This window comes from Balaenoptera acutorostrata, chromosome 14, assembly GCF_949987535.1.
Source record: "Balaenoptera acutorostrata chromosome 14, mBalAcu1.1, whole genome shotgun sequence".
In the NCBI taxonomy this organism is placed as follows: Eukaryota; Metazoa; Chordata; class Mammalia; order Artiodactyla; family Balaenopteridae; genus Balaenoptera; species Balaenoptera acutorostrata.
Genome location: NC_080077.1, coordinates 29466732 through 29538820, shown reverse-complemented (window position 1 = coordinate 29538820; position 72089 = coordinate 29466732). Strand labels below are relative to the sequence as shown.

The window sequence follows — 72089 nt, the reverse complement described above, 5'->3', positions numbered from 1 at the left end:
TAAGGGCAGCAACCTTAATGGAAATCAGTCAGAAGCCTTGAAAGAAATGACTGATTTTATCTACATTTTTCATTTTAATGAGAGTGAAAAGTGTCCTATAAGATGCACTGAGGTCTCTCTGAAGGCTTTTGTAAGCTTAGTCAGAGACACTGATGGTATGATTTAAGGGGCATATCATGGCATCACCTGCCCAAATCAATTATTTTCTCTTGTCTATCAGAGTGCCTAAAATTCTCAATATTTCATTATTTTATTTATTCTGTAAATATGCCAGAAGTTAGGATACAGCAGTCCACAAGTCAAAGTCCCACACTTGTGGAGTTCACAGTTTATTTGGGGACAGACTATAAAGACAGAAATACAGACACAGCCAGTGTCAGGTGCTAATAAGTACCAAGAGGAAAATTAGAACAGGTGAGGGAGAGAGAGTGGGGTGGAGGAGTGTGTGTGGCTTTTTAGATAAGGCCACTGGGGAAGTCAGTGTTAGGAGGGGACACTTAAGTAGAGGCCTGAATGAGGTATGGGAGGAAGCATGCAGTGTGCAAATCCCTCTTAGAGACATCTCAGTGAGACGAGAGTGACAGTGACTCCTGGCTGTCTGGGAGAGGTAGCCTAGACATCTGCCATAGTCTTGTGTTTTAGCCTAAATTCCCTGCACAATGTTTTATTCTACAACACAATGTATATACTTTATTTTTAAAAATAATTTGTTATAGCCTTGAATAAGTGGTGCTAGCCTGAAGTTCTTTCTACACATATCTCAACATTGTGAGGATGCATTCTTTGGCGCTAGTCATTGGTCAACGTGACAGTCGTCTATGGGAAGAAGCAGGAGCTTGTACCAGAGTCAATAATTAGAGGCTCCATATATTTAAAATTGTCACTGTTAGACAGAAAATGAAAATGAAATGTGGAAGTGAGGGAGTAGGTAGCTAGAATTTTTATTTCTGCTTGCCTCCCAATTTTTCAAGTACTAGATTTTTGGTTATAGCATTCTCGTTTGATGGAAAGAACCCTGGTTTTAGTTATGTTTCCTCAGTTACATTTGAGTCATTCTTCAGGATGTTTGGATTGTTCTCCTGCCAACATTTGGCTGATTGGATGAATTTTATACTTTCTCTCCAGCTGCTTTGTGCAAAAACTTATGTAGAAGGTACAATTGTCAAATACCTTGTTGGGATTTTTTTATCCATTAACCATGTGACTTTTAACAAGCCCTGTAGTCACTCTGTATTTCACATATGCCACCTGGAAATAAGGATAATATCTGATGTGTATCTTCTCCTAGAAATAATCTGAAAGCATCGTTTATGCTCTCAGAGGGAAAATGACTCACTGCATCTAAAACCTTATTAATAAATCCTGTCATCTGAACGTAATTTGTATGTCTCTCTATGCTTTAGTGGATAGCCTAAGATTATGGGGAAATGGGAAATGTGTTCAACTTCTGGGAAAGGATTCTTGTGAGAGGAAGTGCACCCTTCATTTGGTCTTCTTCTTATCTGCTGAATGTAGTCAGTGTGGGTGGGGCCATATGGTACCATGGGGTGTTGTACTAAGGAAGAGATCAGCATGACTGAAGGACCCTGGGTGCCAGATGTTGGGCATCTGGCCATGCCTTCCCAGACCGCCTCCCTCAGGCCATCTTTCACATAAAAGAGAAATCAATTTTCTTCTCATGTAAGCCACAACTGGGACTTCCCTGTTGGCCCAGTGGTTAAGACCCCATGCTCCCAATGCAGGGGGCACGGGTTCGATCCCTGGTCGGGGAACTAAGATCCCACATGCCATACAGCTCAGCCTAAAAAGCCACAGTGACTTTTCTGCTGTATAGTCAGACCTAACCCTGAGTAGTGCACACCTGTGATTTGAAAACTTTTTTGGTGCTTACAAAAATACTGTATATGTGTTATTTCATTTCACGTCAACAATCCTATGAAGTACAAGGAACAAGAATTGTCATTTCCGTTTAGTCAGAAACCTACCTTTTTGGAAGATAAGTGACCTGCACAGAGTCATATGACTAGTAAACAGAGAATCTGGATAAAGGAAGTTCGATATCTCTGTACAACAAATCACATACATGCAGATGTGTGAACAGAAATAGAGCACACAGTCTTGGAGGAAGACAGACATGGCTTCAGATTTTCTGTCTATCTCTTATCGCCTTAGGCAAAGTATCTACCTTTTTCTGACCCTCTTTTCATTACCTGCAAGGTGTGCAAACAATACCTCCAGGGATTGAAAATTCCAAATGCGATGAGGTTTGTGAAGCTCCTGGTCCAGGGTGTGATATACAGTAGATGCTTAGCAAATAGAGCTCTTATTATAGGCAGATGCTTATCAACCTGAAGATATTCAGATATGGGAACAAAGGAATGGAGTGGAGAGGCCAGAGAGTCTGCTTCATCTTGAAATCCCAGGATTCTGTAAAGAATTTGAAATATTTTGATTTCTTTCTGGTTCAAAAGACCAGATTAGTTAGTGGGGCTGGGGATGACCACATTCTTGTGTCCTCTGAATATCTTAAAGGTGTTTCCCCATCTCTCTATTTGGAGGGAAATGTCACAGGAAAAGTGTCTTTTGCTTTCAAGCTCCTTACAAGGCTCAAGAACAGGAAAAATACCCATTCTCAGCAATTAAAACATTTCCCTTAAAGAAGTAGGAGTGGGAATTCCTAGAGTAGCGTGTTGAATTTTGTTTCTCAAATACTATTTGAATGCACCCTTTAAGTATTTGCTGTTGGGTGGGTGTTGTGTTGTGTAATGGGATTCGAAGGAGATTTATGAGCTTCTAGAGGGGGCTAAGACTTGTGATTTCTTAAGTGAACATTTTAGTCTGGATAGATGAAGCATTGGCAGCTGATGCCCCAGTAAGTTAAGTGAGCATGCCAGGTATTATCTGATCCAGATTCTGGTTTAAGTTAGGTCCAATCCAGACTACAATCAGTGGTACGTCAGTGTAATAATGTGAATCGGAATTTGTTGTGAGATGCATGACATTTGTGAATCTGTCAGCTACGACAAACTTTCTTTTGTTTTCTCTTTTTCAGACTCAACTAGCTGAGAAAAATCTTTCAAGCCCCTCAGACCTTTATGCAAAGTTATTCTGATGTACACAGAGACAGGTACTTGTAGTACGTTGATGTTTACTCCATTCCTATTCTGAACAGTTGGCTCGAGTCATCACGCCAGTTATGTACGCCAGACTTAGGCAGTGTTTGTCTGATGGAAAGGACTCTGGTAATTCAACTTCACGTCTAAGCACTCCTCACACTATGACACAGCAAAAGAGCCCACAGCAGCAGCTGTTGGAACAACTGCTCTCTTTTCCTCCCAAGTCTGACATTTCCAAGGTAGGATTTGATTACAACTGGCAATACAGAATTATGGGCAAAGAAATGAGGTGCAGAGACCAGAAAATATTAAGAGTGAAAATAACAAGGCAGTGAGGCAGTCTGTGTTACATTCCCTTATCGGGCTGTAAGAAGTAGGCAAAGCATGCTGCTGAGAAATGCCTCCTTGCTTCCAGGATAGAAAAGACTCTCTCAGACCCGGTCCAGTCAGGATACCTCACAGCACAGGTGCCAACCTGTGTGGTTCCTCTGAAGCGGCCAACATCTCGGGCAGATTCGAATTCAACTACAAGAACTTTTCTGAGAAAATAAAGGAGAAATTCTAAGCTTATGTATACTTATTTATTTATGTACCATTTGGGGACGTTTTGGAGAGAAGTCATATATCTCCTCCCACAATTCAATTTCAGTTACATTTGAGCACTTGCTCAAAGTTCAGCATACTCTAATTTGTTTCTTACTCTAAAAAAGTATTATTTCTTTTTGCATGTATTCCTTCCTCCATTTTTTTCCTTTTATGATTTATCACCAAATTTGCTGTTGGTGGCTCTTTTTTCCTTAGATACACTGAGTAAGCTTCAAGAGTTTCCCTTTTGAAGGCTTAAAGCCTAGGAAAAGACAAGCGATAGTAGTAGTATTAATAGTAATACTAGTAATAATAATACATGCATATATGCATATAGTCATATATGCATATAATAATATATGCATGGATATGTATACTATTGCATAACTTACAAAAAGCACTTTTTACACACATTATCTCATTTAATCTTAAGTACAACAATAACATCCAACCCTCCTCTTCCTCCTGGTTACCGTGAGCTGGGCAATGTGCTAAGAACTCTCCATGCAACATCTGTAGAGAAAGAAGAGTCAGGGAAGAAAAGCAATGAGAAAGTATATTTTGATATATGTAAGGGACCATGAAGAGTAATTAAACACTAAACTAGGCACGAGCAGTCCCAAGAGGGATGGCTTCTCTGTTGTTAATTCTACTTAGCATTGGGCAAGTGAGAACCTCTTTGGTCCTGGGTTTGCTCATATGCAAAATTAGATTAACACATACCTGCCCTGACTTCCTCACAGAGTTACTCTGAGAATCAAATTAGGTAATATGGGAGAAAATATTTTGTGGTTTGCCAAATGAAGATGGAATATTTCTATTGATTTATTTTTCCTGCACTTGACTTCTGCCCACATTGGTAGCATCAACCTAAACAAAAGCCTCAGTCTATTGAAGAATAGAAACGATAAACATTTTTGAACGGGATAAGATGTTCTAATAGGCTCTCAGCCATTTTACTTTTCTTATAATCAAAATTTATAGGAATTTGTCTGGCAGCCAAATGCCTAAATTACAATCTAATGAGAGTTGAGCTCAAAGGGAACCAAGATTTTATAGGATCTTCTACCAATCAGGACGTTTTTTATTTTTTATTTTTCTCAAAGTAATGTCTGCAGACAACTTTCATATAAATCACCTGGTGTGATTATAAACATTTCTGATTTCTGCACCCTTCTTTTACCTACTGAATCAGAAGTTTCAGGATGGGGCCTAGAAATCTGCCGTTTTTAGAAAGCACACCAGTTGAGACAGGCCCATTAGTCCAAGAACATGTTTGCAAGTTGTAAGAGGACATTTGTTCCTCATTTCTTTCCAGAAGTAGCAAGATTTCTCTAACAACATTTTATTAAAAACAGATATGTGTGCTTATGTGAAATAAAAGCAGAACTGCATCGGTGTGCAAAATTTGACGTCACTTTCTTGAAAGCACTTTGAAGTAATGTTTTCTCAGCTTTCTTTAGTTGGGTGGTACATTCATAAGAGAACTTTGGAAAGAGTTTTCTCTTCCAGTGTTATTTCTGGCCTCCGCTCAAGAAATAAATAATCTCATAAGCAATTAAATTGATAACCAATAAGTAACTCTCCACGTGAGGAGGAGGCCTCAACTCATTTGAAGCAAGAATATTAAAAGTCTCAAGATGTTAGCAGTTTGTACTGTATGTTGACATAAAAAAGTGGGGCTTTGCCTTTGGTGTTCAGTGAGTATGAAATAATGTAATGTTATTTCAGAAGCTATAGGCATATCATCAGTCAGCTTCATGGAACATAAAGTTGATAGAGATTAATCAGTATTTGGTCCACATACATTTATTGAGCAAGAACTATGTGCCTGGCACTAGTGCAGATCTAAGGCTAGAGGAATAAATAAAGCAAACAGGTTCCTTAGCATTTACCTTCTAGCAGGGGAGGCAGAAAAATAAAGAAAAAGCTAATATTTAACAGTTCTAACATCGCAGGGCACATTCGAAGATGATAAGAGCAGTGGAAAATGGTTTATTCTGAGTCTACTATGCTGAATTTTAAAATTCTGAAAACTAGAAAACTAGAAAATGATCCACTTCATCACACACACTGATGGTCCCTTTACAGTACAGTCGATACCTATAGTTCTGATTGATCTCTTTTATCCCTGAGGCATAACCTGTCTGCTTGTCATTCCTGACCGTCTTTCACAACTGTGCCCTGTGTAAGGATGCTCAGAAAAGCAGCCCGTCAGGAGATTTGTTTTCTGTTCCCTTTTAGCACTTCTGACTCAGGCAACCAAACCAGTTTGAACCAGTTAGAGCATCAGAGCCATTCCCTGGACTCAACCCAGAGTCTATGGAGATTCAGTTAGCTGCAAGACTGCAAACTAATACCCACGTGTACCAGCCAAAACATCCTTTTTTTTTCCTCTTTGCTGTGTTATCCATACTTAAAGTAGTAATATGACCACATTTGAAAACCTTCTTGCAGAAATTTCTTGGAAAAGAACATGCAGTTGATCTGTGTCTATGAAGTCTCTGTTATTTTAGGGGAGAAAACCCCACCAAACCAAAAAACCCACCAACGGCTCCTTTTCTTTTTTTTTTGTACAACCTGACATTTCAGACCAAAGTGGGGAGCCATGTTTTTCAGAGATACATGAGCACAGAGAGGACGTTGCTATTCTGATCAGAAGAGTTTGATAGGTATGTTTTGGTTTGATTTAATTTTTCATTTTTGTCTTTCTGCTTATAGAAAAATGTTCTCTGGGGAAAATACATATTAAGGTTAAATCTCACATGGATTAATGAACTACCTACAAATTGCAGCCTTCAGCAATTTTTAATAAAAGAGCACCATCTGCCTCATGCTAAACTGTAAAAACAGATTCCATTTTCATAATATTACTGTTATTCTACGGAACAGTGCTATGAGAAGAAATCCCAGAAGCAAACACAGTACAAACCATAGAGCAGCTATGTAGAGGTGGCTTCTAATCATAATTGAACATAAACAAGAACAAATAAATCAAGGAAGAAACTCCTTCACTTCTGCTGACCTAGAGATGTCAATTTTAAAGCCAGATAAATATCAAGCAACCTGCAAGAGAAGTTACACAGCAGCCAAGAGGGTGACAGTCAAGCCCATCGTGGCTGGGAACACTTGGATGTAGCAGAAGCACAGGAACTTGATTTTGAAATCAGATTACATATTTGAAACTGCTGGTGTTCCCGACTTAAACTCCTTGGTGGAGATGCTAGCTTAGTGTGCACATCGCCTAGACTGACGGTGGCAAATAGCCTCTGTGCAAGCAACTCACCTCCCAGCTGCAGGCACAGAGCTGTGCTGAGGGCATATCACAGGGACAGAGCCAGGGCAGGCAGGCATGACTCTGGGAGAGAGAAAGGGCTGGAGTTTTGGGGGTTTGCCATCTCGCGTGTGTTTTTAAATATAAAAGTGAATTTTGGAAAGCTGATGGGAGTTGGATTTTCAGCTGAGACCTCGTTATGAGGAAATGCCGTGCTGGCAATAAATGTCATCCTGAGCTAGTGACCCTCAAAATGCTGAACTGGGGTCAAAATCATAATTTGGCAAAGGTCACGTGTGCTGCTCTTCTCTTGTGCCCATCCTTTGTCTGAGGCTGTTTTGCCAAAGATTTCACCTTCCAGCACTGAACATATTCACCTTGAAGAGGGAATAGCTAGCTGATGGAAAGGGCCAGCTCAGAAGGCAGCTGGGGTCCTTCAAGCTGCTTTGGAGCTGTGCCCAGGGCCTAAATGTGCCCCCCTGCATCATTTAGGTGTAGGGCAGCGGAGACAGCTTTAAACATAAACACTGTTTTCTTGTTGCAACATTACCTGAGTCCCAAAAAAAATCACCGTTTTCATCAGCACTGAGTTCCAAGGAGTCACTTGAGTGATAAGACAGTGCCCCTGTGGCAATTTCAAGTACGTGATTTGGTTTAACTCACACGCAGAAGGCCCAAGAATTGTGGAATCAGAACAGTTGGCCTAGCTTCTCCACAATATATCTTCAGGACGTGAGTATACTAGTCTTCTGTTAAACAAGGAGTCTTACCCCGTCTGAAATGCTAAGCATGTGTCACCCTGAAAGAAAACATTTACAGTCATATTTTCCTGAGTCTGATTTCCAAGAAAATGTCTTCCATTGTTTTAAGAGAGAAACTAGGAAGTAGAAAATTATTTCTCACCAAGCCATGGCTTTTCTTTTTCAAATGTACCTTTGCATCTCGGTTTGGGGAGGGATGCAAGTGTCTTTGCTTCACTGCTCATCGCCCTGGGCTTCTGCCTTGGATGTTTTTATCCCATCATCCAGATAGTTCAAATCAGGAGTGAGGTGCATTCGAGCTGGGCTTCTACTCTGAAAAGAAGATAATCCCTTAATGACTGGTCAGCATTCTCATCCCAGCGAGTGTGGCCTTTTAGAAGCAGAGGTTGTTCTGAATTTGCACAAAATAACTTTGGGGACAAATAAAAGCCGAGTTTGGGGTGTCCTCATGGACCCCCCTCCTTGCCTGCTGTTCCTAGCTTTTGTTTCCTTATGTGGACATTGCACAACAGTGACTCTTCAAAGAGGTATTTAGTTCCGAAAACATTTGGAGTTAGGGCAACATTTGCATAATTCTATTAAAAGGCTTATATCTCAGCTTTGAAAATATTTGAGAAAATGTGATTTTGGGGAGAGAAAGTCTTATCTTTTGGCCCAGAAGGTGCTTCGTGGAACTAAGCTCGTTAATGTTAGGAGTGCATATTAAGCACCAAAAACTAAAAAATAGAGAGCCTGGAAGGGTTTCTTTGGTCCCTCTTCAAGTCCCCAGTGAGTGGTCTGAAGCTTAAGCGAGAGATGGATTTTCTGTTTCTTTCGTAGAATTGCGAACTTAGAAGCCGGAGTCATATTACAGTGATGGGGAACACAGGTGTGTTTCTATAGATTTTAAAGTAAAATTTATTGGTTCCTTTCAACTGAGGACAATTCATTTTGGTGTCATTACAGACTTGAGAAGATCTTCCATAGATCAAATTCGTCATCATGCCTATTTTGATCATATGATGCTGTCCATCCTTCACAGGTTGACAGCCAGTTGGCAGACAGTTTTCATATTCAGCTTCTAAGAAAGGAACCAAACACCTTCAACAGTGTAAATATTACAACACCAATTGCAATTAGAATCCCTCCTAATGTAGCGTACGTCTCCATTAAACCAGCTGCTGGTCCAGGATCTGTAGGCCACATGTCCAGATGGTGGCATGCTGTCGAGAAAGGTGCCTGAAGACTAAACCTGAGAGTGCACACACCCTCAGAAGCCACCATTCTAGAACTTTCTAGAGGCTTACGCCTACCCTCCTCTGTCAGGACTCATGTCTCATGCAGAATATACTAAAGTCTGGGGACCTGCCCTGATATATGTCTTCATTTTTTTTCCATATTCACCTGAATTGTTGCCAGAACCAGAATAAGACTTTTAGACCTCCTAAGCTATTAAGCACATAAACAAAAATACAATTTTATTTTTTGAAATAACATAAAATGTATAAGTCTAGCAGAACAACTTGTCTTTTCTAGGTGATTTCTTGATTATAAAATTCTCAGTGCATTCATTAAAGTGGAAAATTTCTGATGTTTGTTTATTTATGACTATAGGGTCATCCAGCAGTGACTGTTGGGATAGAATGTACTTGTTGGCCATGGTCCCTCACGATCTTTTCTGCCCATCAGCATAGCACAATGACTCATATTTGCTTTTTGGTATTGAAGATTTTGCTGGGTCTTAATTATATTTCATATCTAACATAAAGCCTTTTCCAGATGGTTTTGTGATTCTCCTTCTCTAACCGACCCTAGGTTTCACTCCCCTTTCCTGACAAATGACCTCCCTTACCATGTTTTCCACCCATATTGCTATCTGACTCCAAATTACATTAGATCAATGTTTAATTTCTTGAGATAAAAAACATTTAGGAATGTTTTAAAATAATTTTTTAAAAGCAACTTATATGTAGCTGGTAATGGCTCTGGGAAATTATACACATTTGGCTATCCCTACGTAAATGCATGTGTAGTGCTTTGTTACATATGTAACAAAATTCACATGTTGAAGACTGTTTGGACAGAAGTGGAACTCTGTTAACTAGAGTTGCATTTTTAGGACTGAGGCCTGAGAATTGTGTTCTTATTATGTAATACACAGGCAAAGTTATGTTTCTGTACCTGACATGGGGCAAAAATTTGCAATGTTCAGCCAAAATTGCCACCTGAGGACACAGAGAACAAAGAAACAAAAAGCCCTAATCAGATTAGAGTTTAATGAACCAGTCTCAGGCCGGTTGTGAACTCACGATTGCCAAGCCATTCCAATGAATAAACAGTGGAACAAAACTTGGAGAACAAAAATTCTTCTTAATTATTTGCATTCTTTTGGTAGCTGTAATTATAATTACAGGCAATTTTTCATTGCCTGTTACAACTTGTGCCCATGATGGTATATTTTTAAGTTGTTGTTGCAAGATAGTTATGATAATCATTAAGATGGGTGTAATTTCTTTCTGAAATATGTAAAGGATAATAGAGATGTACGTTTCAACTTAACTAGAATTTGTAAATGAATGGCAGTTCCAGGTTAGTTATTATATAACTTAGTAAACTATCGCTAGACTTATAATACACCACACACACTATATTGTATTATAAAGTACATAGAATTAAAATACTAGAAATTCTCATAGCTAATATACTTATATATTTACCCTTTATTCCTAAATATGGATTTTTAAGATAAGATTATTTTTCCTGATGATTAAAATGTTTATTTTAGAAGAGACGGAAAATACACAAAAATAAAAGGAAGTCAGTAAGAATTACCCGTAATCCTACAACCCAGAGATATCCACTCTGTTGGGTTGGAGTGAATATTAACTCTGCTAACTAGGTACAGGTACCCTTTAGTCTTTTTTTTCTACAGATTTTATTCCACAAAATTGGTATCATACTATAACTGTTTTGTAGTTTTATTTTTTTATTGAAGTATAGTTGATGTATAATATTATATGTTATAGGTGTACAATACAGTGATTCACAATTTTTAAATGTTATGCTCCATTTATAGTTACTATAAAATATTGGCTACATTCCCCTTGTTGTACAATATATCCTTGTAGCTTATTTTCTACCTAGATTTTGTACCTCTTAATCCCCTACCCCTATATTGCCCCTCTTCTCCTCCCTCTCCCCACTGGTAACCGCTAGTTTGTTCTCTACATCTGTGAGTCTGCTTCTTCTTTGTTAAATTCATTAGTTTGTTATATTTTTAAGATTCCACATACAAGTGATATCATACAGTATTTGTCTTTCTCTGTCTAACTTATTTCACTTAGCGTAATGCCCTCCAGGTCCATCCATGTTGCTGCAAATGGCAAAATTTTATTCTTTTTAACTTTTAAATATATATATATATATTATTTTTTCTGCCAGCTACTGTTCTTTCACATCACATTTTTATTTTTATTTTATTTTTTTTAACATCTTTATTGGAGTACAGTTGCCCTACAATGGTGTGTTAGTTTCTGCCTTACAACAAAGTGAATCAGCTATACATATACAAATGTTCCCATATCTCCTCCCTCTTGCATCTCCCTCCCTTCCACCCTCCCTATCCCACCCCTCTAGGTGGTCACAAAGCTCCGAGCTGATCTCCCTGTGCTATGCGACTGCTTCCCACTAGCTATCTATTTTACGTTTGGTAGTGTATGTATCTCCATGCCACTCTCTCATTTTGTCACAGCTTACCCTTCCCCCTCCCCATAATCTCAGGTCCATTCTCTAGTAGGTCTGTGTCTTTATTCCCGTCTTACCACTAGGTTCTTCATGACCTTTTTTTTTTTTTCCTTAGATTCCATATAATATGTGTTAGCACACTGTATTTGTTTTTCTCTTTCTGACTTACTTTACTCTGTATGACAGACTCTAACTCCATCCACCTCACTACAAATAACTCCATTTCGTTTCTTTTTATGGCTGAGTAATATTCCATTGTATATATGTGCCACATCTTCTTTATCCATTCATCCGATGATGGACACTTAGGTTGCTTCCGTGTCCTGGCTATTGTAAATAGAGCTGCAATGAACATTTTGGTACATGACTCTTTTTGAATTATGGTTTTCTCAGGGTATATGCCCAGTAGTGGGATTGCTGGGTCATATGGTAGTTCTATTTTTAGTTTTTTAAGGAACCTCCATACTTTTCTCCATAGTGGCTGTATCAATTTACATTCCCACCAACAGTGCAAGAGTGTTCCCTTTTCTCCACACCCTCTCCAGCATTTATTGTTTGCAGATTTTCTGATGATGGCCATTCTGACCGGTGTGAGATGATATCTCATTGTAGTTTTGATTTGCATTTCTCTAATGATTAATGATGTTGAGCATTCTTTCATGTGTTTGTTGGCAATCTGTATATCTTCTTTGGAGAAATGTCTATTTAGGTCTTCTGCCCATTTTGGGATTGGGTTGTTTGTCTTTTTGTTATTGAGCTGCATGAGCTGCTTGTAAATCTTGGAGATTAATCCTTTGTCAGTTGCTTCATTTGCAAATATTTTCTCCCATTCTGCGGGCTGTCTTTTGGTCTTGTTTATGGTTTCCTTTGCTGTGCAAAAGCTTTTAAGTTTCATTAGGTCCCATTTGTTTATTTTTGTTTTTATTTCCATTTCTCTAGGAGCTGCATCAAAAAGGGTCTTGCTGTGATTTATGTCATAGAGTGTTCTGCCTATGTTTTCCTCTAAGAGTTTGATAGTGTCTGACCTTACATTTAGGTCTTTAATCCATTTTGAGTTTATTTTTGCACATCTCAATTTTTTTTTTTTTTTTAGATTTATTGATTGATTGATTGATTGATTGCTACGTTGGGTCTTCGTTTCTGTGCTAGGGCTTTCTCTAGTTGCGGCAAGCAGGGGCCACTCTTCATCGCGGTGCACGGGCCTCTCACTATCGTGGCCTCTCTTGTTGCGGAGCACAGGCTCCAGACGTGCAGGCTCAGTAGTTGTGGCTCACGGGCCCAGCTGCTCCGTGGCATGTGGGATCCTCCCAGACCAGGGCTCGAACCCGTGTCCCCTGCATTAGCAGGCAGATTCAACCACTGCGCCAACAGGGAAGCCCCTGCACATCACATTTTTAATAGCTGCATAGTATTTTTTCATGTGTATAGTAAAATTTCAAAAATGACTCTTAGACTTGACAAGAGTTACAAGGGAGAATTTAGAGCTTCAGGCCATAGCTGCCATGGCAGGTTGATGATTGGGTTGCGGCCTCTTATTTAAGTTGGAGCTATTATTTTCTTTAATTTCCTTTGAATATCTTAATTATTTTTAAAACATTTTTATTGGAATAAAATTGATTTACAATGTTATGTTAGTTTCAGGTGTACAGCAAAAGTTATACGAATACATATATCCACTCTTTTTTAGATTCTTTTCCCATATAGGCCATTACAGAGTACCTTTGAATACCTTGAGGTGGTCAAGCCTTCTTCTGTTTGTTCTGTTCCAAGTGCAAGGCCCTACCATTGCTCATTATTTTATATCTGCCTACTGCATGCATTTTAGTTTCCCACCTGAGTTTGCCACCTTTGATATAGAATGTACAAGAGTTAAGGGAAACATTAAAGGAATTAAAAATGATTGAAAATGACTTTTCTGAAATGTCAATCCCAGTTTAAGTTGTAGTTTTATTTTTTTATTGAAGTATAGTTGATGTATAATATTATATAAGTTATAGGTGTACAATATAGTGATTCATTTTTTTCACTGTTAGGCACAGCTGTTTCATCCCATGTAACTAGCATGACTTGTCCTCTGTGGTTTCCAGTGGGTGCTTCCAATGTGCTATTAGGAAGGGAAAGAGGACAAGAAATTAAAAAGATGGGTTCTGATGGCTTGGGCTTAGTTCTCTTGGGAGCACCTTACCCAGAAGTCGTTGTTTCTGTTTTGTCCTGGACAGGGTCAACTATGCTGTGGTAACAAATTAACCCTGAAATCTCTGTGGCTCAGCAAAAAAAAAGTTTATTTACTGCTCCCATAGAGACTGATGGAGACTGGCAGGGAATCCCCTTCATCCACAACTCAGCCATGCAGGTGGCCTCCATCTTGTGAGGATGCCATCTCAGTATGTGACCTTCAAGGTTGCTGCTATGGAGGAGGAGAAGGATATAAACTCACACCAGCCTTTAACAGCCTCATCCTAGAAATTATATGTGTCTCTACTGCTCCCAATCCCTTGGATAGAACTAGTAACATGATGGGGGGCAGGGAGTGGGGACCTGGGAAATATCTGGAGTTCATGGATATTGATGAGTGTAGTCTGTGCCACCTTATCTTGTATCAAACCACAGAAACTAAATTAAGATCTTCTCAGCGAATGAGAACAGGAAATCAAAAGGGTTGTTGGGATCAGAGAATCTGGAGTAACCAGTAAGACCATTAAGACCTGAGAATCAGAACCTGAGAATGAAGAAGTGTTCAGAGTGGGAACAAACTGGCCAACACAGCTACTGGATGTTGGTAACCAGATACAGTGAGACCAGAGAGAAGATACGGCCCACGAAGCCATGACCTTACTGCCTCTGACTTGGATTCTTTGGAAGTGTGGTTTCCAAACCTGGTCACTCAGGTTTAGAAAGCTTTAGAAGGGACTTTAGAAAATGTGGAATTCTGGCTCCACCTGAGTCTACCGAAAGAGAATCTCCTAAAGAATATCTTACATATATTATATTTTTAAAGCTCTTTCTGATTATTCTGATGTGCCCAAGCTTTGAAAACTCATTGCTTGGAAAAGAAGGAGGTAGAAGACGTCCTTAGGAGGAAGTTCCCAATGAGTGAGCCTTAGAAAGGCAGTGGCAAGAGCCACGCCAGAAGGAAGCCCAGTTTATGGTCCTGTTGTTGGGTGATGGTTAGCATCACAAAGGGAAGTAAATTCAGCTCTGAGTCATGGTACCTTGAGTAGAACCACCTCAACCAACTACCTGGTCAGATACTTAGTACCTAGATGGCGATCACACTTCACAGACCCACCAGGCTGGAATGGTCTGACTTGGCTAGCCACTGCTTCTTGGTCAAGAAATTACTAGGTAGCACAGCACCGTGCTAGATATGCAGAGGTGTCTGAAAAATCCAATGCAGATAAATCTCCAGTTCTACACAGAGCACAAGAAGAAAATCTGACTTTTGCCTAATGGCTGGAGTTTTAACATACAGTGCCTGGTTTTACATATGGCTTTCTCTAGATATATCAGGATACAGCAAGACCAAAACCTGAAGTAAGTATCAAAGAAGTAGTAGGTAAATATTGTTTCCAAAATGAAAAGTGGAGGGCAGAGCTTGGGGTGATGTCAAAGTCAGTTAATGGATATCCAAATATAAGATCACACAGCTGAGCAACAAATGCACCAAATCAGAGTTATGAAATGGAAATCAAAACCAGGACCAGGCAGAGACATATGAATTAGCCGGTGTCATGAACTCAAGGAAGAAATGTGAACAGTCCATCTTAATTCCAGCAGAAGTCCAGCTGGTTTGTAGTTTTTTTATATCACCAGAACATGCCTTCTTACTCCATATTTTTAAAGCTGCTGGAAGCACAACTGACTTTAGAATCTGCCCTCTTAGCCTTATGGTTATTTCTAAAAGATTATTTCCATGCTTTATACAACTGCTCTGTTAGTTGTAGCCACTGTCACGATCCATTAAGACCACAGCAGTGGATTTTGAAAGTGATTTCTCTGGTTTCCTTTTACTCCATCTCACCCTGTATTTGCTTAAAAGTCCTGCAGGTGGCTGGCTGGTCAAGCTGGGAGGGTAGGGTTTGGGTGATGTCTGCTTCTGAGTCACGTTCCGGGACATGTGGGTATTTTTAGGCTAAAGGAAAAAAATCCAGTAGACATGCAGGGAGCCTTCCTCATCTACCTGAAGGAACAGACTTGCTCTATGCTGGTTTAAAAAGGCCAGTATTTTGAAATTCCAAGGAGACAGTTTCAAAATGAAACATCTTACACATTTAAGCCATCCATCAATGATATCAGCTTCCTGGGGTATTCTTGAGCTCCTTGTCCTCCACCAAATTCTAAATGTTTGAGCCCCTCAGATTTCAGTTTGGGGCTCTCTTTTCCTTCTACACAACTTTTTAAAGCACCTCATCCAGTTCCATTGTATTGAATGCCATATATGTGTGATAATGAACCCATGATTTTCTCCAGCCAAAGATCATCTCTAGCCTCATATATTTAACCACCTCTATGACCTTTCACTTGAATGTTTCATGCGCATCTCAAACTTAATATGTGAAAAGTAGAATTCTTAGCTCCTCCTCCTCAACCCCTTATCCCAAAGTCTTATTGTCCTCTGTCTGCCCTAGCTCAATCCATGGCACCATCATCTGCCTGTTACTTAGCCCCAAATTCCTGGCCTCTCTCTGCCTGTCACACTCAGAACACTTCAAACCGATTGCCTACACACTTGGACAGGAAACACAAGTGTATTATTCATTGGGTTTCCTTAAACCACTGGCACACAGTAGTAATATTTGATGAATAAATAAAAGATGTAGAATATTCATCTGGAAGAAATACTAATAACCCCTGTAATTTATGGAGCATCTACTATGTGCTAGGGGCTTTAAATATTATAAATCTATTCCTAATAACAACTCTTCAAAGAAGGTAGACAAGAAAAAAGGCTCACAGAACTATAAGTTTTGAATGGTTTTGCTTTTATGAAATTTCACTGGACACTTATGACAAAAGGCTTTATATGGCATCATGGCACACATAAGCATAGTTCTGAGTGTTTTCTATACATATATTATCTCATTTAAATCTTACTAATAACTCTAGGGTAGGTTTTACATACCATTTTGTAGATGAGGAGACTGAGGCTAATAGAAATTAATCAACTTGAACTAGGTCAAATATTAGCCAGGAAATGATATGACTGGTACTTAAGCCCCAGTTCATTTGGCTCCTGAGACTACATATTTCTCTGCTTTATCATAGAATAATCTCCATCAAGGGTACCATTGAAGCAATGCCAACATTTTACGAAATGTTGCAGTAGATGACCTTTTGAGCTTCTTCTAGTTAGAATTTTCATAATTATATTGTGTAAAAAATCCTTTTATTTCTTTAAATAGCACTTCATTACTCTACCACTTAAAAAAATAAAAATAACTTTGTAAATTTCATAGAAAATCTAGAAATGTTCTAAACTCACACAAAAATTCCACCTGATATGGTGGTAAAGATCTCCCTCTTTTTTTGTAAGTCTTGGCATATTTCAAAATAGGATTCCCATCTTGTTAATATCTGGACCAAATTAACCAGCCTGGCAATGATTCCTAGAGCCACGCTAGCAGATACACAATGCAGGACACCACCCCAGGGCTGACTCACCACACAGAACATCTAGTCACTCAAGGAGTATTGTTCTTAATGATCCAAATTTACTGAGAGCTATTCTGAATACCTCTGGACAAAAAAGACCTTATTACAATTAGCGTATTGTTAAAAAGAGAAATGTCGATGCTGAAATTCTCTATCTGTATTTAGCTCATTTGAGTACTTAATTCTATTCGTTATAGTAATACAGTTATATGGAAATCATTCTATGCCAGCTCCTCCATTCCTCCATCATGTTCAAGAAGGAAATTAACAGCGATGCCCCACGTGACAAATATTTGCAATAAGAAAAGAATACTATGAGAGTCAAGTGAAATAACAGGGAAACTTGAAACACTGGGAAAGCGGTGTCGATTTTCTGAGCAACTCAAGATGCTCAGATGCAATAAGCCTATGTGTGAAGTCAGGAGACTGAGGCTGAAGAAGAAGCACCAAGAAATCTTGACTTCTTTTCTTGCCCAGCACGAAGGGTCTTAGAGCTCTTCAGCATAGATGTTACTTTTCCTTCCTGTAAATCTGTATCAGGCTCTCAGCTAATCAGGACAAATTGCTGTTTACATTCACAGGGCCATAGCATTCTGAATAATTTTAGAAATTATTTGCCGCCACGTAATGATAGCAGGTACTTATCCAATGCTTACCAGTTGCTGTTCTAACTAGAGCCGGGGTTGGAATGCAGGGAGTCTAGCTCCACGCTGTGCTCTTATTCATCACACTGAACTGCCTCCTCCGTGACACACTATCTCAATAAGTCCCCTAGTTAGAGGACCCATCTGTTTGCAGCTCACTCTGGTGTGGAAATAGAGCCACATATCGAATCAGGAAGTTTCATCTCCACCACCGACAAAGGGTCCTTGAGTCACCCACATCACTCACAGGTCAGCTGAAATCCACAACTTTAGAACGAATGTCACAGACCTGACTCGTTGCAAGGGTGTAGGGAGGATGGTGCGAGGCGGAAGTGAGGAGAACCGCCCACTGCGATGTCCCGGGAGGTGGATGGAATTATAGAGGAGGGATCTTGAGAGGGGTGTGGTTCAAGAAGGTGAGAGTTTGAACTTCCCCTCTCCTATTTTAGGAATGCTTCTAAAACTGTTCTTGAATTTTAAAGTATAGACGTTTGCTTTATTTAAACATCTGGTGTTTCTGCTTTGGGCCAAGTGAATGGATAGGATGGCAACGGAAGGGAGGTATATCACATCCCATCGCTTCAGTGGGTCCCACACAAGAACATGCATCTGTTGGGTTCATTCAGACTCCAAGCCTGGGAGGTATCTAAAGTACAGGAGAAGAGTGGCTAAAAGGGAGAGCTCAGGTGAGAGGGAGATACCATTCTGCTTATGTCTGCAGGTTAGAGGAGCACTTTTGAAGCTTTAGTGTGCATTTGAATCACCTGGAGATCTTGTGAAAAATGCAAATTCCCATTCAGCAGATCTGCAGTATGGCCCGAGACTCTGCATTTCTAACAAGCTCCCTAGTGATGCTGATGCTTCTGGCCTGTAAACCACATGTTCAGTAGCGAGGGGCTAGAGGACGTGTTAACTGTGTGGCAGAGGGACCTTATATGCCTGAGTTGCACATATATTTTTCATCGCCCTTCCCTCTTTATTCTCTTGGTCTCATATCCAGTTGCTTAGAGAAGAACTTCCATTCCTCTTGTCATATGTCCAGAGGGAACATCCATAAAAATAATACCCCTGGCTTCTCTGTTGGTCACACTCAAATCACCTAAACCAATTACCTTCAGATTTGCACAGGGGACATAAGCATATTATTCATGGTCCCCCTCAAATCCCTGGCACATAGAGAGAAGGGGATCGGGAATGGTTGTCCTTTCTCTCTATGCTGTACAGTATAAGACCAGGTAGATGGCACTTTCCTCTGGCCCTAGGTGCATCTGCTTCCTCATCCTGGGAGAGCTGTACAGTATAAGACCAGGTAGATGGCACTTTCCTCTGGCCCTAGGTGCATCTGCTTCCTCATCCTGGGACAGCTGTACATTTTGTCAACTCCAGTGATGTCCTCCACTGCTGTGAATAATAGAAGATATTAAAAGGCGATGCTGGGGCCAAAGCTGAAGGAAGACTCCAGAAGTAGTGATTGTTTAGTCCAAATGCCCAGAAAGATTAGTCTGCTTGAGCAAGCAGCATGGGCAATCCTCTGCTCTGCGTCTCTGAGTTTACCAAGGGAAAATCTTGAGAGCATCCAACTTAAGCTCTGGTTAGAGGAATCATTTAAGAATCTTTTCCTCCTTGAAACATCAGCAAAGAGGATGATTATTTGCATTGTCCAAACTATTTTCATAAGATATGCAATGGAATTAGGAAACCCAAATTTAGATTAGGTGCAATGAAACTGTCTTCCTGAGAGAGAAAAGGTAATTATAGAAAGGCCTTTCAAAGAAAAGTGATGGAAACACTTGCTAATGTTTCCCCGAGACCTTCACAGAGCCGGGTGACAGGGAGAGGAAGCTGGTCTGGATAACCTATTACTTCTTTCCCCAGGGTAGTTTCATGACCGGAGTTACCAGTGTAGAGAGCCAAGACAATGAGTGGAACCAGGCCATGCGTGGGACCAAAATAAACTGGGCTAATGCTCTGACTGTAAGGAATGGCTTGGTGCCCGGACGCCACCTGTGAACACTGAGCCCCCTAGACCCTGCCCCGCCTTCCTGGAAGGCAAGATTCCCTCACATGCTATCACCCCACCAAACCACATCTAGTAGGACAGAAACCCGAGTATGTTATTACAACATTCTTATAATATTTCCCTGGATTTCCTTGAGTTTATTTTCTCTTAAAAAAATTTTTTTTTGAACATGGCTCAAAAATTAAAACTATACAAGAATGTACCCTGAGAAGTGTCCCCACCCACCACCTTCTCCCCACACACACTCTAAGTTATTACTGAATTTCTATTTATCTTTATATTATTGTTTATGCATATCCAAGTAAATATTCTTTTTTTTTTTTTTTTTTTTTAATTTTATTTATTTATTTATTTATGGCTGTGTTGGGTCTTCGTTTCTGTGTGAGGGCTTTCTCCAGTTGTGGCAAGTGGGGGCCATTCTTCATCGCGGTGCACGGGCCTCTCACTATCGCGGCCTCTCTTGTTGCAGAGCACAGGCTCCAGACGCGCAGGCTCAGTAATTGTGGCTCACGGGCCCGTCGCTCGCGGCATGTGGGATCTTCCCAGACCAGGGCTCGAACCCGTGTCCCCTGCATTGGCAGGCAGATTCTCAACCACTGCACCACCAGGGAAGCCCCCAAGTAAATATTCTTATACCTCTGTTTCTTGTACAAAAGATTGAGCTTACTCTTCTATGCTTTGCTTTTTTTTCATTTAAAAATGTAGAGATTTCCCCATAGCAGTATGTAGAAATCCTCCTCTTTCTTTTTGACGGTCACATAGTATTCCAATATATAAATGTTTTAGTTTTCATTCAACCAGTCTTCTAGTTGCTGTACTCTTGCATAGTTTCCAGTCTCTTTTATTACAAACAATGCTGCAAGATGCAAACTTTTGCATATGCTATTTTGTTTGGGTACAGGTATAACTAAAAGCTAGATTCTGGGATCCAGTTTCCCTGACTTAAAGGTTAAATGCATTTGTAATGTTGATATTTCCCGTCTCCCTTCCTTAAGAATTGTAATTTTCTTTTCTCCCTCCAAATGTGTGAGAATGCCTGTTTCTCTACATCCTCACCAAGAGAATGTGTGTCAAACTTCTGGATTTGGCTAATCCAATAGAGGACAAATGTTGTCTTAGAGTAGCTTTAACATTTGATCTCTTATCATGAGTGTGACAACATATTGTCATAACTTTCAGAGACATTTTAATTTATTTTTCTGTGAACTTTTTATTCATGTCCTTTGCCCATTTCTATTTTTGGTGGGTTTTTAATCTTGATTTCTAGGAGCTATTATATATTAAGGAGATTAGCCTTTATTTATGGAGAACAAATTTGGAGGACTTACATTACTCAATTTCATAATTTATTATAAAGCTACAGTGTTCAAGACAGTATGGCAATGGTATAAAGATAGACAATTAGATCAATGGAATAGAATCCAGAAATAGAACCACACTTACATGATCAATGGATTTTCAACAAAGGTGCCAAGGTAATTTAATATGGGAAGGACAGTCTTTTTAACAAATGTGCTGAAATAATTGTATATCTCTATGAATTAAAAAAATTAACCTTGACACTTATGACATTTTATAAGCAAAAGTGAACTAAAATGGATCATAGACCCCAATACAAGAGCAATAAAACTCATAGATAAATGCATAGGAGAAAATCTTTGTGATATTGAGTTAATCAAAGATTTATTAAACAGGGGACAGAAAACATTGATTATAAAAGACAACATTGCTAAAATCGACATTAGCAAAATTAAAAACTTATGCTCTAGAAAGACACACTGACTGAAGGAAATAAAAGGCAAGCTGTAGATTGAGAGAAAATATTTGCAAAGCATATGTCTGTCAAAGGGCTTGTTCCAGAATCTATAAAGAATTCTTACAATCCCATAGTAAGCAGACAAACACAATGAAAAATTTGACAAAAGATTTGAACAAATTCTTCACAAAGGGAGATATACAGATGGCAAATAAGCATATGAAAGTATACTCAACATCTCTAGTCATCAGGGGAATGTAAATTAAAACTACAATGAGATCCCACTACAGGCTCACTAAAATGGCTAAAATTAAAAGGACTGGCAATACCAAGTGCCAATGAGAAATGTGGAGCAACTCTAACTCCCACACAGTGGACATGCAAAATGTTACAGTAATTTTGGAGAACAGTATGGCAGTGTCAAGTTTTTTTAAACATGCATTTATCATCCAACTCAGCAATCCCACTCCTATGTATTGAAGTAAGAAATTAAATATATGTTCACTTAGAGACTTTTATATGAATGTTATAGCAACATTATTAATAAACGATAAAACTAGAAACAACTGAATGTCCATCAATTGATGAATTCATACTGTGAAATACTACTAGAACTATCATGGAACATAATATTAATATATTGATACATAACGTAAATGAACCTAAAAACATTATTCTCAATGAAATAAGTCAAACCAAAAGACTATTATAGTATTTCTTTTCTTATGTTAAATTCTAAAAATGGCAAAACCCTAGTGTCAGAAAGAACAGTGATTTCTAGGATCAGAGGAAACATTAATATTAAGGAAATATTAAGGATGTAAAGAAACAGGCATTAACATTTCTAGGATCAGAGGAAAACATTAACTACAAAGAGGCATGAGGGATTTTGCAGGGAGGTAATGGAAATAGTATATATTTTGATTCTGATGGTGATTATGTGATTATATGTAATTGCCAAAACTCATCAAACTGTACAATTAAAATGAGTGAATTTTATTTTATGTAAATTGTATCTCAATAAAGCTGGTCATATAGTTCAAGTGGAATGATAATAAAAATATAACCTATCAAAATTTGTTGATTGAAATTAAAGGAGTATTTTGAGAAGAATTTAAAGCTTTGAAGGCTGATAATAAAAAAAGGAATCTTTTAAATCAATAATCCAAATTTTTGTTTTAAAATACTAGAAAAAGAGAAAATAAAACCTAAAGTAAGTAGAAGAAAGGAAATATTAAAGAAAAGGGAATAAATAAAGAAGAAAACAATACAGAACATTTTAAAAGCCAAAAGTTGGTTTTTGAAAAGGTATTTAAAAATTTATAATGCCCTAGCAAGCTGATAAAGATAAATACAACTAACCAACACTGTGAATGAAAAAGGGAGATCCAATAGTTTTTAAAAGTATCATAAGAGAATATTGTAAAAAACTTTATGTCAATATATTTAACATCGTAGGTAAAATGGATGAATTTCTTGAAAAGTATTTTTACCAAAACTGACCCAAGAAGAAAGAGAAAATCTGAAGTGTCCAAAATTGGTTTGAAAATCGAATTTGTAATAGAAACCTGAACAGAACGAAAATGCCAGACTAGATGATTGCACTGGTTTAGAGAACTTTTTTTAGAAAACAGAAAATAAAGGAATAATTTTCAACTTATTTTATGATGGTAACATAATCTTGATACCAAAATCTTTCAAGGACATTACAAGAAAAGAAAATAATGGACCAGTATTCCTCATGACCATAAGTGCAAAAATTTTTACTAAAATATTACCAAATCGAATTCAACAATATGTAAAAAGGATAATACTTTATGACCAAGTAGTGTTTATCTCAGGAATGCAGGGTTAGTTCAATATTCAAAAGTCTAATATAATTTAGCACACTAACAGAATAATTCTCTCAGTTAATAGAGAAAAAATTTGAAAAAATACAAACCTTTTCATGGTAAAATTTCACAGCAAATTAGAAAGAAAAATCTCCTCGGTCTAATAATGGGGTCAATGAGAAACTTATGGTTAATAGCACACTCAGTGGTAAAATAATCCTATTCATATAGAAATTGAATTCATAATTTTAAAATTCCTCATGATGACATCCCTAGACTCAAATGACTTTCCTAGTAACTCAATTAAACATTTAAGGAAGAAATTACAGTCATAAGGATTAGAAAGGAAGAAGTAAATCTATCTTTGTTTACAGATAACATGTAGAAAATACTAAGGAATTCCACAAAAAAAGACTGCTAGAACTAAAGTAAACTTAGTAAGTTCACTTAGTAAGAATACAAGTTCAATATTCAAAAATCAATGCTATCTACTAATAGAAAATTTTAAAGTAAAATTTTAAAAAGCAATTCCATTTATAATAATATCAAAGAACATAAAATACTAAGAACTGAATTTCCAAAGTAAAGTATAAGACCTTTGTACTAAAAGTTATGAAACATTACTGAGAGAAATGAAAGCAGACTGAAATGAGTGGAGAGATGGAAAGATACACCATATTTATGAGCTGGAATAATGGATATCATTAAGATTTCAATTCTCCTCAAATTGATCTAGAGAATCAATATAATGCCAATCGAAGTCCCAGCAGGCTTCCCCCCCCCCCGAAATTGACAAACTGATTCCGACATTTATATGCAAATGCAAAGTACCTAGAATAGCCAAAACAAATTTGAAAAGAAGCAGCAAAGTTGGTGGATATACATCATATTTCATGCCTTGCTATAAAACTATAGAAATCAGAACTGTGAGGTACTTGTAAGACTAGACAAGTAGAATAGAGTCGATAATAATTCCACACATAATGTAGGGTTAATGGATTTTCAACAAAAATACCAATGTAATTCATGGAGATGAATCTTCCTTTTAACAAATGATGCTGGATCAACCGGATAAAAATACAGGAAAAAGAAATTGAACCTCAACCTTTATCTCACACCATTACATAAAACTAAGATTGATCATAGATCTTACTGTCAAGACTAAAACTATACAATCTCTAGTACAATTCATAGGAGACTACCATTGTAACCTTGAAGAAGGCAAAGTTTATCAAAATTTAAAGCTTTTGCTCATCAAAAAATTCTAAAAAATATGGAAAGACATGTCACTAACTCTACTTAATATATATGTCAAAGGACTTGTATCCATGGTATATAAACATCTCCTACAAGAAGATTTTTTTTCTTTTCCTTTTTTAAAAGGAGGGGTGACGATAGCTTTGAACACTTTACAAAAGAAAATATACAAATGTCTAATGAGCACATGAAAATTTGCTCGACATCCTTAGTCAACAAGAAATACAAACTAAAACCATACTGTGATATCACTTCACTCCTACAAGAAGAGCAAAAATTTAAAAGTTGACAAACCCAAATATTCATGAGGATTTATGGGGCAACTGCATTTCTCATCATTGCTGATGGGAGTATGTAATGATACAACAACTTTGGAAAACTGTTTTTTGTTTTCTTATCAAATGAAACATGCAGCTACACCATGACCTAGTAATCCTACTTCCATATATTTAAGAGAAATAAACATATATGTATACAAAAAGATTGATATGAGAGTATTTATAGCACCTATATTTGTAATAACCCCAAACGGAAAAAAAAAAATTCAAATGTCCAGCAACAGGAGAAGGGATAAACAAATTGTGACATATTCATATAAATTGAAGAACCGTTCATATACACAGTAATATGAATGAAGCTCACAGACTAATACTATGTGAAGAGGAAATGTTATTTCATTATATAAAGTTCAACAGCAGATAGAATTAATTTATATATGCTTTCTCTGGAGGGATTGAGTGGAAGAGAGGACAAGAAAAATGTTGAAGCTTTTGAAATATTCTCTGTCATGATTGTGGTGTTGGTTATATGAGCATATAAATTTGTCAAAATTAATCAAATTGTACACATAAGATTTGTATGTAAACTTTATCTCTATAAAATATAATAAACCAAGGTATTGCAGGAAGAAAAGGAGAGGGAAGATTTAAAGAATAGTGGAAACTAATGTGAATTAGATTTTTCCCTTCATGTTTGAACTTAATCCTTCGGCAATTTCCTTCTTTCTTGCACCTCTCATGTACAAGAAGGTTTTTTTTTTCTTTTTTCTTTTTTTTTAATACAGCAGGTTCTTATTAGTCATCAATTTTATACACATCAGTGTATACATGTCAATCCCAATCTCCCAGTTCATCACACCACCACCCCCACTCCCTCACAGCTTTCCCCCCTTGGTGTCCATACTTTGTTCTCTACATCTGTGTCTCTATTTCTGCCCTGCAAACTGGTTCATCTGTACCATTTTTCTAGATTCCACATATATGCGTTAATAGACGATATTTGTTTATCTCTGTCTGACTTACTTCACTCTCTACGACAGTCTGTAGATCCACCCACGTCTCAACAAATGACCGAATTTCGTTCCTTTTTATGGCTGAGTAATATTCCATTGTATATATGCACCACAACTTCTTTATCCATTAGTCTGTCGATGGGCATTTAGGTTGCTTCCACGACCTGGCTATTGTAAATAGTGCTGCAATGAACATTGGGGTGCATGTGTCTTTTTGAATTATGGTTTTCTCTGGGTATATGCCCAGTAGTGGGATTGCAGGATCATATGGTAATTCTATTTTTAGTTTTTTAAGGAACCTCCATACTGTTCTCCATAGTGGCTGTATCAATTTACATTCCCACCAACAGTGCAAGTGGGTTCCCTTTTCTCCACACCCTCTCCAGTATTTGTTGTTTGTAGATTTTCTGATGATGCCCATGCTAACCGGTGTGAGGTGATACTTCATTGTAGTTTTGATTTGCATTTCTCTAATAATTAGTGATGTTGAGCAGCTTTTCATGTGCTTCTTGGCCATCTATAAGTCTTCTTTGGAGAAATGTCTATTTAGGTCTTCTGCCCATTTTTGGATTGGGTTGTTTGTTTTTTTAATATTGAGCTGCATGAGCTGTTTATGTATATTTGGAGATTAATCCTTTGTCCATTGATTCATTTGCAAATATTTTCTCCCATTCTGAGGGTTGTCTTTTCGTCTTGTTTTTGGTTTCCTTTGCTGTGCAAAAGTTTTAAAGTTTCATTAGGTCCCATTTGTTTATTTTTGTTTTTATTTCCATTACTCTAGGAGGTGGGTCAAAAAAGATCTTGCTGTGATTTATGTCAAAGAGTATTCTTCCTATATTTTCCTCTAAGAGTTTTATAGTGTCTTACATTTAGGTCTCTAATCCATTTTGAGTTTATTTTTGTGTATGGTGTTAGGGAGTGTTCTAATTTCATTCTTTTACATGTAGCTGTTCAGTTTTCCCAGCACCACTTATTGAAGAGACTGTCTTTTCTCCATTTTATATCCTTGCATCCTTTGTAATAGATTAGTTGACCATAGGTGTGTGGGTTTATCTCTGGGTTTCCATCTTGCTCCATTGATCTGTTTCTGTTTTTGTGCCAGTACCATATTGTCTTGATTACTGTAGCTTTGTAGTATAGTCTGAAGTCAGGGAGTCTGATTCCTCCAGCTCCATTTTTTTCTCTCAAGACAGCTTTGGCTATTCGGGGTCTTTTGCATCTCCATTCAAATTTTAAGATTTTTTGTTCTAGTTCCATAAAAAATGTCATTGGTAATTTGATAGGGATTGCTTGAATCTGTACATTGCTTTGGGTAGTATAGTCATTTTCATAATATTGATTCTTCCAATCCAAGAACATGGTATATCTCTCCATCTGTTGGTATCATCTTTAATTTCTTTCATCAGTGTCTTATAGTTTTCTGCATACAGATCTTTTATCTCCCTAGGCAGGTTTATTCCTAGGTATTTTATTCTTTCTGTTGCAGTGGTAAATGGGAGTGTTTCCTTAATTTCTCTTTCAGAGTTTTCATCATTAGTGTATAGGAATGCAAGAGATTTCTGTGCATTAATTTTGTATCCTGCAACTTTACCAAATTTATTGATTAGCTCTAGTAGTTTTCTGGTAGCATCTTTAGGATTCTCTATGTATAGTATCATGTCATCTGCAAACAGTGACAGTTTTACTTCTTCTTTTCCAATTTGTATTCCTTTTATTTCTTTTTCTTCTCTGATTACGTGGCTAGGACTTCCAAAACTATGTTGAACAATAGTGGTGAGAGTGGACATCCTTGTCTTGCTCCTGATCTAAGAGGAAATGCTTTCAGTTTTTCACCATTGAGAATGATGTTTGCTGTGGGTTTGTCATATATGGCCTTTATAATGTTGAGGTAGGTTCCCTCTATGCCCACTTTCTGGAGAGTTTTTATCAGAAATGGGTGTTGAATTTTGTCGAAAACTTTTTCTGCATCTATTGAGATGACCATATGGTTTTTATTCTTCAATTTGTTAATATGGTGTATCACATTGATTGATTTGCGTATATTGAAGAATCCTTGCATCCCTGGGATAAATCCCACTTGATCGTGGTGTATGATCCTTTTAATGTGTTGTTGGATTCTGTTTGCCAGTATTTTGTTGAGGTTTTTTTTTTTTTTTTTTTTTTTTTAAAGGATTTTCTTATTTATTTATTTATTTATTTATTTATTTTTGGCTGTGTTGGGTCTTCGGTTCGTGCGAGGGCTTTCTCCAGTTGCGGCAAGCGGGGGCCACTCTTCATCGCGGTGCGGGGACCGCTCTTCATCGCGGTGCGCGGGCCTTTCTCTATCACGGCCCCTCCCGTCGCGGGGCACAGGCTCCAGACGCGCAGGCTCAGCAATTGTGGCTCACGGGCCCAGCCGCTCCGTGGCATGTGGGATCCTCCCAGACCAGGGCTCGAACCCGTGTCCCCTGCATTAGCAGGCAGATTCTCAACCACTGCGCCACCAGGGAAGCCCTTGTTGAGGTTTTTTGCATCTATAGTCCTCAGTGATATTGGTCTCTAATTTTCTTTTTTTGTAGTATCTTTGTCTGGTTTTGGTATCAGGGTGATGGTGGTCTCATAGAATGAGTTTGGAAGTGTTCCTCCCTTTGCAATTTTTTGGAAGAGTTTTAGAAGGATCGTTTTTAGCTCTTCTCTAAATGTTTGATAGAATTCACCTGTGAAGCCATCTGGTCCTGGACTTTTGTTTGTTGGAAGATTTTTAATCACAGTTTCAATTTCATTACTCGTGATTTGTCTGTTCATATTTTCTATTTCTTCCTGGTTCAGTCTTGGAAGGTTATACCTTTCTAAGAATTTGTCCATTTCTTCCAGGTTGTCCATTTTTTTGGCATAGTGTTGCTTGTAGTAGTCTCTTAGGATGCTTTGTATTTCTGTGGTGTCTGTTGTAACTTCTCCTTTTTCATTTCGAATTTTATTGATTTGAGTCCTCTCCCTCTTTTTCTTGATGAGTCTGGTTAATGGTTTATCAATTTCGTTTATCTTCTCAAAGAACCATCTTTTAGTTTTATTGATCTTTGCTATTGTTTTCTTTGTTTCTATTTCATTAATTTCTGCTCTGATCTTTATGATTTCTTTCCTTCTGCTAACTTTGAGTTTTGTTTGTTCTTCTTTCTCTAGTTCCTTTAGGTATAAGGTTAGGTTGTTTATTTGAGATTTTTCTTGTTTCTTGAGGTAAGCTTGTATTGCTATAAACTTTCCTCTTAGAACTGCTTTTGCTGCATCCCATAGGTTTTGGATCATCGTGTTTTCATTGTCATTTGTCTCTAGGTATTTTTTGATTTCCTCTTTGTTTTCTTTAGTGATCTCTTGGTTATTTAGTAACGTATTTTTTAGCCTCCAATGTGCTTGTGTTTTTTATGTATTTTTCCCTGTAATTCATTTCTAATCTCATAGCGTTGTGGTCAGAAAAGATGCTTGATATGTTTTCAATTTTCTTAAATTTACTGAGGTTCGATTTGTGACCCAAGATATGATCTCTCTTGGAGAGTGTTCCATGCGCACTTGAGAAGAAAGTGTAATCTGCTGTTTTTGGATGGAATGTCCTATAAATATCAATTAAATCTATCTGGTCTATTGTGTCATTTAAAGCTTCTGTTTCCTTATTTATTTTCATTTTGGATGATCTGTCCATTGGTGTAAGTGAGGTGTTAAAATCCCCCACTATTATTGTGTTACTTTCGATTTCCTCTTTTTTTTTATCAATAGTTTCTTTATTTTTAAAATCTTTTTCTATTGAAGTATAATTGATGTACAATATTATATAAGTTACAAGTGTACAGAATAGTGATTCACAATTTTTAAAAGTTATACTCTATTTATAGTTACTATAAAACATTGGCTATATTCCCCGTGTTGTACAATATATCCTTGTAGCTTATTTTATACATAGTAGTTTGTACCTCTTAATCCCCTACCCCGATTTCCTCTCTTATAGCTGTTAGCAGTTGCCTTATGTATTGAGGTGCTCCTATCTCAGATGCATATATATTTATAATTGTTATATCTTCTTCTTGAATTTCTCCCTTGATTATTATGTAGTGTCCTTCCTTGTCTTTGTAGAATTTTTTATTTTAAAGTCTATTTTATCTGATATGAGTATTGCTACTCCAGCTTTCTTTTGATTTCCATTTGCATGGAATATCTTTTTCCATCCCCTCACTTTCAGTCTGTATGTGTCCTTAGGTCTGAAGTTGGTCTCCTGTAGACAGCATATATATGGGTCTTGTTTTTGTATCCATTCAGCAAACCTATGTCTTTTGGTTGGAACATTTAATCCATTCACGTTTAAGGTAATTATTGATATCTATGTTCCTATTACCATTTTCTTAATTGTTTTGGGTTTGTTTTTGTAGGTCCTTTTCTTCTCTTGTGTTTCTCACTTAGAGAAGTTCCTTTAGCATTTGTTGTAAAGCTGGTTTGGTGGTGCTGAATTCTCTTAGCTTCTGCTTGTCTGTAAAGCTTTTGATTTCTCCATCGAATCTGAATGAGATCCTTGCTGGGTAGAGTGATCTTGGTTGTAGGTTCTTCCCTTTCATTACCTTAAGTATATCATGCCACTCCCTTCTGGCTTGTAGAGTTTCTGCTGAGAAATCAGCTGTTAACCCTATGGGAGTTCCCTTGTATGTTATTTGTCATTTGTCCCTTGTTGCTTTTAATACTTTGTCTTTAATTTTTGTCAATTTGATTACTATGTGTCTTGGAGTGTTTGTCCTTGGGTTTATCCTGTCTGGGACTCTCTGCACTTCCTGGACTTGGGTGGCTATTTCCTTTCCCATGTTAAGGAAGTTTTTGACTATAATCTCTTCAAATATTTTCTCGGGTCCTTTCTCTCTCTCTTCTCCTTCTGGGACCCCTATAATGCGAATGCTGTTGCATTTAATGTTGTCCCAGAGGTCTCTTAGGCTGTTTTTGTTTCTTTTCATTCTTTTTTCTTTATTCTGTTCCACAGCAGTAAATTCCACCATTCTCTCTTCCAGCTCACTTATCCATTCTTCTGCCTCAGTTATTCTGCTATTGATTCCTTCTAGTGTAGTTTTCATTTCAGTTATTGTATTGTTCACCTCTGTTTGTCTGTTCTTTAATTCTTCTAGGTCTTTCTTAGACATTTCTTGCATCTTTTCGATCTTTGCCTCTATTCTTTTTCCAAGGTCCTGGATCATCTTCACTATCATTATTCTGAATTCTTTTTCTGGAAGGTTGCCTATCTCCACTTCATTTAGTTGTTTTTCTGAGGTTTTATCTTGTTCCTTCATCTGGTACATAGCCCTCTGCCTTTTCGTCTTGTCTATCTTTCTGCAAATGTGGTTTTTGCTCCACAGGCTACAGGATTGTAGTTCTTCTTGCTTCTGCTCTCTGCCCTCTCCTGTACAAGAAGTTTCTGTTTGCTTAATTGATAATTCACTATCTTAAATTGCTAATCTAAAGCTCTTTGGTTGTTGATTTGAACAGGTTGACTTCAGTAGGCTCAGAGAAAGAACTTCAAGGGACTGTAGTTATTATTTATTAGACTCTCAATTATTAGATTTTTAATTATTAGCATGTTCTAGCAAATGTTGTAAACACGGTATTGTGATATTTTATTTATCCTCACACACACATACCAAAAAACATATGAGAGTCATATTATACATAGAAAAGTTAGCTGAGGTTTAGAGGCCAGCCTGAAGGTGCACTGTTAGGGTCAAAGTTAGACTAGAACCCAGTCCAGTTTTGGACTCTTGCCATTTTATCCAGTTTAGGTAACACTGCAGAGAAACAACTCTACCACCACTACCACTCATCCCAAACTTCATATCCTTGTCTCCTCTTCATTTCTTTTGGTTACCATGTGGTTTGTTAGTTCATTAATTCCTTAAGTCATTAAACAAGGATTTACTGAACTGAGCATCTATCTGTGCCAGGAATGTGTTAGGTGCCTGCTAGGAAGGAGTTAAAAATCTAGTGTGGACACAGAAAAGCGAACAAATTCTGATAGCTGCCATGATAAGGGAAAGTAGATCGTGAGATGGGAGTGAGCCTCCGGAGGGATACCTAAAACAGATTCTGACACCAGGAAGCAGGCTGGGGCAGGGAGACTTGTCGAAAGAGATGAGGTCAGCAGCAAGCCAGTCAGGTGAAATAGCAGGGGAGAGGACCCTTCCAAAGGAACAGCTAGTGCACAGACAGGGGGGCACCATGACACAGTGTGGCCTTTTCTGGAACCACATGGAAGTTTGTTCAATGGGCAGTTTGAGGGACGAAAGAATATGAAGTGGAGACTTGACAATTAAATAAGGGTTGACTCATAAAAGGCCCTGCATTCTTGGTGAAGGCCTTTGAATTTTATCCTGAGGCAAGGGCAGGGCATTCAAGGATTATAAATTCTTTAAGTGAAAGGACTTTATTTGTGTTTTGGAAAGAGCATGGTAGCTGGATTAGGGAGAAAGGAAGAGTCAAACTACTGTTGGAATTATACTGGCACAACAAAATGGGTGCTTAAAGTAAGACAGCTGCAGCGAAGAAAGATGAGAGAGATGAAGAGGACTGGTTAGCATACCCGCCCACCTTCCAATTAGTCAGGAGATTTCTTTCTCTTAGATCCCTTTCCTGGTGTTTTTCTTTTGAGAAGAAAGTATAAAGCATTGATGAGTCCCAGGCTTGGACCGAAGTAGCTGGTGGTGATGCTTACTGAGATGAGAATGCCATGGCCATGGCAGGGCCATGTAATGTTCCTTCTTTACCTCAGGTGGAAACCTCAGGCAATAGCTCCTAACAACTACATGGTACTGGACCATTATCTAAATTGTTCTTTCACATGTGATTTTGTTGTTCTTCAACAGGAATATGTATATACCCTTGTCTAGTTCTTTGGTCATAGCATTGTTTACCCATTAATAACCTCTGATAGGAATTTGCAAATTAAGGCCACTGGCCAGATGAAATTTTTTGTCCTCTAAGCAAAACCATCTTCAGTGGCCAAATGAATCAAATTAGCTAAGCCATTATTACTTTTTTGAGTAGGAAAACGTGCATGCACAAAAAGCCCTGCCCACCCCCCCTTTTTTTTTTCTTTTTCTTTCTTTTCCTTTTTTTTTCTCTTTATCTTTTTCTTTGCTTCTCTTTCCTTCCTCCATTCCTCCGTTTCTTCTCTCTCCCTCCATTTCTCTCTCTCTCGCTCTCACTCTCTCTCTGTCTTTCTTTGTTAATCTGGGAGAAATATTTCTCCAAACTTGAAATGATTCCACTGATTGGTTCTAGCACAAACATTTTGAACTCTGAAATCTGGAGTCAGATAGAAATGTGACATGGAGTTTGACATTTCTATGGAGAGTTTCATCAAATATCCCCTTCTTACTACCTCCTGGTCTTCACATAACCTATGGTTTAACTTCTGCAAGATGGATTACATTGTCTTCCCCCAGCTGGTATGCAGATACCAACTCATGGAAAGAAGTTTAAAAATAATTGTAAGCTCATTAGATGTGGCAGCATCCGGGTGAGAGGGAGGATACTGGATAAGGGGAGAGCAGACACAGGAGATGAGGGAGGGCATATGTTTCCACTTATAAGTGAGAACTTTAAAACTGTGCCAAGCAAAGCTCTGGTGGACCAGTGCAGAGTAAGCACAAGAGTACAAATCACCACATTTGACTATGATAAAATACTTTGGCTGAAACAATAAAACAATTTTAAGGTAACCTTTATGGGGACTTTCAATCATTGCTCCATTGCAATCAACACATGATATACAAGACTGATGAAAAGAACAATGTACTGGGAAGCTAGCCATGAACTCAAAATATGGGTTTTCCATTGACTTGTTATAGGAATTAAAAAGACTTTTAATTAATTTGGATTTCAATATCCTGACCCATCAAAAAATAAAACAGTAATTGCTACCTTGCAAGACTTTATGAGAATATACTGAGACAACCTTTGTGGAAAATCTTCCAATATACATTTATTTTATTATTACCAATTATTATGGAGAAACAATTTTCAGTCAGAAGGTATTTAATTTAAAAAAAGCAAGGCACATGAACAATTAATTTGTGGCCAAAAGTGTTTTTGTATAAAATACTGATCTCTCCCCAAAACTATAGGTAAAATAGTGAGCATTTTAATCCTTAGTGGAGACCATTACTACAATAACAACAATGTCTTCTTCACGGATCATTTTTGCTTTGGCTCTTGTGGAATAAACATCACATGGAATATCAGTAAATGGAATAAAAGCTGGAACTATGAAAATAGATTTTAGTTTCTTAAAAATATCACAAAAAAACATTTTTGCAGTTAAATGATCTTCATGGCAGATATAATGGTATTGGACATTTGCTCTGATGAAATTATAACAACCATTTTAATTAATTTTTGCTTTTTCTGGAATTTGATTTTATTTTTATAGCATGTATTCAACTGCTGAAAGCAATATTACCTAAGTTCTTCGTTTCAGCTTCTGTAACTCATAAGCAAAGATCATGATGTGTATGCAAATTTAAGTAAATAGAGACACAGAGGTCATTGGGAATCAAGACCTTTTTATACTTTCATTACCAAATTGGAGCTCTAGCTACATTTTGGTAGTAAATTTGGACAATAGTGCCTACTGAACACTTTTGATTGTTTTTTCCCAAGGTGTTCTATAATTTGTCCCTACACAAACAATACAACCTTTTCTTCTAAATCCCCAACAACAAAAAACTTCAGTTTCTCCTACTTAAAAATCCTTCTCACTCCTTTCAAAGGATCTAAATCCTACCTTTTGTCTCCCAGTTTAATTTCTGTACCATCCAACATGTCTTCCTTGAGAATCACAGTCCAATTTGATGGTTCTTTTTTCTGAATTCCCGTGAAAACTTCTATTTATTTATTACGTATACTTCTATTACCACACAAGCATAAATAACCTTGGATTACTTTAAAATACTTAAGATATATTTACTTTTTTTTTTAACCAGATCACTGTCCCTTAAAATGGCTCCTTTTGTTATCTTTATTTTGAATCTTTCTAACACCTATTATATACCCAAGAATTGGTAAATTGTAATAACATGGCCTTGAGTAGATACTCAGTGGATGCTTGTTGAAAGAACAAAGGTGGAGAATACCATACCCAACCAGGAAGCAAGACTCTCGTTCCAACTTTGCTCTATTTTAATTAGAGTGATATTGGTCAAGTCAATTTATATTTTTGGTTCTCCATTTTCTTATCTATGAAAGGAGCCAAGTAAAAGAGATGAGCTTTCGGTTCAGGCTTGTTCTACTTCCAGTGAATAGCTATCTCATTCTATCACCCAAGTCTCACCTTCCCTTAAGAATACTTGTCAATGGTGTTGTAAGAACTGCCTTTCAGTAATTCCTCATCCAGCATTCACAGCGGAAGTTTACTGGGACAATGTGCTCCCTATTAACTCTCTTTCCCTTAGTTTCCACTTTTGTCCTGTATGTGGAGACTCCTTGGAATCTGGAAGCACAGAAATAGCTTCAGCAAACTTGGGGAATAGGCATGAAGAGACTTTAGGGACTCTGCCAGCCTGGCTCTGTGACTCAGGTAACAGGCCAGCCAAGGCAGAGCTAGAGCTCAGAACTGGAGGGTAAGTTCATAAAACAAGTGTAGGAACATTAAGCCTGAGGAGGAGACAAGGTTGAATTATAGGACACAGGCCAAAGCTCAGACTTCAAGCTGGCTGGCTGCTCTGAGAGCGCCAGAGGTCAAGATCCAGCAGGGGCAAAGGTGGAGGTGTGGTCAGGCGGTAGGGGTGGGAGTGGTGCAGGAGGAGGTGCTTTAAGATCCAGAGATCCCAGCTGCCCTGACTCATGCATACTTGGAGGGATAAAGTCTGAGAACCTGGACATGTCAGGACTTGGGTCCAAGCTGGCCTGAGGGGTCAGGGAAAGAACGGAGCTTAGAGTGGAAGTTCAGGCGCAGCAGTGAGGCACCCAGGAGAGCAGCTCCAGCAGCCTGTAGTCTCAGCTCTGGGAAGGCTGCTGCCCACAGCCACGGGGGTCTGAACACCACGCTTTGAGTTTGCAGATAAGGACGGTAGGGTGTAGGGCAGGATTCTCCTGGTGCTGGGAAGGCAGTGCCCTCTGTGTCCTCAGAGACCTTTACCAGTTTTTCCAGAGACCTGGAGGGCACGACCTCCTCCAAAGTCCTTACAGAACTGTTTGCTGGCAAGAGTTAGTGTCCAAAGAGGTGTGTGCGTGATGTGCCAGGGGCGTGCTGGGTGCAGCCCTAATGACCCCGAGGCTTCTTGAGTTAAGTTCTGGATCAGCATTTCTTAACAGGCGAGATGCCTCCGGTTATGGTGGGCTCACCATCTAGACCCACGGGCAGCGCACAGGTTAATGTAGATCAAGTCCTAGAAAACCAAGGGTGCTCCACAGCGTCCCTCTTCTGGTGCCTCTTTCTTGCTTCCTGTGGAGAACTCCAGAACGAAGGAAACCGAGACTGTGAGGGGCTGGAGGATGCGGCAGGGATCCTAGCTTTCTTGCTTAAGGAAGCTCTTAGCAAGTACCCATCTATCCGCCTTCAGGGAAGAAAACATTATTCTCTTTAGTCTTTCAAGTTCAGAATTGAGGACCAAATGCTCTCATCAGCAGTCTGTGTCCCAGTGCATATTCTTGTGGACTTAGTTTCAAATGTTCTTTCCTAAATAATCCATCGAAGATGGCATAGAACCCAGACACTTACCCACCGCATTGTATTTCCTTAGTGAGTAATTATGACATTTGTTCAGCTATTTAAATGTGTTCTCTGAGTCAGGTAAAGGAGAACATAATAGTTAATCAAACAACTAATTCTTGGGTATTTAAAAATATTCTAAGCACTTAATCATACTTAAAATGGATTATTAATGAAGCTTATAAACCTTTTTGCAGCTCTGAAAGTGAATTTCTCTGCAGGCTTAGAGAGTATTAATCCATTTAGATTTTTACTAAACAAATATTATTCATGCTTTAATTCCTGGGAAAAGAGCTTTAGAAAGCGAAGTTCATGTTCTGTTATCCTTCACCGGGTCTAGTAATTACTTATTCCGCGTGGGAAGCCCTGAGCTCGGGTTAAACATTTTTCAAGTTACTCCCAAACTTAGGGAACGTTAGTGACCTACTTTTTTATTACTAAAGAAAAGAATGAGAGGACAAATTGAAGACTATAAGGAATAGTTTTGCTTTAATACTGTATTTAAGGTAAATAGGTCACATTTTCTTTTTCTCAAGATTACTGTCCCACAGCAAAAAAAAATTTTAAGCAGACTATTTCATTTTAGTGTTTTTTTTAAAATAAGAGGATTAATATAAATTGCTTTCTCACCTGTTTTTAAAGTAAAGGACTGAATGATAGTATTTATTTAACAAATATATATAGCAATATATTAAAAGCCTTTAATTTGATAACAGGCGAGGCAAAGGTAAAGGATGAAAGAGGATCAAGAAGAAAGAGGACAGAATATGAATACTATCAACCCCTCCCCCAAGACAAGACTGATGTTACTTTTAAAAAATAGGCAGTTCTTTGGAGTAGAGGTTGGAAACTTTTCCTGTAAAGGGTCAGAGAGTAACTCTTTTGTATTTTGCAGACCACATACCTTCTCTGTTTATTATTTGGCTTATTTTTTCCTTTTTATTTTGTTTTTTTAAAGACAATACTCTTAAAATGTTTAAAACATTCTTAGCTCACACTTGTGCAAAAACAGACAGTGAGCTGAATTACACTCACAGTTGGTACAGTTTGCTGACTTCTGCTTTAGATTTTAGAATGAGGCAAATGTTGTCAAAATATGCTCACTAGTAATTTTATATAAAATTTGCAAGTAAAAATGTTCTTGACATGGAAACTTCCTATTTTTAATGGTAAGTGGAAATCAATGTGTAAATTTTAGTTTTCCCGAGAAAAAGAAAGGCTCTTCTTTTTTTTTTTTAAACTTTGGGTTTATTTATTTATTTATTTATGGCTGTGTTGGGTTTTCGTTTCTGTGCGAGGGCTTTCTCTAGTTGCGGCAAGTGGGGGCCACTCTTCATCGCGGTGCGCGGGCCTCTCATTATCGCGGCCTCTCTTGTTGCGGAGCACAGGCTCCAGACGCGCAGGCTCAGTAATTGTGGCTCACAGGCCTAGTTGCTCCGTGGCATGTGGGATCTTCCCAGACCAGGGCTCGAACCCGTGTCCCCTGCATTGGCAGGCAGACTCTCAACCACTGCGCCACCAGGGAAGCCCCAGGCTCTTCTTTTGAGGAGTAGCTTCTCTACCTTGTGGCCCTTCAATTAGGATAGCTCTGAAAGCTTTGACAAGCTTGTATATTTCCAATTTCAGGAATAAAATCATCCCTGACTATCTCCTCTGCAGGCAGGCTATTTCCTGCAGCTCCAGCCAAGGCTTTCTACTCTGAAGCATGGTTTCTTCAACTGGACTCTGAGGTCACACAGTTGAGGTCACTCAAGTTCTCTACAGAATTTTTAAGGTTTGCATTTTCATTTCTAAAGGTAATAAAATAATTGATGTGATCAAATGCGGGATCATCTGGGTGATCACTGTCAAAATTGGTACCATTAGGGGAATTCAGTGCCCGATGAACTCAAGAGTTCTGACTAATAGGAACATGAGTGAAGCACAATGATATCATAGTATCCTGTACCTAGGAAGGTTTTGCTGCAGTTTGGTTAAAACAAAGAGCTGTGAGTGAATACAGCCATCTTACCGTTTGATAGCACTGTAGTATCTTCATGTCAAACCAAAATAATTCTGCTAGAGTAGTGCCAGGGGCTTGCTGCCAGCAATGGTTTAATGTCTGGAAAGCCACATCTTTGATTCAACTATCATAGTTAACTTAGATTTTATTGAATTTGGTTAATGTAGCTACTTTGTAAATTTTTTTCAGTTTTTCAATTGTATAAGAAGTATAACTACAATAATAAAAACAGCAAGACAGCACCGCAGGTCTGTATCTGTATTCTTTAAAATACACCTATTTCTTACTTAGTGAAAAACATTAATCAATATTACACCAAAACTCAAAAAAGCTACAGATCAGATATTTATTATAATGAGTATATATACAAAAATCTTAATAACGAAGGTATTTTAAGTCAGAGATAATAACCTATTTAAGCTAGTATTTGACAAAACACAGTCTGGAAGCTCAACAATTGAGGCTGTCATTGTTGAAATTTATTGTAATTGACAGAATTTGACTGAAACTTAAACTACCACCGTCACCAAAATATAATCTTTCTTATACTATCAAAGCCTCTGAAGAAATGGTGAGCAGTTGCTTGTGCATGACTTTAAAAGTTTTAGCTTTGTTTTTGTTATCTGAATATTGTATGTGAATAAGGCAATGCAAATAAGATCTTTGTTTAATACCCAATTTTTAGTAACTAAATCTGGTGGCATTAGAGAATACATATATTTTGAAAATATGAAAGTCTCTCACTTGATTCAAAATAGATGACTTTTTTTACACTGTCAATGATTAAACCTGTTTGTGCAATTATTGTCTTAGTTTAAATGTAACCTAGAAGCTGACTTTGCGTTCATACACTATGCTGGATTCCTAGCTAATGAGCTATCAGTATGCCAAGAAAGTATTTTGGTTGTGTGGGTCTTTGTCTATTTTACTTTTCATATATTTAACGTGGGACTTTGGTCTCAAAAACAGAAATTCCCTTTGGACATTTCTGAATTTTTTGTATCTGATGTTTTTTCTTTTGCAACGAAACCATAAATGTAGTTCCTCCTCAGAGTTACCTACCTTTTTCAAGAAGGAACGGGAATAAAAGCAGTAGCTTCTACTTTTTGGTCTTAAGCTTCCTTCTAAAAATTGTTGAGGAACCCAAAGTGGTTTTGTTTATGTGGATTATATCAATCGTTATTTACCATATCAGAAATTAAAATTGAGAAGTTTAAAAAATATTTTTAATGCATTTAAAATAATAATAATCAACTCATTACCTGTTAACATAAATAACATTTTCTGAAAAATAATTGTATATTCAGAAATGGAAATAATTAGGGAGAAGCATACATTTATTGTACATTTTTGTAGATCTCTTTAGCGTCTGGCTTAAAAGAAAATGCTAGATTTTCATATCTGCTTCTGCATTCAATATGTTGCATTATGTTGTTTTGGTTAAAGTATGTGAAGAAAATCTGGCCTCACACAGATGTGTATTTGGAAAAAGGAGGAGTATTTTAATAGCCTTTCCAGATGATTATGGATATCCTTCTTTGATAGAATACCAAAACTCAGCAAGTGGTGGTTTCTTAAAGATTAGTTGCAACATGAAGTTTGAAATCATATCAATGAAATTTGCTTACTCGGTTACATTAAAATTCACTATTCTAAAAAAAAAAATCATTTATCTACCTTTCACTTTAAATGAACATTTCACTCGTGGCTTTTGTATATTAAGTATTGGTCATCTGGAAAATTTAGTTCAATGAGATATGCAGATCTTGTAAACGTTGACACATCATTACGCGGTATCCAAAAAATCACGTTTGTTAATATCACCTATCTCATCAGCATTTAAAAAAAAGTGTTTAAGTTTTGGAAAGCTGTCAAACTCAAGATGGCAGCTACACGTTTTCCAAAACTTTATTTTTCACTTCAAATTTTAAATTTTATCATTCACAACACATACTGCCAGGTCTTTTTTTGAAATGACAGACACACTTTGTTCATTTTCAAGAAAATGTCTGCCAAATACCGAAGTCTGGAGAACCACAGTTGGTCTGTCAATCGCTCTTTTAAGTAAAAATAAGTAGGTTGTGCAAGCAATCACCATTATTCATAGAGGGCAGACCAGCTTGGAGGCTGTTGGTCTGACTAGATTACTGCCTTTGGGTTAGGCATGCACGCTGCTCCAACTGTCTGTGGGAAGCAGGCTGATGTGGAGCAAATATGGACACTTATGCCTGAGGAGCTTCCTAGAGTAACTTCCTCAGCAGGTGCTGTAGTTACAGCAGTTTCCCTCTGAAGAGGACTGTAGGAATGGCAGCCATGCTAAGGTCTGTTGTGTCCTATAGATGGATCATTTTCACAACCATAGGCTTCAGGGAACCTTAGGAAAAAGGATGAGGAAGTCTTCTGCCTCCTCTTTGGGGGAATTATTTTTCTTTTAATGCTTTCTTTCTTATCATTCTTTATCCATTCCACCCCACCCTCCTCTTGGTGTTCAGTGTCCTCAACAGAGTTCCAGATGCCAGTCATCTTATTCTCACCATCCTAACTTCGCATACCTGTCCTGTGCTCTGCTGCTTTGTCTGATTTATTTGCCCAGAATCCGGCTTTCTGTGATGGTAACTAATGTATGACTAACCTATCCGTGAAAATGTTATCAACAAGAGCTAGTGGGAGCATGAAGTTCCCTTCCCCTCTACAGAGTGGATATTTCTAAAACTGGTGGCAGGCCATTGCAGGAGCTGAGGACAAGGAAATCTTGCATGAAAGCGTGGTACTAGTCAGTGAGAAGGGGAGCTTTAAATAATACCACACAAACATCCCCTTTGTCCACCTAGGTGTAGAGCAGGCCCAGATTGGGCCCAGTGGAACAAAAGAAAAAGTTAGCAAAAAACTATAAAGTTATTTGTGTCATTATATCGGAAGCAACTAGAAAGCTAACAACTTTTCATGGTCCATTATAGCTCTTAGATCAATTATTTACTTTTTCTCATATATTACTACATATGCAAAACAACCCAGTGAGCATCTCACTTTTAGATCCATTATTTTCTCCTCTCCCCTATTGTAAATTATCTACAAATAAGGTAAGATTTGCTTCATTGATCTAGCATTTAATAGAAGTTTTCAGTGAAATGTTAAAACTCTAATGGAAAGAAGGCCAACTCTTTTAAAAACAGATGATTATTTTTCAGATGCATATATCATACTTGGGCCGTAGATAATCCAATTGGTCTGTTAAAAATTACTATGATGGTTATTGTGAATATAGATATCTAATCTACACACTTGACTTCAAGGTTTGAAGTTACTGTAAGAGAATAAGAGTTCATCCCACGGGTCGTTTGCAGAGTTTGAGAGTGATAGAGAGGGAATAATTATGTATGTGACAAAGGAGGCTGTAGTATCACACAGCATTTAGCAAGTTTTCTTCTGATTCCCATTGCCTCTGCAGTATTCAGAGAAACTCAGAAAGAACATATTTCAGAGTATCAACGGAGCCCTCAGTGCTACTTGGTGCTTTTTGTAAGGAGATTATAGATTCACCCATTAAGAACTGTAAACCTCCATGCATTTTTTAATTTAAAAAAAAGGTAGGTAAGAGTACGGGGATATCTTAACTGTATTATACAAATTTGGGTTTGAATTCCACATTTACCAGCCATGGAGTAGTTATTACAAGCTCTTTGGCCTCGGTTTCTTTCTGTGTCAGATGGGATTAACACTTGTCTTGTATGGTTGTTAGGGGATTAGAGATAATAGTGTAAGTCAAGTGCCTCGCACATGGCAAGCACCCCTGGTATTGTTATTTGGAGAGGTGCTATGGGTAAACTGTTTACATTTAAAAGACATTCACATTCTCTGAGTTTGATGTTGCTTGAAAGCCTTCTTTCCTGTCTGGTGGCTGACTTTCCCTTTTCTTATTGTTCTAAGAATACTTCTCCATTTGGCCCATTGTAAATAGTAACAATTGTTCAGTTGTTCCATCAGAAGAGAGAAGCCTTCCTGGTGCCTGGCTGACAGAGCTCCCTGTCTGAACTGTCTAACAGCTTTGGAGCTGGAGACAAAGCACTGGGCTGTCACTTCCTCCTCTAGGAAGAGAATAGGGTCCCCAACCAAAATAGATCCTCATCATCTCACAAACACCACCCAAAATAAATACTACGGAAATGAGGGCAAAAATCCACTGTGGTGGATATTCAGACAGAATTCTTCCCAAAATAAAAATGTATTCAAAGTTCGTAGGAAGCAGTAATGGATACTACATACAGCACGTGAATCATTGTTGTACCAGTTTCAGTTATAAATTAGTAATATACTACATACAGGGCGGTTCTATTTGGATTGCTTGAACGTAGACAGATCTAGAGAAATATGCCTATGGAGCTACATTTACAAACAGGAATAGCCTATGCAAAAGTCACAAGAACCAACTCACCCATGGACTTTGATGGAAAATTAGTTAAGATCTTGGCATTAAAAAACCCATAAACTTTAGCTCTCTCACATCCATAATGAAGCTTGGAATAAAAAGCTTTTAAAGTTAAAGCTGGGTGCAAATTAGTGATAAAGATTGGGGGCAGGGGAAGGGACACCAAAAATAAACATTGAATTACAAGAGTAATAAGTATTTAACTTTTCAGTTAAATTATTGCTAAATTCAATTGTTTCTATTCAAACAAAATAATGATTTTTATCAGTCATAACTTTGCTAGCTTTTTCCCCTTATTGGCTTATTTCTCTATTGTCTGAACTTTAGATAACATCTAAAGCTGAGAGAAAATGCTAATTCTAATCCAAATTCAAGGTGAATTCATTGATAATATTATATAACAGAATTTGAAAAATGTCAGATCGTGTAACTTTTCAGACATAAGGAGCTTCATTTGCCTAAAAAAGTTGCATTTCTTCATTCATGAGAAAACCAGTTTATAAGAAGGTAGCATCCTGGTCTACTGAGATATTATTAAATATCTGGAGAAGAAAAGTATCTAATGAACTTTATAGTTCTGTTTCAGAAATGGGGGAGAGTTCTTCATTTAACAGATATCTAACTTTACTTTAAAGTTACTGGAATCAAAGTGGAATGATACTGATATTAAAAAAGATAAGTCAATAGAAAAGAATAGGGTCCAGAAGTAGATCCAAGTATATCTGGGAGTGGAAGTCATTGGGGGAGGAAATATAATATTCATTATACATACAATTCAAAGTACATATGATAAATGAAACTGGGATAATTGGCTATCTATTAGCAAGAAAATAACATCAACTCCTATCTTACAATATTCAAAAGTAAATTCCAGCTATATTAAGGAACCAAATATAAAACACGAAAAACTGTAAAGATATTAGAAGAAAAATCAGGAAAACATTTGTATAGCTATGGAATGAGAAAAGCTTTCTTTAGTAAGACAGGAAACAGGGTCAATAATATTATATTTTTAAAAAACTATTCATACTATAGAGTACTATGTAACTAGTTTATGAAGGAAAAAATGAAAAGAGTCGATTAAATAAACATGTATAACTACTGTGTGGTATAAAGAAGAAAACAAATGATCTTGTAAGAGAAAATATTTACAGTACATATAAGACAGTGGCTTAATACCCCTAATACACAAAGAGCTCTTGCAAATTAATTAGAAAATGACAGATGTGAACAGGCAATTTGCAGCAGAGGAAATACGAAGGACCAATAAACCTAAGAAAATCCACGTCTGACATCCACGTTAGTAATCACAGAAGTTAAAACTGAAACACCTGATTATCATTTGGGATGGAGGGAGAGTGTTCCTACCAGCATGAAATAACTTCAGACAAGGCCTGACACCCACTGTTGGTAAGTCTTGGGGGTAATCCTTACTCTTAAACACTTGGGATGATTCTGTAAACTGCTTCAGTCCAAAAGTAATCTGCCAGCATTTGTCAAAATAGAAAAATGCACAGAGACTTTACCTACAATCTCAGTTCTGTGTAGTTACATGACAGAAATAAAAATAAACTATATAAACCTGTATACAGGTGTGCTTATTGAAGGAAAAACGCAGAACCGTGTGATGGTTAAGAGCACGGCCACTAGAGTTAGACTCGGTGAAATTCAAGTCCATAACTTACCTTGTAAGTTGTTCAATCCTTATGTGCCTCAATTTTCTTATCTGCAAAAAAAGAAGGCAAAATAATATCTATCACATGAAATTTTTATAGAGATTAAACAATAGAATGCATGTTAAGTGCTTAAAACATTGTCTACTATATTTTAATACCAAATAAATATTGGTTAATACTATCATTATTTGTAATAACAAAAACAACCTGGATATCCATCAGCAAGGAGAATAATTGAACAAACTGTACTATGAAGCCATTAAAAATAATGAGTCATATCTGTATGCATGTATTTGTCCAAGATACATTCAGTGAAAAAGTACAAGCTACAGTTTGATATATTGTATAATGCCAATTTTAGAATAAAAGCAAAACTAAATAATTCCTTTACAGATGTGCCTACTTTTGTAGTAGGATAAGATTTTGATATTAACCATGTTGTTGTTTTTTTTTCTTCCAGTAGTTCACATTTTACCTCCTTCTACCATTACCCCCATTCAGGCCCCTAGACTGCTCCGGGCATGTTGTTCCCAATGAGGTATGAACAGACAAAAGAATCGTTCTAGCAACCGGTTTCCAAAAAGTCAAACTTGCAAATATTTGAGGGTTGGAGAAGAGAGGGGTCTCCCCACTGCCTGACTGGAAAAAGGTGTCTGACAGAAATGAAAATACAAGTGTACAAAACACGTGTACAAGGATGCTTATTAAAGGTTGGAGAGGAGATGCTCCCAGCTTGGGAAGAGGTGAGAGTGTATTGGAAGGAAAGCAGTGAGTGTGGAGGTGAGCCCGGAAGAAAGGGGCCCAATGCCAAAAGCCTCAGATGAAGCCTGAGCAGCTGGAAAACTACAGCTAGGCTGGTGGGATCTAAGACGAGAGGAAACTGCACTCGATTTCCAGGTGGAGGGCAGGGAGGCTGGCAAGAGCCTGCAGAGGAGATGGCTGTAGGGAGGCAGGTAGGTAAGGCCTCAGACAGCCTGGCACAGATTGCTGTGGCTCGTTCATGGCACAGAAACCACCACACCCGACAGGGTCTGACAACAGGGGCCAATGCATTTGTGGGAACCAGTGGCCAAGGCCGAGATGAAGGAAGGTATCAATATCACTATGATTACCAAGAATCAGATGCTGTTCATGCTCTCCCTCCCACTCAATTTCTTGGTACTACGTAACCCCCTCCCTGAAACGCAGGCCCAGTTATAGGAAAAAAGGAGGTTATTCCAAATTAACTGAGACTGAGTGGCCACCTAACTGATGGGATGGAACCTCAAGCCAGAAATTAATCTGAGTTAAAGAAAAATTAAGTTATATTTCTTCCTCATCAAAGTTGTAGACTCATACCAGTTACAGGCATTTTAATATATTTATATGTAGATGATGAAAATACAAATTGTTAAAATGGATCACCTAGAAGCAGGCAGGGGAGAGGCCATAGAGCTGGAAGGGGAAGGAGAAATTATTAGTTTTAATTTAGATATTTCTGTAAATTTAAATAGGTGAAGCAAATAGGCATTCCTTGTGTCAGTTCATTGACTGGAATAGTATTAAATGTAAAGACAAGTGCAGATGCAACAGCAAGTTAAAAATCATTTTGTAGTACATGATAAAAGTCATGATTCAAATGCCTATTTTGGGTGAATTATTAATATTCGTATGCCTCAGTTTACTTATTTATAAAATGAAGGGGTTGGATTAAGTGATTTATATAATCCATTCCTGTTCTTTAAAAGGTACAACCACATATGGTAGAAAAGAGTCGTATTTGTGAAGGACCTTGGATAAGTAAAGACCCTTCTAAGTTAATGTTCTAAAGATAACGGCTATAGGAACTATAGGGGAAAAACAACACTGTTCCATGGAACAGGGGTTTGGTTGCCAGTCTCAGCTCTGCCAATTATTTTCTGTGTAACCTTGGGCACGACAGTTTAAACACTTTGGGTTTCAACTCTCTAAACATCTCTGAAGTAGAAGTGCCCAAACCTGTCTGTACACTAGAATCAATCAGAGGTTTCAAAAGATACACATGCCATACATCCAATAGGGATATGTACACATGCTACCAAAAACATGTACAAGAATGTTCACAGCAGCACGATTTGTATTCACTCAAAACTAGAAACAATCCAAATGCCCATCGAAAGTAAAATGGATAAAGAAATGTTGGTATACTCGCGATTGGTTACTATAGAGCAGTGGTCAGCAAACTTTTTTCTGTCAAGTGCCAGATAGTAAATATTTTCAGCTTTGGCAGCCAAACAGTCTCTGTGGCAACTAAACTCTGGCATTGTTGTGTGAAAGCAGCTGTAGACGATACAGAAACAAATTCGCCTGAAGGCTTCATGATCCGTGCAGGAGGCAGACAGGAGACCTGCCCTGGGTGCTGCCAGCCCTCTCACTATAGCTCACTTCTAATCTTGGCCTAGCCACACTGGCCTTCTTTATTTCCCTCAAAAGCACCAAATTCATTCCTGCCTTAAGATTTCTGCACTTATTATTCCCAATGCTTCTACGGTCTGCCCCAAACTCTTTGCCCATCTGGCCCCTTTTTATCATTCCTAACTCTCAGGTACCTCCTCAATAATGCCTTCACTGGCCACCCAATCTAATTGCATCCCCATCACTCGATCCCATCATCTTTATCACATCACCTTATTTTCATCATAGCACTCCCTTATCTATTATCCATTTTTATTTATTGCCTGGTTTCCCTGTATAGAACATAACCTTCATAAGAGAAAAATTGTGTGCTTCTCTCTGTTGGAAAAAATTATCCAAGGCTCAGAAACAAGCAAAAGAAATTACTGCGTGTACACTTAGTTTTAGTACTGGGCACTGTCTAGAGCAGAGATAAGCAAACTTTTTCTGTAAGGACCATGCAGTAGATATTTAGGCTTTGTGGGCCAGAAAAATCAAAACTGAGGCTATTATGTAGGATACAGGTACTTATATCACAACAGAGAAACAGTTTTCACAATTTTAAAATTGATACCATTCAAAACAAAATAATAATTGAATACAGTTTCTGATAATATAGGTCTATTAATATGAAGAATGAAATTCTTTGGGGGAGTACACATTTTGCTTCATTGAAGTTCAAAGTATGATCAAAATCAATTGCAGATGTTCATCTAATGCTGTTCTGTACTGAGATTTCATATATCTCATCTTCACACAGATAGGTATTGCCAAACCCTGATAGAATGTGATTCAATTGAGAATATTCATTTATAAAATTCTATTACATTCTCCTCTCGACATTTGCTCAAAAAATCATAATAATAGTTTACCACTGCTAAGCCATCAGAAGAAGAAAAAGGAGGAGGAGAAGGAGGGGGAGGGGGGAGGGAGAACAAATAATCAGCCTGGGAGTGCTTCAATAAAACTTTATTCACAAAACAGGAGGTTGGGGGCTTCCCTGGTGGCGCAGTGGTTGAGAATCTGCCTGCCAATGCAGGAGACACGGGTTCGAGCCCTGGTCTGGGAAGATCCCACATGCCGCGGAGCAGCTAAGCCCATGCGCCACAACTACTGAGCCTGCGCATCTGGAGCCTGTGCTCCGCAACAAGAGAGGCCGCGATAGTGAGAGGCCCGCGCACCGCGATGAAGAGTGGCCCCCGCTCGCTGCAACTAGAGAAAGCCCTCGCACAGAAACGAAGACCCAACACAGCCAAAAATACATTAATTAATTAATTAATTAATTAATTTGAAAAAAAACAAAAAACAAAAAACCAGGAGGTTGACCCCCTGCTATATAACAATGAGAACAAACTGTAACTACATGCAATAACGTGGATGAATTTCACAAACATTCTGTTGAGTGAGAGAAGCCAGACACAAAAGAACATACACTGTATGGCTCCATTTATATAAATATCAAAAATAGGCAAAAGTCAGCTATGATGTTAGAAGTCGGAATGTATAGTGGTTATCTTGGGAGAGAGTGACTAATAGGGGGCCTAAAGGGGTGTCTTCTGGTCTGGATTGATCTATTACTTGATTTGAGACTGTATTCACTTTGTGAAAATTAGTGGAACTGTACACTTATAGGCTTTGTACTTTTTTTTTTTTTTCTGATGTAAGCTTGACTTCAGTGAAAAGTTTACATAGAAATTAGATAGTTCAGGGTCTCATTCTGTAAGAATCTGCGTTAGTTGGTTGGAGGTGTGGCCTGATCGTCTGTCCTAAACCAGCCTTGAAGACTTAAGTAACCTCCCCAAGGTCACAGTATTGGCAGAGCTGACACAGAGAAAGTTCTTACAGAGCAAGGTCTTACAGAGCAAGTTCTTACAGAGCAGGTTCTTACAGAGCAAGTTCTTACAGAGCAAGTTCTTACAGAGCAAGGTCTTACAGAGCAAGTGCTTAGCGTTCTGGGCATGGAGTAAGTCAGCTGTGCAGAAAGAGAGCACACACAGCACCTGCCCTTGAGAATGGACTGGTAATTAGCTGAAGGAAGCCAAGTTTACATTCCAGACTTTAGCCTAGAGTGATATTTGCACTATCACCTGAATATTCTCATTGGCCTCTGCCACTTGGGCAGCACCCAGTTCAGAGCTTTGTAGATTTCTATAGTTACTGGGAAGCTGCCAGGAGGCTTTCAGAGCTCAGCATGAGCCCAGTAGCCAGCTCTCCAAGCGGATGATCCCAGCATTCTTTCTAGTTCCCTGAGCCTCTTAACCTTTCTGTAAGGCATTGTGGTATAGAAGACACAACCTCAAGTTTGGGTTGAAACAGATAAAACTTCACATTCTGGTTTTGCAATTTGTTGGCAAATTACTGAATTTTACCCAACTCTAATTTGTAAAAATAGGCATAAAATCTCCTCCCACTTACTTCAGCCCCCACACCCCTATGACATGCCAAGTTTCTTTTCCTCTTTTTGTATTCAATATTCATTGAGCCAACATTTATGTGTCAAACACTATTAAGGCTTAAGGATTATCTCACTTAATCCTTGTCAGTAAAGAAAGTTCATTCATGAACCACATTTTATACATGAAGAAACTAGGAATCAGAGAACTTAAGTGACCTGTCTAAGGTCACACAGGTAATAAGAGATGGAACCAATTTCCTGCTGAAGGAATCTAACTGGGAGCCTAGCCCTTAACCTCTGCTTGGGAAGAAGACAGTGCCTGGCAGCTGTCACTGTGTCCGGCCCATGGATGATATTCAATAGATGTTAATTCTGCATTTCCTTTTTCCTCAGAGAGCTATGAATCAGAGTTGAGGCTTGACAGTCAGAAAGTCTAGCTTCTAGTGGCTTGGCAAGTCACTTTTATTTCCTTACCAATATAATAACGACACTGGATTGGATAAACCTGAAATGCTTCTCCTTAAGCTAAATGAATTTGTACTCTCTATGAAAGTTTGCTCCAAACAGAAAATAGGACAGAACATTTTTGTCCTAAAATTTTATGAAAATTTTGCATTTGCCTCCATAATCTGAATTTCTTTTAAAAATAGATATTAAATTGTGTACTAGCCAAACCTCTACCACACACATACTGACCCACACTCACCTCAACCCATCCTGCAGCTCCTGTTTGACCCTTTACTCCAGGGACACCTCACTCATGGTTGCACATTCCCAAGGGTATCCTAAAATCAGCTCTCAACTTGGTTTGAAAAGCAGAGTTTTTTGTTGATTTCTTCAAGCCTCTGTACCTGTACCATCCTACTAATTTGTGCGATGTGAAAGCATATGACACAGAAGCTCTCCCACACCTGACATGAGTCCCTAAAATTCATCTACAATGGAAGAAGTTATTCTCATTAAAACAATCTATGCACTTTTGACATCTTGCCAACTTGGCAGATAATGCTGAATTTTCTGCAAATTGAAAAGTGGTGATGGTGATGTAGTTGGTGGTGATGGTACTGATAAAATATAACCCTGTTTCCGTATGGGATGGTTTCTTTTATAAGAAAAAGATGAAATATGGACCAGATTTGGAAACCATTAGACCAGAAAGAACATGTAGAGGGGAAGAATGGCAAATTCACAGACGAAACTAAGGATTGTTTTCTTATTACTCACTTTCCGGTCATTTGCCTACATCTAAAACCCAATGAATATTTAAGGGAGAATGAGTTTTGTTCAAGCCATTTGCAGAAGTAAAAACAAAGGTTGATTTGAGTATTAAACCAATATTTTGCAGCATTTTAGAGTAACATTTAAAATAAGTTGTTATAATTTATGGGATATACATAGAAGCATAACATTTTAAAAAACAAACCATTAAAAACCACTGTTAATTTTGGACGGCACAATAGCCAGTAGGGTTGAAAGATTTAGCATTCCAGTAATAAGAGTTTGGAATTCCAAAACATAGAAAAATTGTCATTTTTATTGTTTTGCTTAGTTTGGTTTTATTCCAGGAAATTAGGAGACACTGGGCCAGACAGTATAGATGACAAGTCATGATGTGAACGCTTCCTATGAGACAGGAAATGCTCTCAGACCCTGCACATGACCCCCGACAAAGTCTGATCTTTGTTTTCAGTACATCCCTTTGCTTCTTTTTACTTAATTCTATGTATTGTGTCCAGATGAGACAGAGAGAAAACTGCAATTTTTCTTTAGCAGGATAATATGCCTGCTAAAGAAATTGCTCTTACGGCGCCGAGGAATAAGTGAACACACTTCCCACTGATTTATGAAGATATACTCGATATAAATGGAGTGACCGGCTATAGTAGCTTTTCTAAGGATTTCATCATAAACTTTTTCAGTTCCCAAATGCTAGTGGTTTCAAACACACACACACACACACACACGTGTATTTGTGTGTGTGTGTGTATATATATATATACACATATATGATTGGTTTTCAAGTGATTTCAGATTTTTAAGAAAGAAATCACTAAACATCAGTTTTAACAATGAGTACATGTTGAATTTGTGTTTCTGAGCTATTACTATTTTGGTCATGCAGACTTTGGGAATTAATAACCCAGAATATTTCCTTTATCATTTTGAGACTGATTCATGCTGTCTTTGAATCTGCCCACCTGGAAGTGTCATGAAAAATTTTCCTTAAAAAACTGGAGTTGGCTTCAGTTCAACTCTGATTCCATCCATTGTCCCAAAGGCATGCTCTTATTGCTGCAAGAAAGAAAATATATATATATAATGCATTTTAAAATTATTAAATAATGCTGGCTGAAACATGCAAATTTACAGTAACATTAATACAAAGTTATGGTAAAAATCTTTCCTCCTATAAGTACTTCTGATGAAATTATAGCAATATTATTTCAAGCTGAACCAGAAAACTGCAATAGAATATGTTTCAGCCCATTTGCTATACAACAAGTTTTTATTGCTAAAATCCCATTTTACTTTAGTATCATTTTTAAGGCATGTATTTGGTCATCGTGTGAGGGGTTAGAATGAGAGCCGTCAGCATTTGAAAAGGGAATTGAGGTGTTGGAAGGGCCATGCGCTTTCCGAAGGCTTTAAAAAAGGACCTTTCCTCGCCTCTTCCAGCTTTTAGTAGCCCCAGGTATCCCTTGGCTTGTAGCAGCATAACTCAAATCTCTGTCTCTGTCTTTACATCACCATCTTCTCCATGTGTCTGTGTCTTCACATAGTGTTCTCTGTCTGTATGTCTTTCTCTTTTCTTAGAAGAGAGTCTTTTTGGACTAAGTGCCCACCCTACTACACATGACCTCATCTTAACTAATTACATCTGCAACAACTGTATTCCAAATAAGGTCATTCTGGGGTGTTGGGGGTTAGGATGTCAACACATATTTTGGGGGGCCTGGGGATACAGTTCAACCCATAACACCTGCCTTAGCAGGTGTTCTAGAAGCTAGGATTACAGCACGAATATCACAAAGTTCATGCTCTCCAAGTGCAAGGAGATTGACATTAAACAAAACCCAAGAATATCAGCTAGTTATAAGGGCTACATGGACAATTATATAATAGGGCACCTACTTAGACTGGGTGATCAGAAAGATCGTTGTAGGGTGACCCTTAAGCTGAGATCCCAAGGCAAGACAGAGGTAGCCATGCAAAGATGGAGGAAGAGGATTCCAGGCAAAGGAACCCAAGGGTTCCAGGGGAGACGAGCTAGTCCTTCCCCCACTGCTCACAGCAAAGTCTGTCAGCAGAAAGGATTTCCTTTCTTTCCATGAATTTATCTATTACTTCACAAATTATGTACTTGAGTTTGAGCTTCTAGTAGGTAATTTTCTGTGAAGTTATGGACAGGTGGAATAGCAACCCAAGAAACGGAAATTTTTGTGTTCTAAAATACAGGATTCATCTTTAGTCTGAAGACGGCATATTGTTTTATGGACTCAGAGGCTATTCTTATTGTTTGACAGCTACATCCCAGATATAACTGAAGTATCATTGCAAAACCTGATAAGTCCTACTCATATCTCCTTACAAGATATCAAATCTGATTTGCACTGATGCATTCATAAAAGACGTTAGTATCACTTGTAAGAAAATCATCCTCAAATTTATCTTTCCATTCGTTTGAAAAAATGTAGAAATAGTCATTTTGGTGTAATACAGCTATTTTTCTTAGAAGTCACATTTTTCTAAGAACCTTCTTCCCTTTTAAAATTCTGTGGTATAGGATAGAGTGGTCTAAAGCTGGGCTCTAAATTGTTTCACCTCAAGGAAAATTGAGAACATTGTATGATAAGGAAAACCTGCAGAGAAGATTTAAAGGTTAAAGTCTTTTGCACGTTTTCTATTTCAGATTTGGGTTTGCATTTTTAATACCGTTGGGAAGATTCAGAGTAAAAATGGGGCACATTGTTTCATCTCTGTTGTTTGCAGACATAAGCATATTTTACTCTGAATTATTAACTTTTCCAAAAGCCTGTCAGTTTTTAGAAAAAGACCAAGAACTTGTAAAATAACACGTCAGAAACTGTGATTCGGAGAGAGGACAAATGTATCCAACTCCCAGAAAAACCTCAGAATTGACCCAATTGAGTCTTGAATAGAAGCTTTCTAAGAATATGGTTGCTTCACAGTACCTTTCTATGAATTTTCTCAAACAAAATTTCGCTAGGGCCAATGTTGCTCTTAAGATACTCAAAATTTAAAACTGCTCACCTTTTCATCCATTTTGGGGGGGAAAATATCTAACAAATCCTTAAAAATTAATCAAATTAGCAACACCCTTCCTATGAATAAACATTTCAAGAAATTTATAGGGGAGCTGATCTTTTCTATTGAGTTATATTTTAAATAATTGCATTAGAAGAAAGACATTAGGAGATTCAACACAAGGTTAATTCTGCTCTATCCCTTTGGGTTCTTCTAGATTAGTCTAAACAAAGTAGACCAGCATTCATTCATTGATGGGATGCAAAAGTCAGTCATCTCCCTCCCCATCCTGCCCCTCCTCCATCTATGGTTCCTGGATGCATTAGACTTAGTCATGGGGCATCTGGTGTCCTGGCCCAGGGGACAGGCACCATGAAGACTGCAGCTACTAAGCGTGATCTACCAGGGCAGCCAGAAAGGAGGTCAGTTCTTATTCAGTTGGGTTTTCTGTTGCTTCTTAAAGCCCACAATGATGATTTTCAGAGGTCTGAGTGAAAGGCTGGTTCCCTGGAAGAGTTAACAAATGAGCTATGAATATTTTATTAATACTAGCTCATCAAATAATGAACAGAGGCTGGTAGATTCAAAGCTCACATATAAATAACTGTTCAGACTCCACTGTTTGTAGTTGCTGAGAATTAAGATCTACTCTATAGTCTCTATAAATATAATTTCAGAGATAGGAAGGTGGGAATCCAGAATATAGAGAAGGCTTTGAACTTCCTTTGACTAAGCCAGCTGTAGGAAGCTATCACGTGTCTACTTTTCACATCACCATCAAAAAGAGACCGTCTTCCTTTGGTAATGGAAGTGCATTACAAGAACAGGTACAAGAGTCTGTTGGCTTTTTGCTTGGTATTCATGTTCCTTTTGTGCCCCTCAAGTTTTGCACATCAGTAAGTAAGTGAAGACAGTACGTGTAGAAAGAAAAACTTGCCCTTGAGGTAGTTTGCAGCTTCAAGGAACAGAACAAATGTCAGCCTATGAAAGAAAAGAGCAACTCACTCAGTGTCAAAACAAATGCAATCTGCTGTCTTAGGGGGAACAACTTGCTGGTACAGGTGAAGGAGCACTTTCTTTACATGAGAACCGCATCATCTTGGCAAGCTGTTTGAGTGAACCAGGCTGCGGTGGGGAGTTTTTTCCCCAAACCTTTCATTACGCCACTCTGACTTGCTACCAAAGGTTGCCTGGGCTTGTCGATACTAGTGAGTTCTGTGCATCAGTAGGGACTGAGAATATAAAACAAGAAGAAACTTCAGAGATGTGGGTTATTTCAGAAAAGTGGAGAAGAGAAGGAGGGAGATTGTAGATCTTAGGGAAAATAATATTATGAGTCAGATACACCTGAGGTTTCCATATGCTTTGCAGATTCAATTTATGTGGTGAAGCACACATCTTCTTTCTTTGTTTACTTTTCCAGATTCTCCTCTTGATCCTCCTCCAACTTGGGAATTTCTTCTGCTGGATTTCAAAGCTGTGATTTTAAAGCAGTCTGCTCTGGCCTAGACAGATTTGTTTGATCACGATGGTTCCCTAGGCAAGGACTAGACAAAGCAGCGTAGCAAACAAGATGCTTCTAGAATAAGCCACATTTTAGTAAAGAAGACTATTTGGGGTGAATGGACCTCGACTTCTTGAAATTGGAATTCTACTTTGTTCAAGTTCCCCAAATAGTTATCCCTTTATTGCATTTGAGATAGAAAGTCTCATAGCTATAGTTCAGAGAAAGCGAAACACAGTGAAAGTTATCATTCCCATCATAATCCAAGTGAGTCAGTTGCAGACACAGGAGGCGGGGGAGTAGGGGGGAGAGGGCTGTGCTTTACGTAGGCATTCTGAAATCTAAGACCTTTTCATCTGTGAAGGGGCTGACAAACTACAGCCCCCAAGTCAAACCCAGCCCAATTCTAGAGGCTAAGAAGAGCTTTTACATTTTTAAAGGGTTGCAGAAGCAGTAGCAGCAGCAATAGAAATCTTATATATCCTCAAAGCCCTAAAATATTTATTATCTGACCCTTTACAGAAAAAGTTTGCTGACCCCTGACGTGAGCCTACAATTCCCTAGAGCTTTAAGTGCTTCTTCGGGTTCCTGTAAGTAACCACTGATGAGAAGAAAGAGGGTGTGGAGGATTTTGTGGGAGGTGTTAGAACAGGGCCTGGAGAAGAACTACGCACCTGGTATCTGCATTCCTTTGGGCAGAACTCAATCACGTGGCTACAGCTACCTGCAAAGGAGGACAGGAAATACAGTCCAGCTCCTTGCCAAGGAGGAAAATAGATCTGGTTGGTGAAAATGCCAGTGTTACAAGGCACACAAGATTAACTGCTCGCAAAATTAAATAGGCAGTTGTTGAAGAGTTCAGGAAAAGGCTAGAGCACTTCAGACTGAGGTTATGAGGTTATCATGATGGTTTCCCAGAAGAGGTCAAACTGTGATGGCCAATCATCAAGAGGGTGGGAAATATAGGTAACTGGAATGAGATCATCAAAGCACAAGGGTGGAAAATGTAAGGCTTGCACAAGGCATCATATTTCACAAGGAAAGAAGCTTCACAGGGAAGTTCTCGGAAATACTCTTTAGAAAGACTGGGTTCCACTGGTAAAAGGCCTTGAGTGTCAGGCCATGGCAGGCAGTATATATGGAGGCCGACTTTTAAAAATCATCCAACCAGTAATTTTGTTTTTTCCTGATTTTTAATTTATTTGTTTATTTTTGCTCTATGGCTGCATTGTCTATGAGTCTGGAAACCCTGCATCTTGAGTTTCTTCACAGATTTCTCTGGGTGAAGGCTACCTTCAGAAGATAGGAGTGTTAGGATTTCAAGAAACAAAATGAAATGATAAAAATTGACCCATCTCTTTTAAAAAAAGTCAAATTTGTAAATTATACATTTATAAGAGTATATGATAACATTTATGGTCAGTTTAAAGAATAATAATAAAATGAACACTCAGGCATGTACCGTCAACATAAGTAATAACAGAATATTGTCCATATTTGGGACACTCCCCCAACCCCCCCATGTCTCCTTGATCACATCTCCCTCTCTCTATTACCCCCTTCCAAGAAACAATAATTCTGCATTTTATATTAGTTGTTCCTTGCTATTCTTTATAGTTTTACCACTTACATACGGATCTCTATAAATACATTATTTAATTTTACCTATTTTTGACCTTTGTACAGATGGAATCATATTAAACATATTCTTCTGTGACTTGTTTTTCTTAATATTACATTTTTAAGATTCATGCAAGATTCTACTGTATGGTATCCATTCTACTCTAGATGGTCATTCCTGTTTCTTTTTAAATTGGAGAAAAATCTATCTCTTCCAAAGAAGACATTAAAATGAATACTAACAAAACAGAACAAAATAAAACAAAAACCAGGAAATAAGATGCTAGTGAAGGATGCATTACTCCTTGTTTGTAGAACATTTGAAAAGTCCAGTGTATCTCTCCTTGGGACTCCTTGTTCTTACAGGAGTATAAAGTTTGGCTTACCATGTTTTAACTTGATTTGTTGTGACATTTATCTGTACTCTTTTTGGTGGTTTGTTTTTTCGAAGCACCAGTTCCTGCATGTGATTGAAGGGCTGTGGCTACTTTAGACACTGTCCCTGTCCCCTGGTCTTCACCCTGCCAGTTAAGAACATTCAAGGCACTTTTGTGCTACCAGGTCTCAGATTCTACTTCAGGACATTTTTTGCATGGGCCTTTATGAGAGAATTTCCTTGCAAACCTCAGGCCCTTGACAACACATGACTTGGCTTTTATAATCCAGTTCTTCCAGATATAATGTAAGTCTGACAGTGATAATTTTATGTTAGTCATCTTCATTGTTAGACTTTTGTCCTTGAGTCTATGAATGATTCAATTTCATAAATGAAATAAGCCCTGTCTCCTTCACATCTTGAGGCTGGCTCAGAGAACGCTTCTCAGCTCCAGCTGATACATCTATTTACCCAACCACCCTGGAAAGCTTGGAAATCCTGAATCGGAACCTGGGGAATGTCTACATACAGTCCCATAAGAGAATCTCAGCTGCTCAGTTCTCACTATCTAATGGAGTTTTGAAGAATATAAACAGCCACCTAATCTCTTCCCATAGAAAGAGACAAGAAAATCTGTCTGAGTGGTGGGACATTTTACTTCTCAAACAGTTCTTTAAGTTTCTTTTCCTTTTTGTTTTATGTTTCACAGTCAGATTTCAATTCTGAAGAATTAGCATATGTTTGCCTCATGAGAACAACCTGAGTTGCAAAAACTCATTTTTAAGCTTCTCTGCTTAAAGCAATCAGGTCCATAAATTATACATCTGTTACCTGATATGCATTTTCTAATAGATAGTCTAAAGCCATCCCACGTGAATACTCATTTTCACATTAAAGGTAGAAAAAGCCTGGAAGCCTAATTTTCTGTTTTTTTTTTTTTTTTTTTCCTTTTGCCAAGAGGCAGATACTCTTCTTTTGAAAATCCTATTTATTCCTGATGGGAAGTTTTATTTCTATCTTCAGATGCATTATTTTAGATTTGTGTAATCAGTTCAGCAAACTGCTTCTTAAAGTAATAAATAAATATCAAATTAAGCTTGCAGTTAGAGTTTACTAAAAATATAGGTTGCTATAATTTTGTTGGTGATAGAAGTACAGAAGTAGAAATGATTAGTGATGATTACTAATTACACAGCTGCATTCAGAGAACACAAGTCTATAGAACCATGGATTTAAAGTTAAATAAGGGCTTCATCCTAGGAAAACCCACTGTAGACAGTGTCTAAATGCAGCTCATTTATAGTCTGTACTTAATCACCCCCATCACCTGCCATCACTTCGCTTAACAAAGAAAACCAGAAAAATAGAGCACTAGAATGACCATCTCATTCGTCTTTCCTTGTTGTTTTGTTGACTGTTAATTTGTGTTTAAAAAACACCATCAATGTGAGAAATTATCAGGTATTAATAATAGTGAAGAGGCAATTCTGACCTCTTTCTTTCCTAAATTTTGGATAATCTGTCCTGGCGTTTCATATTAAAAATGGCTGGGACTTCCCTGGTGGCACAGTGGTTAAGAATCTGCCTGCCAATGCAGGGCACACGGGTTTGATCCCTGGCCTGGGAAGATCGCATATACCGTGGAGCAACTAAGCCCGTGCGTGACAATTACTGAGCCTGCGCACCACAACTACTGAAGCCCGGGCGCCTAGAGCCCATGCTCTACAACAAGAGAAGCCACCTCAATGAGAAGCCCTCACATCGCAACGAACAGTAGCCCCCGGAAGAGTAGCCCCTGTTCGCCGCAAGTAGAGAAAGTCAGAAAGCCCACGTACAGCAACGAAGACCCAACGCAGCCAAAAAATAAATAAAATTTTTTTAAAAAAAGGGCTTATTGGTGAGGCTAGTGAAAATCTCTATAAAATAAAATCACTAAATATTTGACTTATAGACAGAAGATGTGGGTTTGATCACTTCATCCGTAGCTTAAAATAAGAAAACCTACAAAGTAGCTCTCAAATTTTTTTTAACTGTTTACTTTTTTTGATGAGCACAAAAGTCACATTTTTTCTTTTCTGTTCTTCACTCCTGTAGAAAAATCATTATTTTAGTAAAAACAATTTTGCAAATAAAGCAACAGAGATCCAAAGAGCTTATGTGAAATTGTAATATCTCAAACTTAGTTCTCCTACATGCCAGTCATGTGTTACTTTCAGTACTCAATGACCAAAAACAAAAAAGACAAAAGTGGGGCAGGGGAGCGAAATGGAGATAGAAAAAGGATAGAGAGTCATAGGGAGAAAAAGAAAGGGAGAGAGAAAAGAAGAGAGGAGAGAGTAGAAGAGGATGTTATTACTTTTATGAATGTTAAATAGAGGATGCTGGGTAGGGAGGAAAATGATGATAGTGGTAGGGAAAAAAGAATATGGAAATAAGGAAAAAGTTGTCACCTAACAAGCATAGCTACTGTGGCTATAATTTTGCAGCTATTTAACCCGATTGTTGAATTAGGAAGATGTATGCACCTTGCCTTCAGAGAGGTGACTTGGTGTGATGAAATAGATTTTAAAAAGAAAGAAAGAAATAAAGAGAGAAAGAGAGAAAGGGAGAAAGATAGAAAGAGAGAGAGAGAGAAAGAAAGAAAGAAAGAAAAGAAAGAAAACTTCCAGAGAGATGCCTCTGTTGGAATCTATTTCCACCACTGAAGTGCAGAGTGACCTTGGTCAAGTTACATAACTTATTTACTTTTCTTTCCCCCTGTGAGAAATGGTGATAGAATATCCACCAACCCTACCCACCATCGGGTTATCTGAGGACCCAATGAGATCACTTTTGTGTAAAAGCTCTTTGAAAGCTGCAAAGCACCAAAATAACATATAATACATAGCTAACCACAAGGAAGCTGCAGGCTGTTCATGGACCTGGCAGTTGAAAGTCAAATGCCAGGCCCATGAACAGAAAATGGAGAAGACGGATCACCTCCTTTTTAAGAAGAAGGCAGCTATCCCATAGCCAGAGTTTTAAAACCACCTTTGACATTATTTGCGTGTTTACTATTAAGCTACAGAGCATAAGCAATTTTATTTTACCATTGTGATTATAAAAGTAATGGTGTTGGGAGAAGGGAAGCAATATATTCAGGACTGAGAAGTGTTCTCAGGGGACTGGGTCACTTGGCCCCCTTTCCAGAGCACTGGGAGATGCCTGCAAAGCGTGAAAGCTCCCAAGGGGCTTGCATCTGCCTCTCTGCCCTCTCCTGAGCGGCGCAGAGCCAACTGCAGAGCTGGAGAGAAATGAGCCTGACAGATCCTCCTGCGACCTCCCAGCCCGGTGCCTCCTGTCAGAGCCAGCCAGCCAGGGGTGGAGATGGATGCAGTGAGCACCGGGGCGAATGCAGGATCAGAGCTGCTGACACACTGACCTCTCGCCTTGGACAGCCCCTCAAACTGCTGGGACTCCAGAAAGGAGATAGACATTTGGAACAGAGATGACAAAAGGCTTTTCCCTCCAACTGCTCAGCTTGTGGTACTGGATTTTGGAGGATTAAAAAACAAACAAACAAAACTACTGCTTATCCTCTCTGGGCTTATCGAGTGTTTTATCACATTTTTATAAAATATAGCCTTAGCCTAAGCGCCTTGTTTGCATGAGGGTGTGTCCAGTTCATGGGTGGAAAATTTCCATAATTCTTTCGATTCTGTTTTATGTCCCTCCCTCCTTTGTTCAGTGGTTCAGAGTCTCTCTTGTGATCCTAATATGCTCTAATCCTAAGGATTAACTTTGAGATTTTAAAGCTTCAAGGACCAAAATGGTGGGGAAAAAACAAATCAGAGCTCTTTGGGGAATAGGGTCAAACATTTGCCAAATGTCTGTATGAAGAGCAGATATGACTCTTTTCTTACTTAGTCAACCATCCAATTATATTTTTAAATGGTTATTCAGCCAATACTGTGTCAAAGGCACCATATGCCCTTTTCTTTTAATCCTTCAATTCAGCAAATTAACTGAGGTGACCAATTTCGTCACTAAAATGGTCACATTGGTTGTGCACTTATGTCTCTTTTCCACTTGTGGTTTTTCCCAACTCCTGTGTCTGAGACAGGTGTTGACAATTGTTATTGTGTGATGGGAATATTTAGAAACACCAGCACAGTTGGGTTGACAAATGTCTTCATCAGGAAGTCATGAATTGGCTTGTGGTAAGGAAAGGTCGATTTGAAAACCGTCTTCCCCTTGGTCTCATTTGGACTTTCTCTTTCTTTTGCTGCTCTCTGTTGAGAATTCTGCCCTTTCAGTCTCTGCAAAGCCTGTCTTGCTGGCACTCTCCTACATACACATTCCTGCCTTGTAATCATCTTACCACTTTCTAAGAGAAAGTTGTAGACTCATATAGTAAGAAACAAAAGTTGGTGTCAGCTCTCTCTTAGACAATAGACTTCAGAAACAAAAGAAAAAGATTCTACACGCCAAGATGCATAAGCAATCAGTTCTGAAACCACACTGGTCTTTCACCAGCACCAAGATGAGCCACATCCCAGGCAGCCTGGTGAGCAAATTCTGAGGCTTTCTTTTCATTACAAGGCAAAAGCCCATCGCACTGCCATTGGCCTGCAGCACACTTTTTAACTTAAAAGCAAATTCTTATTCTTTGAAGACTAAACATTAAAAAAAACCAAACCACCCTTAAACCTCAACAGATTTCAGTCTCTCTGGAAAAGCAGTTGATAAATACACTCAAACTGTGAATATATTTTCACACTGTTAAGCATTTATTTATTTAAAAATAATACATGTTTCTGGAAAAAGCTCTCTTTTGAAAATCTCCCCAGGGTCAGATCACGTACATATAATCTGTGGAATCAAGGCCTTGTAGGTAAGAGCAATTATTTTTGTCGTATGAATTCCTCAGGAAAGAAGATCATGCCAGGATAGGCATCTACTTTTTTTTCTTTTTAATTTAGATTCTCCACCCTATAATAATCTACTAAAAATTGTATTTCTGGTAGCTTTGTAATGTGTCAACTTGTCGAGGATGAACTACATTTCCCAAATTTCTGTTCCTGTATGTTTCAAGTGCAGGTGGGCTATAAGAAAGCTGCTGTGGGAGATGCAGAGGGGGGAAGGGAAGCAGCAGCCCTATTCTCGCTCATCCACACTGTTGCTTACCTGCTGGCTCATCTCATCGGTGTGAGGCTGTGGCCAGCCTTACACCTGTCTCATCATCCCCGGATTCTCCTTCAGCTTCTCTGATTCCTGCACCAGGTGAGCAGAAAGGAGCAACTGCTCTCCACACAGTGATAAGACATTTGCTTGCCAGAGGGTGGGGAATAAATCCCATGAAAAATCAGGGACCTGCAACCCCAGTGAAACGTCTAGGTGTCCAGTCTGTGGCATGTTAAGGTACCCTTCCTGACCCATTTACTGAGTGACCCCAAAAGCTACCGGGTGTGAGCAGGGGCCCAGAAGAAGAGCAAGCTCTATAAGAAGCCCAGACCGCCACTGGTTGTTACCAAACGCAAATTCATGTGCCCAAGGCACAGTGAGGCCAAATAAACGTCGGAGTTTCAAGCAAAGAAAGGTTTATTGCAGGGCCATGCAAAGAGGCGAGGTGACTCATGCCTCCCAAAATCCTGAACTCCCCGAAGGGTTTCAGCAAAACATTTTTTAAAGGCCAGGTGAGGGCGGGGGGTCGTCACAGCATATATGATCAGTTTGTGCACGATTCTCTGATTGGTTGATGTTGAAGTAACAGGGCAGTGTCACGGGGGTTAGCATTATCAATCCTTAGGCCCCAGGAGGTCTAGGGGTTTATGATCATCAAGTAGTTAATTTCTTCCATTTGGTGGTGGTTTTAGCATCTGTAAAACAACTCAGGAAGTGTGCATCACATACTATTATCTGGGTACTTCAGAGAGGAGCTACAGCAGAGGACGGGTCTGTCCCAGGAAGGCCCCATAGGGTCCTGATCAGTTACACTCAGGCTATCTAATTCAGAAGATCCAATGGTGCTTGAAATGTCACTGCCAGATAGGGATGCTATTTAGAGCCTCTTTCAGATTCCTATAGGTGGATCACAGTGCAAATCCTTAGGATTTTAGAATAAAGCCCTCCTCTGTGGATAACTATTCTTCTTTTAAGAAATAGCTTACATTTTGCTACTGGGTCTTAGTAGAAATTGAACGCTTGGCCATGGGTCACTAAGGTACTGTGTGACCTGAGCTGTCTAATGGTAGGGACAATGGTCCCTGAAGGATTTCCCTTTACCACTGAAGGAAAGTGGTAAAAGGAAATCCTCCCAGTGCCAGAATTTTGAGCACTGCCCCTGGTTGTCCATTTTGCTTGGAAGGAGAGATGTCCAGAAGTACAAGTCTACACTAATTTATGGGCCATGGCTAATACTCGGCTGGAAGATCAAAAGAATTGGAAGGAATGTGATTGAAAAATTGGTGTCAGAGAGATCTGGAGGAAAAGTAGGTTGACAGATCTCTCCAAATAGGCATGGTATGTGAAGATATTTGTGTTCTATGTGAATGCTCACCAAAGGGTGAACTCAACAGGGAAATATTTTAAAAATCAGATGGAGAGGATGAGCCATTCTGTGGACATCAGTCAGCCTCTTTCTCCAGCAACTGTTGTCATTGCCCAAATGGCTCATGAGTAAAGTGACCATGGTGGCCGAGATGAAAGTTATGCAGGGGCACAGCAACATAGATGTCTACTTACCAGGGACCACCTGACTATGACTGCTGCAGAGAGCCCGGTCTGCTAATAACAGAGGTCAACAGTGAACCCCTCTCAGGGCACCATTCCCAGCTACTAACTAGCCAACCTGTTGGCAGGTTGATTACATTAGATCAGATCTTCCCTCATAGAAGGGGCAGTGCTTTGTTCTCACTGGAATAGGCACTTACGCTAGATACAGATTTGTCCTCCCTGCTCACAATGCTTCTGCCCAAACCACCGCCAAAACCATACACAGAAGGACTTATTCACTACCATGGTATTTCACAAAGTATCAGTTCTGACCAAGAAACTTATTTCACAGCAAATGAGGTACAGCAATTGCCTCGTGCAGCTCACTGGTCTTATCATGTTCCCCATCACCCTGAAGCAGCTGGCTTGATAGAATGATGGAATGGCCTTTTGAAGACTCAGTTATGGTCAGCTGTCCAGGATGCAAATATGCTCTAAATCATCATCCAATATTTATTTTTGTTTCTCCCACAGTCAGTATGCATGGGCCTGGGAACAAGGGGTGATGATGAGAAAGGCTCCTTTCACTATTGTCCCTGGTGAACCACTAAACTGCTGCTTGCAGTCTCTGTGATTTTAGGATATGCTTGTCTAGAGTTCCAAAGGGAGGAGTGCTTCCACCAGGGCACCCAATGATGACTCTGTTGAACTGGAGTGCCCCTTGACTCATGCCATTGAATCAACAGGCACAGAAGGGAGTGACTGAACCTGCACTGCTTCTACACAAAGAGGTAAAGGGGGGTGTCTCCAATGTTAAAGATCCTCTAGGTTGCCTCTCAGTATTCCCATACTCTGTGATTAAGCTACATCAACTCAGTTAACAGGACTCCTAATGACCCAGACCCCTCAGGACTGAAGCCTTTGTTCACCCCACCAGGCAAAGATCCACAACTAGCTGAAGTGTTTGCTGAAGATGAAAGGAATATGGAATGGGTAGTGAAAGGAAGTAGTTATAAATACCAGCTATGACCACACAACCAGTTGCAGATATAAGTACTGGAATAGTTATGAGTATTTCTTCCTTACTATGATATGACCATGTATATGTATGTATAATTATATATAGTTTATATGCATATATGCATATAAATATATATATATATTTACCCAATTATTTTTGCATTTGACCTCTTTCTCATGCCCTTATCTAACATAAGATGTGTTAATAGTAGTAGACTTAATATCTCAGTATATAAATTATAGGCTAGCAGAGGGGAAATGTGAATTAGCAAGGAGCACACTAAAATCAAACATCACCCAAAGTCAAAAAACAATTTTTGGATCCTCTTCTGGGGAAAGGTTAATGTGTTTGGGTGGTACTTGGGATAGATGCATCACGTTAGGTAGAGACATGGCTGTGTTATTATCTTTATTTGGAGAGTAAGTATGATGTAAAGAAACGTGTTCAAGTGCCAAGTTGTCAAGAACTAACTTTGTAATGAGTGAACTTGAGGAGGCTGAACTATATTTCCTGGAATCTCTCTCCTGTATATTTCTGGTTAGAGTGGGCAGAGGGACATTCTTGTGAAAAATTTGGAGGGGGTGTGTGAGGCTGCAGCCATTTCATAGCTCGTACAAGTTGCCTTTTCTCTGCCGTCTCACCTCCTGCAAGAGACGGTAGCTGGGCCTGTCACTGCTCTGCCTTCCCTGGATTCTCCTCCAGCTCCTCCAACTCCTGGGCCCGGTATGTGTGTTTAGCTCTGTGATGAAGGGCCCTGCTTTTGCAGGACATCCATGCAATCAAGGTCAGAGGCATTAGAACTGATACAAGTTTCAATCTCTCCCTTTGAGCTACAGCTTGTGTCTCTGGATTCCAGCTTGTTCTAAAATAGGCTCTTCCCCATTTTACATACACCTTCTTTTCCTGACTGCCTTTCCTTGGACTTCAAGCTCCAACATCAGATGTGAAGACAACAATCTTACAGACATGAATTAACCACACACAACAATTACATAGGGTCAAATCCCTGTAACTATATTATACAAGTATCCCCTAATGTTTCTGCTTCTGTAATTGAACCCTGACTAACACAGTATTTTGGTTGAATTTTAAAAGGTTACATTCTTTAAAAAACAAACAAAAAAACTCAATTTTTAAAAGGGATAATTGACATACAGTAAAATGCACATATTTAAATTGTACAATTTGATAAGTTTTGACACTTGCATACACCCATGAAACCATCATTATAATCAAGAGAGTGACAGGCAGGTTCATGTGACCAGTTCAGGCCGACGATGTAGAATTTTTCCATTTATGTGGGTCAAAGGGATCTAGTCTTCCCCCTTCACTTATGTAAATGTAGATATAGATACTGATCTGCAAGACTTTCGTTATCATTAATTTGTTTAAAATTAGTTAATTTCTGTTTGTATTTACACTTCTCCCTGGGTTGTTTAATAGAAGGTTTTAACATTAAAAAAAAAAAAAAAAAAGAGAGTGAAAATACTCATCAGCCTCAAAAATCTACTTTGTCCTCTTTCTAACCTCCCCCCACCCCTCACTGCTTCTCCCTCCCCACCTCTCCAGGCAACCACTGATGTGCTTTCTCCTATTCTAGATTAGTTTGCATTTCCTAGAGTTTTATTTTATTTTTTAGTTCTTTTTTGTCTTTTGTTTTTGGCCATACCGTGTGGCTTGTGGGATCTTAGTTCCCCAGCCAGGTTTTGAACCCAGGCCCTGGCAGCAAAAGTGCCAAGTCCTAACCACTGGACCACCAAAGAATTCCCTCTAGAGTTTTATATACATGGAATCATACAATACACACTCTTTTTTGTCTCTCTTATTTCACTCAGCATAATTATTTTGAGATTCATCTCTGTTGTTATGTGTTCATTTTAAAATAGTTGAATCTAAAAGGTTAAATTCTCTTTTTTTAAAATCTAAGTATAATTGGCTTATAATGTTGTGTTAATTTCAAGTGTACAGCAAAGTATTTCAGTTAGACATCTATCTGTCTATCTATCTATCCATCTGTCTGTCTATCTATCTATCCTTTTTCAGATTCTTTTCCCTTATAGTTTATTACAAAATAAAAGGTTAAATTCTTAATGAACAACATTTTGTTTAAATATAGGTCAAACACAAGCGTTTAGATGCAGCGTGACTGGGCATAATTCAGAGAAACAGGAGTCCAGGCAATCAGAGGTGATACATTGGGAGCACTTCCTGATGGCAGGAGGACCTAGAGATGGCAGGAGCATGAGCTTCTTTGGAAAGGGCTTTGAAAGGCTGGACTCTGTGTAAAACAGAAATCTTGACCAGTGGAACAGGGCTGGACTGCGCCATCTCCAAAGGTTCTCTAGGAGACTAGGGAGGGACCAGACACCACCCACTGAATTTTGAGTGTGGCACCTTCAGAGAGAAACATGGAATGATATCAGCCTGAATACAGATGAGTCATTCTTGTTCTTACCTTGCTTCAGCACCATCAACATATGAATTCAGCAGCCACACAGGGTCCCTTAAAGCCTCCAAATATGAGTCATAGAAAGCATAATGTAGTGGGCATTTGACTGAAAAGCAGGAGAACTGGATGTTAACCCAGATCTGGCACCTATTAGCTGTGGGACTATGAATAAATCAGATTCTGTTTCTGAGTCTCATTTCCTCAACTGTAAACTGAAGGAGCTGGATTATGTGATCTTGAAAATCTCTTCAGTCTATGCATCTAAGAGTGGGATAATAAAGGCCTAGAAGAGGAACAGGTGTTGTCATGCCAAGAACCATGTAGACAACCTGAATCAAATCCCCATGTGTAACTGTAGGCACTACAGCAGAGCCAGCCATCCACCCATCCATTCACCCATCCATCCATTCATCCATCCATCCATCCATCCATCTATTCATCCATTCAGTAAATATTTAGTGAACACCAATATGTACAAGACATTGTGCTCAGCAGTGGAGACAAGAAGATCAATGTGACCCAACGCCTTTCTTCAAGAGGCTCACAGTTCAGTAAGAGAAAAGAAACTAATTACAACATTTGATAATTTTAATAAATGCGTTAAGAACAAAGATGGTGTTTTGGTAATATTTTGATTTTCAGAACCTTATACAGAGTAAGAGGAAGATAATTTTTGTTATTGAAATAACTGAATATGAGTACATTTAGGGCAAAGGGCACTTCAGAAAGTACTACGTGAAGATACAAGAGGGAGAGATTAAAAATGTTAATCTCAAGCATTGTCCCTTTAGGAAACTCATGGTCACCCTTTTTCCTTGGCATATCATACCACATCATATCATATCTAGTTATATATTTCTTATATGTACTAATTACTCAGCAAGCCTTTAGAAAGGAAGAGAAAAGAGAAAAAAATTCTAAGTCTACTCTCCATATAGCTAAACAGGTAACCATCAATTTTCGCTATTAGAAGAGGCCCAAACTGGGAAGCCACATACTTTCTAAGCAAAGGATACATCATCTAGAATTGGCCAAATTTAATTAATCCAATATTATTAACTTACACTTTTAAATATAAAGGCAATAATTTTAAACCCGAGGTTCATCCTCATAAAAAAAATATGTTTTTGAGGTTTATGTGATAAACGCTAATGTATTTACTTATTAGCATCTAAATTTTCCAGAGATGGCTTTAAATCAATGCATTTCTGTTTTCAAAAAAATTCTCCTTTATTCTTTTCAATTTATCAGAATGAGACAGCTTTAGGCGAATTGATTAAAAGAGAAGAAACAGCTTATACCAACAGAGAAACTCTGACCATCATTTTTATTTTTTGTTCTTAACATATACAGCTGAAGATAGTAGTAAACAAACAGCATATGCCTATTTTAATAGTTTAACCTTAAATGCTTAGCTATTCAACAGACCTGGGTGAAGTCTGTTCCTCTCTCTGACTTCCCCAAAGCCAGCAAGCTGGGTCATGTGGCTGGCTGATCTCCCAACACCACCTACCTCCATTCCATGAGATGCCGTCAGATCCCACCCAAAGGAGCCAGTCGTCCCCATGAAACAATGAACAATTCTTACAAGACACAAGTGGAGCTCTGTTACTGTGGCACAGGAAGGCTCGATAAGATCTCCCAACCACAGCATTCTTTTGTGTCAGCAGACGTAAGTGGGATGTTCCTTCTGCAGCTCTTACGGTGCAAGAGGAAGCAGGCTTTGAAACACAATGTTCATTGAAATCGGCTTTCATCTAAGGAATCCCGTGGTGGCTCCTGCTTCACGATGTACATTCTGTCTGCAGCTGAGCTCTCCTGATGCATTTCCGCTGTTTGTTCTGCGGGGGAAGGCAGCACCTTTATGAGACTCACTCTTACTAGGTAAAGGGCATCACATTGTGCTAGGCAAAGCATACTGTGTCAGGATGTCTCCAGTGAGTCTGGAGCCTAGAAGGAACATTAAAAATAAAATTTAGAAAAACAGTCAAAGCCTCCGCCATCCTGGCTCACTGATGAAGCACTAGCTCTGTCAGGGGAGGAACATAAAGCTGCCCAGATGACTCTTGGGCAGCACACGTATGCTTGGTGACCTTTGGAGCAGGAAGTATTTGTTGCTTTAGTTATTGCAGTGGGCACAATGCCACAGGCCACAAATAGTGATACTTAATTATGATCTGAGTGCTATGGACACTCAGAGAACCTGCCCAGTAGCATGTTGTTCTCCATTATTCATTGTGAGGTGATTGTGGCTCTCAAAAGACAAAAATGGGGAAGAGGAAGTAATCCACAGTGTCAAATCATAGGTAAGAAGTTTCTCCATCCTATTGTCCTAAGTTATTAACAATTCATCTTCTTTTCAGAGAAAAACATTCTGGATTAATAAAGAGTCTCTCCGATTAAGAAGAGGTCTAAATCAATACATGGAGAAATAAGCCAATGCTGTTTAGTACATTTTTCCTTCTTTCTAGACACCTCCTCCCATATATCACTGCCCTTCCTTCTCTGGTCCACTCCACCTAGACTAACCAACTTATAACACAAAGTAAGCTAAACAATTAACTCTCAATATGGATAGAAGAGTGGAAATGATACTTTTCCACTTCCATGGCACTTAACTCTGCATATATTTTTTTTCCCTTGACACTCAAAATAAACTGGAGAAGTAAAGCAGGCATTGCCTATTTCAGCGATAGTGGGAATCGGCAGAGAGACAGAACAGGGTCAGAGACCCTTAAATCTCATAAAGAACTGGCAAGCAGTACATGAAGGAAAACTCATGTGTGGGGTTCCTGGCCCAGGCCCTGTTCATCAGATTGGGTCCCCTAGACATGTGGACAGGTGATCAGTCTTCAATCTGACCATCAAGCCTGGCTTTCATCACCACCAGAGGACTAAAGTCCTACATATGTCTATGTGTTTATGTGAAGGTAGATGTGACAGATATACAAGGAGATACTGATACTGGAAAACTTGAAAAACCTGTAAGTTATTTCTTGGAATCCAGTGTACTTATTCTAGTCTAAAAAGAACAGACGTCGATTTTGTAAGTGGCACAGGACACAAGAAAATGACAACCCAGGCAGTTAAGGAAGGAAAGAATCGAAAGAGTGCCAAGAAATCAAAATTCTAGCTAAACCCCATGAGGAGGACTCCAAACTGCTCTCTAAATGGCTGATCTTTAGCTGAGCTAACAACAGAACTCTTTTTTTTTTTCATAAATTTATTTATTTATTTATTTTTGGCTGCGCTGGGTCTTCGTTGCTGCGCGCGTGTTTTCTCTAGTTGTGGCGAACGGGGCTACTCTTCGTTGTGGCGTGAAGGCTTCTCATTGTGGTGGCTTCTGTTACTGCAGAGCATGGGCTCTAGGCGCACGAGCTTCAGTAGTTGTAGCACGCGGGCTCAGTAGTTGTGGCGCATGGGCTTAGTTGCTCCATGGCATGTGGGATCTTCCTGGACCAGGGGTCGAACCCACATCCCTTGCATTGGCAGGTGGATTCTTAACCACTGCACCACCAGGGAAGTCCCCAGAACTCTTGAATACCTGGAAATTTTGTGGAGTATTCTCTGGGATATTCTTGGGAAAGGATTTGCCCAAATCTAGGTATAGCAAAAGTTTCTGGTGACATTTCCCCTACATCTGACTTGAAGAGCTCATTCCTGATTGCAGTAGGTTTATGGAAAAGAGGATTTATATTAGCAGTTGTCTTTGGATAGAAAACACACATGAAACTATCACTTCCTCAATCATCCTTTTCCCTCAACCCTGGTTAAAAGAATAAAATAAAATTAAATGACAAAATAAAATGGATAACTACACTGATGTGTATAAAATTGATGACTAATAAGGACCTGCTGTATAAAAAAATAAATAAAATTAAATTAAAAAAAAATGGATAACTAGTGATCAAAACTTTGTAAAAGGGATTCCTGCATTGAGTAGGATATTCTGGGGTTCTTCCTAATTTTAAGATTTTATAGCTTTAAAAATCCTAGGAGAATAATGCTGGTGCATATAATTTATATACGTATATCGGTGTTCTTTGGGTTAGGACCACATAAATAATATCCAGAAGAGATATCACATGGTAGATTAGAGCACATGTAATTCAGTTCATTATATTTATTTACTTCTTCAAGTTTTTTGAGATATAATTGACATACAGCACTATATAAGTTAAGGTGTATAGCATAATAATTTGGCCTACATACATCATGAAATGATCACCATAATAAGTTTAGTGAACATCCGTCATCTCATGTAGACACAAAATTAAAGAAATAGAAAAATATATTTTTCCTTGTAATGAGAACTGTTAGGATTTACTCTCTCAACAACTTTCATATAGAACACACAGCAGTGTTCATTATATTTATCATGCTGTACATTACATTCTTAGTACTTATTTATCTTATAACTGGAAGTTTTTAACTTTTGACTACCTTCATCCGATTCCTCCTACCCCTATCCCCTGCCTCTGGTTACCACAAATCTGATATCTTTTTAAATGAGTTTGTCTGTTTGTTTGTTTTTGAAATATAATTGATCTTCAACACTATGTTAGTTCCTGGTACACAACATAGTGATTCATCAGTTCATTTTAATTCAGGCAAAAAATATGTGCTAAAT

The 72089-nt window shown here is 38.5% G+C and overlaps 1 long non-coding RNA gene and 1 other non-coding gene across 2 annotated transcripts; both read right to left on the bottom strand.

The window, feature by feature from the left end:
* Positions 1–44731: 44731 nt before the first annotated feature.
* On the bottom strand, positions 44732–69390 carry LOC130704782 (uncharacterized). The gene is made up of 3 exons (XR_009005262.1): positions 68973–69390; positions 51729–51822; positions 44732–44773 (listed from the first exon to the last, which is right to left on the bottom strand). It is a non-coding gene; the product is annotated as an uncharacterized LOC130704782 (long non-coding RNA).
* TRNAK-UUU (transfer RNA lysine (anticodon UUU)) lies at positions 66702–66773 on the bottom strand. Its single transcript has one exon. It is a non-coding gene; the product is annotated as a tRNA-Lys (tRNA).
* Positions 69391–72089: the final 2699 nt, after the last annotated feature.